The 62,846-nt window shown below is 39.9% G+C and overlaps 2 protein-coding genes and 1 long non-coding RNA gene across 3 annotated transcripts in view; 2 read left to right on the forward strand and 1 right to left on the reverse strand.

Moving 5' to 3' along the window:
• Positions 1–3,456, forward strand: part of yap1 (Yes1 associated transcriptional regulator) — a 34,816-nt gene extending 31,360 nt beyond the window's left edge. The window contains exon 8 of the mRNA XM_031297529.2: positions 590–3,456. Coding sequence (XP_031153389.1) covers positions 590–825 — 236 coding nt within the window. The 3' untranslated portion in view covers positions 826–3,456. The remainder of the gene's footprint in view (positions 1–589) is intronic.
• An 8,307-nt stretch (positions 3,457–11,763) lies between these two features.
• On the reverse strand, positions 11,764–54,942 carry zmp:0000001236 (mastermind-like protein 2). The gene is made up of 5 exons (XM_031297528.2): positions 54,481–54,942; positions 19,785–21,014; positions 13,545–13,709; positions 13,315–13,423; positions 11,764–13,226 (listed from the first exon to the last, which is right to left on the reverse strand). Exons 1-5 carry the CDS (start codon positions 54,940–54,942, stop codon positions 12,382–12,384), a joined length of 2,811 nt encoding a protein of 936 aa, XP_031153388.1. The 3' UTR covers positions 11,764–12,381.
• Positions 32,998–44,109, forward strand: LOC116048414. Its single transcript, XR_004104623.2, has 3 exons — positions 32,998–33,078; positions 35,616–35,617; positions 44,053–44,109. It is a non-coding gene; the product is annotated as an uncharacterized LOC116048414 (long non-coding RNA).
• Positions 54,943–62,846: the final 7,904 nt, after the last annotated feature.

Below are 62,846 nucleotides of genomic sequence, written 5' to 3' on the forward strand. Positions count from 1 at the left end.
TGTGGGAGACTCACCCCTTTTTTCTCACAAAATGCTTGTACTAATAGGAGAGAGAGGAGGAGATGAGGGCAGGAGTTACAAATTAATATATTTATATATTTAATACAATTCTTTTCTCGTGTATTGCTGAAGTGATATTTCACAGAAAAGGAGAAAAGTCTTTCTCATCTTTGAGGCTGGGGTATTTTGTTGCTTTCAGCTGTACAATCCAAAAAGTAGTCTTTTTTTTTTTTTATTTATTTTTTTAGGCAGTCACCCCCTCTAATGTCCATTTCAACCACTTCTAACACCATGACTTTCAGTGTGTTAGGGTTGCCATGTCCCATTTGCACATAATGTAATGCCGTAGTATAATAACCATTCCTTGTTCGGGTGGCATTTTTATGTTGTGCAACTCGGCCTACATAGAAACAACCACAGGGGCACTCCAGTGTATAAACAACATGTGCTATTGCAATCAGCAAAGTGTCTGTATGTGATCACAACAAAGACCCAGCAGTGCTCTACTCCATTGTCCTTATCTTTAAAACATGCTTGCTTAGTCAAATAATTTTAATGACTTATTTTTTTTCTTCTTCCTGTCTGTTAGGGGACTCTCTCCCACCCTCCATGGCATCACAGCCCAGTCGTTTCCCCGACTACCTGGATGCCATCCCGGGAACAGACGTGGACCTGGGCACCCTGGAGAGTGAGAGCATGGCGGTGGAGGGCGAAGAGCTGATGCCCAGTCTCCAGGAGGCCCTGAGCTCCGACATCCTCAACGACATGGAGACAGTGCTGGCAGCTACCAAGATTGACAAGGAGAGCTTCCTCACGTGGTTATAGAAGATCCGAGCAGGGCGCTCCGTACTCCTCTCATCACACTCTGAACTGCTGCCTGCTCTACTCTTTGAAGGAGTCACAGATGCTTTTAAACAAGACATTTCAGCGAGCCTCTCTGAACTTCTGTTTCTGGCTCGCCGTGTAAGGCCAAGCTCTTCTGAGGCAGTGTTGTTCTTTTCTTTTTCACTGGTGTGTTATCTCTTTATTTTGTCTGTGTCTTCAAGGCTGGCCCATGAACAGACAATTACACAAGGGTCCCCAAATCTTTCACAGATCTGTCCGTGAATCTAGGGCATCTTTCCCTAGAGCAGGGGTCGCTCCTTCCCCCCGGTCTCTCCTCATAGCTGAGCTGAGCTGGTGCATGCACTCTCCTGCAAGGACCGCCATCATCAGACATCACCCGGAGGCTCTGGTGCCTCTTTTTCTTGCAACATAGCATAAAGCAGCACTACTTAGCTGCATTTGGGACTATTGCATCTAGCTTAAGTAGCTTTATATTTGGCCTTGTATGTTTTTATTCTTCTTTTTTGTGTGCGTTTTCAACGAGCCGGAGCAACCAAAAATGATGTATTTGAAGCATAAAGAACAATACTGATTTGGAGCAAAGGTAACGTGAGGCCCAGTTTGGACACGTTAGCTTTGCTGGGGCCTGGGGACCGACTACATTGCTGCTTGGCTGTGCCAGCAAGTCTAAGTTAAACCTTTGATAGATCAAGTGCCTTCGGTTGTATTTTTTGAGACGCAACACGAACAATTACAAAGTTTCTGTAACGCGGCAATAAGAATTAGGCTGTGTTCATTTACATCAGCCACACTTTCCTCTATCTAATGTTCAATAATGAAAATTGTATTTTTGTTTTATAAAACACATAAGGGGATTTAGGGATTTCTGTTTTTTTTTTTTTTTTTTAAACCCTTCTAAGTAGCTAAGTCTTATCCAAGCCTAATTCATGATTCATGCTTTGTTTTATCTTTTAATAGTATTCTTTTATTTTTTAGGTTACTGCATATCTTATGATAGCTTAGATCAAATGGCATTTTGCCTCGTTTTTAATTTCTTTAATAGATGACTTAATGCATTTTTAACCGGGTCGACTGTTATCACAGCACAACGCTTCACAAATGATGAAGTCTGCCAAGACAGAATGATTCAGTTAGGCGTTTTTTTAACCATTTAGCTGATGTTCTTCTCATCTCTGTGATTTACTATATACATATTAGTGTTATTGTCTATGTTGATCACATGCAGCTTTTACTATATTCCCTAAACATTAACCAAAAAGGCAGATCTTTTGGCTGAACAGAAACTACAGCTCTTTGATCAATTCAATCTTGTGGCAGCATACAGTACACAAGAGTTACAATGTTTGAAACAACGTTTGAAATGGTCTTCCTAAGGAGGGAGCGGAACCCCTCTGTGCGATGCTGTGTGTTGAAATGAGGGGTTTAGAGACTAACAGCTGGGACAAGTTAAAGCAGGTTTTAAAGAGTCATGTTGAGGGGTAGTGTAGAAGGCCAGGGTTTGACTGACAGCGGTGAGTTACGCGGATTGTTGAATTTTTTTTTTTCGTGTGTGAAGTAATTAAGAAACAATCAGTTATTATCTCAAGTCAGGAATTGTTGTGGCAGATTCCAAAGATGTTTTTGTAATGACGCTAACACTTATTATTTTTCCGCTTCCATTTTCCCCAAGTCCATAAAACGGTTTGATTTGTAAATCAGCCTCTGTATGAACACACTGTATAAGCTAATGAGGAAATGATGTAGGTTTAAAGTGTTAATGGACATGTCTGAATAGGTCTAGCTGAGAGCTTCTTTTTTATTTTTTAGACGAGACGGTTGTTTATGAGTGACTAACCCTGAGATTTTAAGGATGAGGTTTCAGAACAGAGAAGCACGTGATTCACATGTTTACATTATCTCGGAGTCTAAAACTGCTTCAGCCGCAGTGGAGACAACACACTGACAATTCTCTCCATAATCCCATTATTTTCATGTTTACACCATGACTGCAGGAACTGCATGCCCTTGGTTGAGGCCTTACATGGTGTCACACTGATTCTGTTGCCAAACAATACTTCATTGGTAGCATTAATAACTTGATGGAACAATGATTTTCTTTTTTGTAGATCAGAGATCATGAACAATTTTTTTTTTTTTTTTTTTATTCTGTGTGAAAAAACCTGTTTTTAGTTTTGATTTTATTGATCATTTAAATCATGTGTTGATGGATTTATGGTGGATAAACAGTGTTGGTGAGAACAATGCAACTAAAATGAGTGGTACACTACAGTGCTTGTATTGCACGGCTACAGAGTTTTCATTTTGATGCAATGACGCATTTTGTCACACAAACCTGATTTTATGCTTACTTAGTGTGTAATTGTCAGAGCGTATTAGCTGTTGACTGTCATTGTAACAGTAGAACTAATCACACAAGTTAAAGGATTTTTGTATTTAGAGTTTTCTAAATGCACATGAAATGAATTTATATTCAGTAATGATCTGTTCTTTTTTTTTTTTTTTGATAGATATGTGCATGTGTTTTAGAACAATAAATTCTGTTACATTATATCTTGCTTCATATGATACTTTGAAATTGGCCTGAAATAAAGTATATACTTTGTGGTAATATTTGCCTTGTGTGGTATTGTATTTCACCATTTGTAATTCCAATAATGAATTCTAAATGTACATACATAGGATATTCTTGTCTGTACCTACCCTATAAGCTTTTGTTGTGCTCATGGTGATCTCGTAAAATAGCTGGTTCTCATTTTTACATTAAATGTATGACCTAGATTTAATAGAATAACCCTGAAACTTGCTAATATACGCCCTTACCTGGTGCATATAAATACATCACAGGGCAATGCACATGCAAACATATAGCATAAGCAAATTAACAATAGTATTAGTCGATGCAGTATGTTGTCTTTAGTTGTGACAACCATGACGAGAAAAGTAGAGAATATTTTTTTCTATTCCATTTATGACATTTTATTTTGAAACTATTCACCGGAAGTGCTTCTCATGTGTTGCAGTTCCTCACTGTGACCACTAGGTGGCAGTAAACATTATTCCAAATCAGTGATGGAAAGTAACCAATTATGTATATATTCGAGTACTGTTCTTGAGTACAGTTATGAGGTAATTTCACTTTACTTGATTATTTTACTTTTATTTTATTATTTTTTTCTTGTACTCCACTAATTAATCCACTCCACTAATCAGAGGGAAATACTGTATTCCACTACATTTTTTTTTACAAACAAAACATATGATGAATTTATAAAATATGAAACTGTGCTGTAGATTAAACTATTCAACATGAAGTAGTTCAAATGTGTTCCAGCTCCCCCAGCTGCAGCATTAATACTACACTAAGACATTGTGGGTCCGTGTATCATCCGATCACCATTGTGACATTTTTATGACGGATGCGATGACTTTTTTCATCTTACTATACTATAACTTTTGAATCCCTTTTTTCAACATACTATACTATACTATAACTTCTTTTTTCTTCATACTGTACCATGATTTTTTTTCGATATTCTATCCATTCTATGCTATGACTTCTTTCAACATACTATACTGTAACTTTTTTGTTACTTTTTTCTTCATACTATACTATGACTTTTTTATAAATTTTTTCTTCATACTATACCATGACTTTTTTCGATATCCTATACTAGAGTTTTATCACATTTTTCGATGTACGAGACTATGACTTATTTGTCATACTGAAATGTCTGTATGTCGAAAAAAGTGAAAAATAGTCATAGTATGTCGAAAAAAAGTCATAGTATAGTATGTTAAAAAAAGTCATATTATAGTATGTTGAAACAAGTCATAGTATAGTATGTCGAAAAAAGTGTTACAAAAAGTCATAGTATAGTATGAAGAAAAAAGTGATAAAAAAATCAAATAGTATGTCGAAAAAAGTCATAGTATATTATGTTGATAAAAAAAAGTCATAGTATGTCGAAAAAAGTAAAAAAAAAAAAGTCATAGTACAGTATGTAAAAAAAAGTCATAGTATAGTACGTTGAAAAAAGTCATAGTATAGTATGTCGAAAAAAGTGATAAAAAGTACGAATACAAGTAGCAGCAGTGTCAACACTTTTGTTCATGTAGCGGATAACTATTGCAGGACGTTTAGTACATAATTGTCCAAGAATATTGAGATGTGATGTGGGGATGTGTGCTGTGAGACCAGTTTTTACTCTAAGCATGTGACACACAATTATATAGTTTGATGGCCACAGGCATGAACGACCTCCTGTGGCGCTCTGTGGTGCATCATGGGTGTCTGACTCTGTCACTGAAGGTCCTCCTCAGACTGACCAGTGTATTGTGGAGTGGGTGGGAGGAGTTGTCCAGGATGGACTGTACTTTGGACAGCATCCTCCTCTCTGACCAGGGAGCTGGATTACTTAAAGACAGTTCTTTAAGTCTTTAAAGATGAGTCTCTTTAGGTCTTTGTCACATCAAGCTGCAAATAATTGTCCTCGCATCATGTGACAAAGTTCTCCACCACAGCCTTGTACTCAGCCTCCTCACCATCACTGATACATCCCACAACCGCAGAGTCATCAGAAAACTTCTGAAGATGGCAGGACTCTGACTGGTAGCTAAAGTCCGTGGTGTAGACAGTGAAGAGGAACGGAGAGAGCACGGTCCCCTGCTAGGCCCTGGTGTTGAAAAAGCAATTGTATAGTATGCCGAAAAAAGTGATAAAAAAAAGCCATAGTATAGTATTTTAAAAAAAGTCATAGTACAGTATGTCGAAAAAAAGTCATGGTATAGTATGTCAAAAAAGTCCTAGTATAAAATGTCGAAAAAAGTGATAAAAAGTCATTTTATAGTATGTTGAAAAAAAGTCATAAAAAAGTGATAGTGTAGTATGTCGAAAACGTCAAAGTATAGTATGCCGAAAAAAGAGATAAAAGGCATAGTTTATAATGTCGAAAAAAATGATGAAAAAGTCGTATGTCAGAAAAGTCATAGTATTGTAGTTGAAAAAAAGTGATAAAAAAGGCATAGCATAGTCTGTCGAAAAAGTGATGAAAAAGTCATAGTATAGCATGAATACAAAAGTCATTGTAGAGTATAAAAAACACAGTCATAGTATAGTATGTCAAAAAAGTCATAGTATAGTATATTGAAATAAGTGATATTATAGTATGTTGAAAGAAATCATTTTATAGTATGTCAAAAAAAGTGATAAAAAAGTCATAGTATAGTATGAATACACAAGTCATAGTAGAGTATAAAGAAAAAAGTGTAGTATGTCAAAAAAAGTCATAGTATAGTATGTCGAAAAAAGTGATAAAAAAGTTATAGTACAGTACATTGAAAAAAGTGATAAAAAAGTCAGTATAGTATGTCAAAAAGTCATAGTATAGTATGTCGAAAACAGTGATAAAAAAGTTATAGTGTAGTATGAAGACAAAAGTCATAGTATAGTATGTTGAAAAAAGTCATAGTATAGTATGTCGAAAAAAGTGGTATAGTATCTTTAAAAAAGTCATATGTTGAAAAAAGTGATAAAAAAGTTAAAGTATGGTATTTCGAAAAAGTTTTAGTATAGTATGTCGAAAAAAGTTTAAAAAAAAGTCATAGTAGAGTATAAAGAAAAAAGTCATAGTATAGTGTGTCAAAAAAAGTCATAGTATTATAGTTTGTCAAAAAAAAGTTAAAAACAAAAAGGTATAGTATACTATGACTTTTTTTTTTACTTTTTTGTCAAAAAAAGTGATATTATTGTATGTTGAAACAAGTCACAGTATAGTTTTTCTAAAAAAGTGATAAAAATGCATAGCATAAGATGTGGGACAAAAGTCATAGTATAGTACGTTGAAAAAGGTCTTAGTAAAGTATGTCACAAACTGATAAAAAAGGCATGGTATAGTATGACAAAAAAAAGTCATAGTACAGTATGTCGAAAAAAGTGATAAAAAAGTCATAGTATAGTACGTTGAAAAAGGTCATAGTATAGTATGTTGAAAAAAGTCATAGTCTAGTGTGTCGAAAAAAGTGATACTATTGTATGTTGAAACAAGTCATAGTATAGTTTTTTGAAAAAAGTGATAAAAAAAGTCATAGTATAGTACGTTGAAAAAAGTGATTAAAAAAGTAGTATGTGTGGCCGGGTTGGTTCAGTGGGTAGAGCATCTGCACACGTACTTCGAAGTTTATGCCTGGAAGCATAGGTCCAGGGTTCGAATCCTACCTGTGACAATTTCCTGCATGTCTTCCCCCTCTCTCTCCCCTTTCTCATCTAGCTGTCCTGTCAAAAAATAAAGGCGGAAAAGCCTTTAAAAAAGTCAGTATAGTATGTCAAAAAGTCATAGTATTTTGAAAAAGTCCTATTACCATGAGTGTCGAAAAAAGTGATGAAAAAGTCATTGTATAGTATGAATACAAAAGTCATGGTATAGTATTTCAAAAAAAGTCAGTTATAGAATATAGAAAAGAGTCATAGTATAACGTTCAAAAAGGTCATAGTATAGTATGTTGAAAAAAGTGATAAAAAAAGTCAAAGTATAGTATGTTGAAAAAAGTGATGAAAAAGTCCTATGACTTTTGTATCACAGTAAGTCAAAAAAGTGCTAAAAAAGTTACAGTATAGTATGAAGAAAAAAGTCATAGTATAGTATAACGAAAAAAGTCATAGTATAGTATGTCGAAAAAGTCATAGTATAGTAAGTCAAAAAAAGTGATAAAAAAAGTCATGGTAAAGTATGGTGAAGGAATTAACCCACAACCAGTGTGGTGTTCCGAACAGCATCCTATCGAAAAAAGTGATTAAAAAAAGTGATAGTATAGTATTTTGAAAAAGTGATAAAAAAAGTCATAGTATAGTATGTTGAAAACAGTCATAGTATAGTATGTCCAAAAAGTCATAGTATAGTATGTCGAAAAAAATCTTAGTATAGTACAGGGGTGGCGAACCTGTGGCTCTTGAGCCGTATGCGGCTCTTTGCCTGCTCCTGTGAGGCTCTTCCTGTGTGGCTGGGGGCTGTGTCATTGGTTGATTGTTGTTTTTAACTTTTCTGAAACATACAGTATTTCAGATAAGTAAAAAAAAACACATTTGAATGCATCTGCCAATACATTTGCCAATTATTTTAAAATGGAAAATAATGCAGCAGAGTTTTGAGGACAGATTCTGCAACCTGAGGAAAAACAGCGGCCACAGATCACCTTCCTCGTTAACCCTTTCACTGCTGAATCCGATTGTTTGAAAGCCCCTTTAGTGACAAATGAGTGAGAGAGTTCTTCGAGTGGCCACAACCGAGTTCAAGCAAGACCTGAAAAGGATTGTGGATAACAAAGACTGTCAGGTTTCCCACTGAGTCAATCTAAGTGAGAAAAAAAACTATGAAAACTGCTATGTATTATGACTGTCATTAGATCTGGAAGACACTGTTGCTGTTGTAGTGTGGACGTGCATGTGTTGTGTGGCTTTTTGCTATGGTGCGGGTTTTTTTTGTGGCTCTTTATACCTAACTGGTTGGCCACCCCTGGTATAGTATGACGAAGAAAGTGAAAAAAAATGCATAGGTTATCGTAAAAAGTGATGAAAAAGGAATAGAATAGCATGACGAAAAAAGTGATATGTTGAATATTTGACATACTATACTATGACTTTTTTCAACATACTATACAATGACTTTGTTTTTCATACTATACTCTAACTTTTTTATCACTATACTATGACTTTTTTCAACATACTATACTACACTTTTTTTCAACATTTTATACTATAACTTTTTATCACTTTTTTTGACATACTATACTATGACTTTTCATACATTTTTCGACATACTGTACAAAAACTTTTTACTATCCTATGACTTTTTTTACTATGATTTCTTTTTCACTTTTTCAACACCTATACTATGACTTTTTTTTACATACTGTACTATGACTTTTTTATCACTTCTTTTGACATACCATACTATGATCTTTTATAATTTATTTGGCATACTACAGTATACTAAGACTTTTTTTCAACATACTGTACTTTGACTTTTTTCATACTATTCTCTCACTTTTTTTATCACTTTTTCGACATACTATACTCTCACTTTCTTCAACATACTATACTATGCCTTTTTCGACTTACTATACTATGACTTTTTTATCACTTTTCAACATACTATACTATGACTTTTTCGACATACTTTACTATGACTTTTTTATCACTGTTTTCGACATACTATACTCTCACTTTCTTCAACATACTATACTATGCCTTTTTCGACTTACTATACTATGACTTTTTTATCACTTTTTCGACATACTATACTATGACTTTTTTACCACTTTTTTCGACATACTATACTATGACTTTTGTCAACATACTATACTATACTATTTTCGACATACTATACTATGACTTTTTTCTTCATACTATACTATAACTTTTCTCACTTTTTTGACATACTACACAATGACTTTTCTACTATACTATGCATTTTTTCTCACTTTTTTCCTCATACTATACTATGACTTTTTTCGACATACTATACTATGCCTTTTTTCAACATTCTATATTATGACTTTGTATCACTCTTATCACTAAGTCTATTACTATTAGTATATTAATGTAAAAAGTAAAATATTTCCTTCTGAAATGTAGTGGTGAAAAAGTAGACTATGAATAAAAAGTCATAGTATAGTGTTTCGAAATAAATCATAGTATAGTAAGTTGAAAATAGTACTGTACTACGACTTCTTTCTACATACTATACTATCACCAGCAAATAGGCACTGCTGTCTCTTACCCTTGGTTTGATCCCCAGTCCGGGCTGGGCCTTTTTCTGTGGAGTTTGCATGTTCCTACAGACTTTCTGTGACTTTTTTATGACTTTTTTGATATACTATTTTAGGACATTTTATCACTTTTGTCGACATACTATACTACAACTTCTTTATCACTTTTTCCGACATCCTATATTATGACTTTTTACCACTTTTTTCAACAACTACACTATGACTTTTTTATCACTTTTTTGACATACTCTATGACTTTTTTTCAACATACTATGCTAAATCTGTTTTCAAAATATTATATTTGTGTCATGGTGGTATTCAGTGGTTAGCACTGCTCCAACTAGCACCAGCAAATAGGCACTGCACCTTGGTTCGATCCCCAGTCAAGGGGATGGATTTTGCATGTTCTTCCTGACTTTCTTCAACATACTATACTGTGACTTTTTTAATCACTTATTCAACTTACTATACTGTGACCTTTTGACATAGTATGCTATGACTTTATATCACTTTTTCCGACATACTATGAGCTTTTTATATAACAGATAATATTCAGGGTATTGTAGTCTTTTATCAGACTGGCTTACAAAAATGGAGGGCAAGTTGTATATATTTATAATGTATGACAGTGCAAACACTCATTTACAAAATATACAAAAATACAAACAAGTGTAATATTCCCTTAACAATAATCTAAGTTTGTCTCTAGATCTCCATGTTTGTGTAATTCTTTGTTAAGGAACATTGGTCTTTGCCAGATCCAAACTGTGTCATAAGTGCTCTGCAACCAATAAATAACCCAATGATGCCCCTGATTCAAACCTTTTACCTGTTTTTGGATGTGAAAGATAATGAGTTTTTATTTCATGTTTGGTGAAAGGAGATTGGATCTGAAAAGAACATTCTGCAACAACACTTGGCAGTACAGTAGCCCACTTTGTATTTGACTGGAACATGGAAAGATAAATTCATATATTTTGAGATATTCAGTGCACTTCTCTACAAATCATTCTGACAGGGCATGGAATGGACCTTTTTTTTTTTTTTACAGTGTGCTGTTACTCAACCAGACAACAAATGTCCACATGGATTATGTTTCAACCTCATGAGCCATTGGATTACAGACATTAGCAATTTCTACTGTTGAAACTCATTAAAAGTCCTTCATGCTGAGAGGTAGGCAGTGCCAAACATTTTGTTTTAGAAGCTTATGATGTTTAGCTATCATTGAGAGTTAAAGTGCCCATATTATGAAAAAAACACTTTTTCTGGGATTTGGGGTGTTATGTTGTGTCTCTGGTGCTTCCACACACATACAAACTTTGAAAAAAATCCATCCATGCTGTTTAGAGTGAGATACGGTTTCTGAATGTGTCCTGCCTTCAGTCTCTGGGTGAGCTGTTCAAAATCGGCACGGCTTGTGATGTCACAAGCCGAAACGAGCAGGCTAACCGCAACCATTAGCTCGTAGCGTTAGCGTTAGCATGCTAACGCTAATGCTAACACTAGCATGCTAACGCTAGCATGCTACCTCGTTCTCAATAGCAAAGCACTGCTACAACACACACAAGTTCACCATAATCTTCAAAAGAACTACTTACATGTGGGCCCTCATTTAGAAGTCTCCCAGCTAATCCTGCCTTGTAACTGACCGAAGGTGTAGAAACAGCCTTTCTTTTACTGTCTATGTAGCTAGCTAGCTGACATGATCTACATCTGAGCTACTGGGCATGTGCGAGTGCAATCAAAGATAGTACAGAAGAAGAAGGAGAAAAGAGGTCTTACTCTGTAGCTAAAACAGAGACCAGCTGAAAAGAGGATCTGCAGTAGTGAGCGAGAGCGGTGCAGTACAACAAAAATATGGTGTTTTTTGAAAATTAAACCATGTAAACCTATTCTGGTACAACCTTAAAATACAATTATGAACCTCAAAATGAGCATAATATGGCTGCTTTAAAGCAAATTGTCACTGATATGTATAGATGTCCATATTGGCATCATGACATACTTTTTTGTTTATTAACTAAGAAACAAATTACAGCTATTTCAATTAAAGTTAATTATGATACAATAACTATATTTCAATAATATAGTAAGCCACAGAGATCAAGCAAAACAAAGCATCTCTTCAAGAAGAAAACAAAAACTTCAAACTTTTCAAATCATTTTATTAATTACATGTATTATAATGTCTCATTACTATCCCAATAGTTATTAAATACCACATGAAAAAAGAATGGTTACATTACTTAAATTGCATCAAAAACTACCACAGATGAAAACGCTTAAACAATAAGTGAGAAAACATTTGTCGTGGCAAGATTCTGTGTATGGTAGCAAAACGTCTGATTGTAAATACCGTATCATGCTAAATAGTGGATGCAGATTTAGAAACTTAACTTGGAATACCAAGATGAACTTGAAAGCAACACAGCGATGTTTTCTTTTCACAGTGTGAATTTGGTATTGTATCCTATACGACAGCACTACAGCATGAGTATGACAAACAGACCACACAAAATGTAACTGCAAAGAAAAGTTATTTCTTGGCCAATATACCAGGAATAAAATATGCAGAGTACTAAGGACAGAACACAAATTCAGTTCACAGTAAATGCAATACAAAACAATACAGTATACTTGGATAACAAATAATATGAGTTTATAAAATTCCATTTTAACATTATTTACAAATGTTACCCCTTGCACCTTACATCCATAACCTCTATACTTTAAGTAGCGGGTTGATTTTTAGCAATCTGTGACCCAAATTCAAGAGTGACTGCCCAGAATCTCATCCAAATTTATATCTTTCATCCAATCATCATTCCCAGAGCCCGACTTGAGGAGAGAGTCTATGAAGTCTGAGTCTGTGTTGATCCCTGGAACTGTGTTGTCTCCCTCGGGGAGGAAGTCAAAGGTCAGTCGGTTGGCCCGGTTATTCTGGTAGCTGCTCGAGCTGGGACTGGGCTCTGCAAAGTTGCCTGCTGGTACCCTCTGTTCAGGAGAGGCCTGGTTCAGGTTTCCCACTGCTGATGGAGACCCCATCATTGGCTGTCCTGGGCGTGGGCCTGTGTCTCTCATCGAAGGGTTAAGAGGGAGCATCCCAATGTCTGGTGCTAACTGGTTGGGAGGGCCGATATGCCTCTGTTGGTACGGATGGTTTGGCATGTCCAGCTGCGCCCCCTGAGACTGTAGAGGATTGAGTATCCCCCTAACACCAAGTCCAGTTGTCACTTGCTTGTTGGCTGAGCCCCAGCCCATGTTGACATTTTTCATCAAGCCTCCGAGAGCCTGTCCTGGTACCCCTGAGGAATGCAGGTCAGCTGTCGTTCTTGTGTGTTGTACACCTGCTACATTGTTCATCCCAAAAGAATTTCCATGCGTGCTCGGCCCCAGGAACCTAGCTTTATTTTGATTTAGTCCAATTCGATTCTGATTGTTATGCTGCTGGAATGGGCCGATACAAGAACTCGGACGGCAATCGGTCCTGATACCAAATCTGCGGTCCGATGGTGAAGGAATCATCTTTGGACCAGACCCACTGGGGAGTTGACAAGGCATGGACTGGAGGTCATTCTCAGGGCCATTGCTGGAAGACTGGGATGAGTTTGAACCTAAAGAGATAGCAAGAAAAACTGATTATAAGTATGGTCACTCATCAAGCATGTAAAGCATTTCTGACTTCTCAGAACTGTACAATACCTGTGAAGATGTTTCCTTGCTGAACTCCCACCATACTTCTCGACTGCTTGTAATCAGGCGGCGGTCTTGTGAGATGACGATTGAACTGATCATGTGCATTGTCTTTGTCCTTGAAAAAGGAAAGACAAAATTGGGAATACTGGTTATATGATTGATCAATTCTACCAAATTCTCACAGTCTGAACTGCTTATTAATTAGCAAAAGCTGTACGATGTAAGATGCAGCTTACTGAATTGCCAATGGTGTGCTGTTGTTGATTAAGCTGTCTCTGCATGGCCTGACTTTTGGCCGGGCCTTTCTGCTGGTTGTTGGGTGCTGGGGGCCGTGGCTGGGACTGGGCTGACAGGACTCCTAAGCTTCCATTGGTGGGGAGCCTCGGACCAGGAGGAACACCCTTAGAAAAAGAGACATATGATGGTAAAACATTAATGTAGACCTACTTTTTTCATTTTCAAATACGTCTTTTTATCTATTCTCTGATTAATGCCTAGAGATGGGAGCCAAAGGGAAAGCTGTTGAGGTAAAAAAAACAAACAAAAAAAAACTAAAATAATGCAATAATATAAATTGACCGCTAGAGGGCGAAACTATACAAGACATCATAGATCTGTTTCAAAGATGCTATTCAACCAATGTGGTCAAGGCTACTCCCTCTGCAGATGAAAAAGGGAGACTTGGAGAGAGGCTTTTTTTGGAGGGGGGAGTGCGAGCCCTCCTCAAGGCCTGCTTCTCCCTTGATAATTGTGTCTAAAGAGAGTGGAAAGAATCCCTGAGACAGCAGGAAATGTGTGCCAATGGGGAGTTAAGCGCCAGCACCATGACTACCTCCATTTAATAAGCTCTCCTTTACTGATCACTGTGTTGTGTTTGGCAGGGAGGCATTCTATCCACTAGAAACCCATTTGGCTCCTGACACTATCACACTGATTAAAATGTTGTAGTCGGCAGCACTCAAACCAAATTGAGATAGCCAAACTAGCTTTTGGTTTGAAGTCTTGTCCTGAACGTATGCATTTGCGGATAAGCTTTCACCACCACGGGTGTATGAGATGTTATATGTCCTTGTAATGCATATTTCTTAGCTTATTTAGGCAGCTGTGAAGACCATCCAAGCGCTCCAAGTAAAACCTATCTTTCTCGCGGACACAAGGACACTCTCACTATGGTCAAGATTCAACCAAGTGCAAGCATTTGTCATAAGGGAGGTTAATGTGCACCAAATCCAAGTCAACACACGCTGTGTATACAATGTCAGTCGTTGTGTTGACTTAAAATGTTCCCAGGGTGAAATGGATTAGAAATCAGTGCATTTAGCAGAAACTTAGAGGACAGATTCTTTGCAGAGGATGAATCTCTACAGGGTGGTGACTTTGTGAACCCAGAGAGAAAAAAAAACAGAAAATAGAGAGGGAAGTGTGTGCGTGTGTGTGTGTGTGTGTGTGTGTGTGTGTGTGTGTGTGTGTGATAATGAATGGGGCTGAAATTTGGAGAACTAACGAGACAGGGTTGGAGAATGAGGGAAGTTGAAACTCATCAGGAGTCACAAGTCATTTCACATGAGCTAATATTCGCCTTCTCGCCGACTTCAACCCACACAGCAAACCAAGCATGGCAACAGTGTTTTCTCCTGTTACTCCAGAAAGCAGTCACTGGCTTTGATTCACTGTATCCAGTTATCGAGACTGTGAGAAATTGTGACCATCATAGACATTTTCCCTACAGAGGTACACTGGAGAGGGCTTATTCCATCTTTGTTGTAAGAAAAACCCAATGAGGGGTGTTTTAGCATGTACAACTGAGTAATCCTTCCTGTCATCCCGATGTGTCATGAAGCTGTTTTCCATGCCCTCCCCTCTTTCATTCTTCACAAGCTTGTTGTTAATGAATACCACATGTGGCCCAGGCCTCAGAGAAGGAGCGGAGTGATTTAGTCTCCCATCCTGCGGCATTGCAGGCAGCTGACAGTGATCCAGGCCCAGCCTTCCCGGCTCTCACACTGCACTTCCTCCAGTCTGGACTCAGGACACTGTCCCTGGGGAGTGCCTCGGCATCTGGACTTGGCCGCGGCTCCCTTTCCCAGGAAACAAGTACTCCCTTCACAGCACTGGCGGAGTGACCTGGTAGGCTCAACCCCCGTAGCCCCACTCTTATCCTAACTGAGGGATGTGGTGCCACAAGATCATCAACAAAAGTTGAGGAGTCATTATTTACTGCAAGCAAACCTTTATTTTAAGTTGCAGTTGTAAGTTTGGGTACTGCATTTTCAGTAAGGAGAGCACTCTGTTCTGCAGGGAGCAAAGTACAAGCTCTTGTGTAGCATTTAAATGGAAATCTGTATGAGCTGAAGCGAATCACTGGGATGATGAAATTGCTGCCAAATGTCTTCACTTGATCTAACAGCACTGTCTTATGTTGAGCAGAAGTGTAAGTTAGTTTGGATAAGATTGTCTGTGAATCTGAATGTAAATGTTTAAGTATAATTAAAAATACAAGCATATTAGTACATTGTGTACCGCTAGAGGGATTGAAAGTCAAATATACAAAAAACTGTAAATTCTTTGTTATGACTCAACTTGTCATGAATCATTTAGATGCTTCAAATTATAAATAGATACAATTAAATGTATAAATCTAAAAAAGGATGCCTTTGAATAATCCCCATTGTGAAAATGAATGTTAAAAATGTAATTAAGAGATGAGTTAATAACTCAAACACAGTGTTCTCAGTTTGTGCTCAAAACATGTCGCTTAAATATTCTTTTAAAATAGTCCTTTCTGTATGATGGCTGTATTGCATTCAGTTACCAGAATTAGGAATCACTTTCATTTCAGACATAATACATAACAAAGACCTGTACTTGTTACTACACCAGGATTGTGTTTTATTTTGCTATTTACACGGTCATGGAACCCTAAAAGTCAGTTTTTTTTCCTTTCATCTTAAATACAACATACAGCTCCACTACTGATGGGACTAGCTACATTTTGTCCTTGAAATAGCATTGCTAACCAACCACAGTAACTCAGGTTTCATAATGCCTTAGTGTCCTCTACTGTGAGATCCATACTTTGAGTGTGTGTGTGTGTGTGTGTGTGTGTGTGTGTGTGTGTGGGGGGGGTGTCCATATATAATCGTGAGGTCCAAAAACCGTGAGTCCAGTATACTTGTGGGGTCCCGACAGCTTTGTGGGGCCAAAATGCTGGACCCAACAAGTTTAAAGGGCTGTTTGAGGGTTAAGACTTGGTTGTAGGAGGTTGTTAGGTTATGGTTAGGGTGAGGGTAAGGGTTAAGATTAGTAGTTGTGATGGTTAAGGTTAGGGTAAGGGGCTAGGGAATGCATTATGTCAATGACAGGTCCCCACAAAGATAGTGAAAGGCACGTGTGTGTGTGTGTGTGTGTGTGTGTGTGTGTGCGTGTGTGTGTGTGTGTGTGCGTGCGTGCGTGCGTGCGTGCGTGCATGTCCTCATAGCTAGAGAGTTGCAGAGTGGTGAATTGGAAATGTTTGACTCAGCAACCGATTATTAAAACTGTAAGAAGCTTCAAACAAGCACCAAAGCTCACGTCTCTGGCTGTTTTAAAAAGGCTCCATGGCTTCACTCAGTGGGAGGAAGCCCACTGCTACTTGCTAGTGTTACACAGGGGATCAGGGCCCTCTTGCAGGACCTTTATTTCTCTGCCATTACTAATTCAATTCATTGTGGGAAAAGGCTCCACTCTTTTCTCCTCTCTGTGAGCTACCCCTTCCTCATTTGCTAGACTTTTAACCCTGTCAATGCTGACTGCAAAAGACAAACACCAATATCAGCCTTTTTTTAAACACTTGTTCTAAAACCATGGTGGCTCTTATTTCTTCTTCTCAATTCCTACGCTTTCATACACCCAGCTTCATGTTTACATATATTATTTGTTCAAACAAAGTGCACATTAAAACACAATGTCCTTGGGAAAGCTGTCTCACCAAGCCTGTACCCCTTCTACACCTGAGCACAGCTGCATGTCACATCAGCATTTTAAAGACCAAAGGTGACTGAGCTTTTACTTTCAGCAGCTTTTTTTTTTAAAAAAGATTATTTTTTGGGCATTTTCAGCCTTTATTTTTGACAGGACAGCTGAAGACATGAAAGGGGAGAGAGAAGGGGAATGACATGCAGCAAAGGGCCACAGGTCGGAGTCGAACCCGGGCCCGCTGCTTCGAGGAGTAAACCTCTATATATGGGCGCACGTTCTACCAAATGAGCTATCTGGGAGCCCTTTCAGCAGCTTTTTTAAATAATTTATCAATATCCATTCAAGCTTTTTTCATTATTTGATATCCAGCTCTTCTAAGTCTCTTCCCCTTATTTTTCCAAACTGTCAAACTGTCAAAAAACATTTTTTTAACTGCTTATGTTTTAAAGTTTAGAACCACAAAATATTATTACTGATTATGACCACTGCTGACACTAATACTAATTCTGACATAACGAGTACATAATGGGTTAACATTTCACTGGGACTGTACCTTAACAAAAATGTATTGACTTTTTTTTTTTTGGTTGATAGACTTGATAAAAAAATGAAATGATTGTGTGTATAGAAAATAGTCCTGAAATTCACACATTTTAAAAGGTTTTGTATATTTCTGCCTCACACATTCATAGAAAACTTCTAATAACACAAACACTTTTTAAGTGCTCATATTATGCTCATTTTCAGGTTCATAATTGTATTTAGAGGTTGTACCAGAAAAGGTTTATGTGGTTTAATTTTCAGAAAACACCATATTTTTGTTGTACTGCACATTGCTGCAGCTCCTCTTTTCACCCTGTGTGTTGAGCTCTCTGTTTTAGCTACAGAGTGAGACATCTCACTTCTGTTCCATCTTTTTTGGGAATAGCACATGTGCAATAAATATTGCTAGCTAGTCAGTTACAGAGCATGAGGGAGTGCCATGCTAGCAGCTAGGTGAGCATTATAACGTGTGTTACAAAGTGAAGCACGTTTGTCTTTGAAGTAAAGGCTGGACTACAATAGAGCTGTTTGGAGCAGTTTGTGAACAGTGTTTTCTGTTGGAGATGGTAAGTCCCTTTGGGGTGGACTTTGGGCTTTTTCATTTTGTAAACCTATAATGTGCACAAAAAAGATATATAACACAATAAAGGAAAGGGAAAAATCCAAAAAGCATAATATGAGCACTTTAAGGGAAGTTTTAAGACAACCCATGAACACACACGGCCATACGTCCTGTTTAGAGTGTAAATGTCTCTCTGGTACAGTACAGGTTCTGTTTTAGCCATGTGTGACGACGTATTTGTCATCCTACCTTGTTTACCTCCACGCCTGTATGACTCCCTCCCTCTCTCCCACCCTCTACCAGTCACTTAAGCACTTCCCTTGATCTGTAGAGCTCTCTTGTGTGGCTCACATTATCATTTCACACAAAGACAGCTACAGATACTGTTAGAGCAAAAATGAAAGAAGGGGACGGTCTAAATCTCCCCAATCATAACAAATCAGTGATTCAACCCCCGGCACCAGGCTAAGCAGATTACTGTCATTTTCCACCACTTGTCCCTTTTAGCTAACAACCTCCAATTAGCAAATCCCGCTGTGCATATCTGTGCCCTGACGGGGAGCCACCATGACAAGCAGAGAAATTAGAAGTCCTGCATGTTAATCTACCATGCTCTGGCAATCTGTGTCATCGTCAACACTTTCAGGGGAAATACATATTCAAGGGAGTCACAACGACAAAGGCACAGTCAGGCAGCTAGAACAATGCAAATAAAGTCCTAAAACACACAGCATTGCATTGTTGCTGTTTCAGACAGATTGATGAGGAAGACTAAAAGCTGAATTATAATGGCCGTTCCCAACCTAGCGCGCCATCGTGACGTCAAAATGACGTAGATCTTGCCGGTACGCCCGGATTTATAGTGCGCCAGCCGAGGTCGCGCACCACTCTTTTTTTTTTCAGCGGCACATGAACGAGCTCCTGGGCAACCGGATGCCAGGACTCTCAGAGTGACTGCAAGTCTCTCTTGTAAACTTACTGGGTTAAGATGAGTTCTTTTATGGTGAATGAAAGGCTTGATCCCACCAAGTAAGTCATCAAATCAAATCGAAGCATTGACATCAATGCTGCTGCCAGTTCTGCTGTTGTTGTTCTAGTCCGTAGAAAGAGCAAAGTCGGTAACCTTTCCTCATTAGCGCTTTAGCTGACTCATACATATAATCACATAGCTACATGAAGGTAAATATATGTCACTTAAAGACCTTGCAACTACAAATCTGGTGATTTTAGATGTTTACAGTACAGTTGGATTCCATGCTCTTCTATAGTTGTAAAAAGTATTGAGGTTTTGGATATGGTGAAAACTGCTCAGTCATCAACAAATGCACATGGCCATTTTGTTCAAAACATAGGAGATACAACGTTTTCACCTAAGAGCAATCCTGTGCAAAGTAATTTTGGACAGAGTCCTTACCTGTCGTTGTTGTGACAGTTTGAATGGTAGCCCTGCGGGAACCGGCTTGGGTTGCAGACAAAGAGCACCTGATGTGGAGATCTGTTGGTTCTGGAAGTGGAGAGCTGAATGTGGCTGATTCTGGCCAGTCGATGGTGGCTGCTGCTGCTGCTGCTGCTGCTGCTGCTGGCCTGAAGTCTTGTTCACTGAGCCTGCCATGATTGGCATCGGTTGGTTGGCAGAATGGGGGGCTTTGGGGCTGAAGTGCAACGTGGGCTTGGTGCTGAGAACCTTCATGTCCAAATGATGGGAGCCATTGTGGCCATTTGACTTGAAGAGGCAGTTGTTGATCCCTTTACTCTGTGAGCCCATCCTCTGCTGGCTAAGCGGGGCCGGGCTGGAGACCTTGTCCTGGGGGAAGGCGCTGGTGGAGGAGTGGGTGCTCATGGCAGGAGCCCAGTTGGTCAGTCCTGCAGGTGGTGTTTGATGGTGGTGATGGAGCAGAGAGCTTGGCTGTTGCTGGTTGGCTGCCATCTGCTTCAGCTGCTCTGCGTGGGATATTTCTGGCCAGCAGGGCAATGCTCTGGGGTGTCCTGCCTGAGTGTTAGTTTTCTGCGACGTGGCAGTAGAAGACGTGCTGGTCAACGTGAAAGAGGGTCCGGCCGAGGCTGGTCGAAGCTGCGGCGAGCCAACATGAACCTGGCCAAAGTCTGGGGAGTGCTCCATCTTTATGGGCTTATCCATTGGGGAACACAGACTGGCAGCTGCTCCTGCTGAGCTTGGCCGGCCTAGATCCAAACCGAATGTATCATCCTGCTTCAGCATCTTCTCAAACTCCAGGTCGTTCAGCGTTGGCACTGTCTTTGTCAGCTCATCAAAAAGATCCTGGAGCTCTGGGTCAATCTGACCACCACCTTCGTCTTTGAAATCAAAAATCATCTCTGCGTTCGACTGGCCACAAGATTGGACCTCAATGGGCTCTTTTTTCATTTCTTTCAGGGTCATGTTGAATATGTCTGAGCCCACTCCATGGGGCATCATGTAATTCTTCCTCTGCATGCCCATGGTTGAGGACCCTTGCAGAGAATGAGACTGTGTTAAGTTATGGTTGCAGGGCCCGTGTCCCAGACCACTAGTATCCACACGGACCCGCTTAAAGTCGGATCCAGAGAAACCACAGGAGAGCCCATTCTGCTTTGGTGCGTGTCCTGGTGCGTGTCCCTCAATCTTTCTTCGCAAAGATCCTTGAAGCTGCAAAACACAACACAATGGGGATAAGAAACACTGGGTACCTTCACCTCACCTTCATTTCATTCATTTATTATTTATAGGGTAAGTGTTTAAAAAAAAAAAAAAACTCCATGGTAATGCAGTTTGAATTTCAAGAGAAGACTTACCCACAAGAAAACATTTTTATAACAAGAATTTAATTATTGCACTTGGTTCAAAAGCTGTCTTGTGATCCAATTTAAATGGAGTATGGGTGCATTACATTTACATGCAGCTCAAAGTATCACTATGTAAATTAATTCGATTTTACAGTTCGCTCCAGGGCCTTTAGATGCTGCACACTCGACCAGCTTGTGGAATTTAGGATGATTACTTTTATTAATAGACAGCGTTTTCATTCAGTAGAATAGCTTGATTTCAGAACAGTGTTAACATCTCAAATGCTTTATTCTGACAATAATCAGCCAGTCACATCACTTTGTGAAATCAAGCAGATACATTCAGGTAACATACATTTCATTTATTGTTTTATTTAAATACTTGGTGAGGCAAAATGTTTAGATATATTATAATGTAGTTGGAGCACAGAGGATGGGCTGAAAAGATAGCTAGGCATCTGATAGAGTCAGCACACCGCAGAGAGAACAATAGGGTCTTTGTTTCCCTCATTTGCATACATTATATTTTCTTCCATTGTGCTTCCTTAGATAGAGTTTCTCCTTTGTGGCTGAGATTCTGCTTAACATTCTAGTGATATCTGACTTTTTTTTTTGTTCCTATATCCCCCTGTCTTCATTTAAGGTAATAAGACTCACAACTCTAACCACTCAGTAACATCTCCATAAAACTGAAGCATTAAAAACCCCGAACAAAATGCGCATGTTATCACAGCATAAAACTAGATTATTTGTATTTCCAGGAGCAGATATTGTTGTCGTGTCAACAAAACAATGGAGTTTGAGCGTATGAGTCATTAAAAATAATTCACTGAGAAAGAAATTGTCTATCCAGTGGAATACAAAAGGCACACTGTTATATACGCATAAAAATGACTGATTATCTGACCATCTTGTGGTGCCTGCATGGAAACAAAATGGCTTGGATCGTACACCAACCTGAGCACAGCACAGCGCAGGAGAGGAGTATCAGTGTGGAGCATATTTCACTGTGGGAACAAATGTGAGTCATTTCCACCTGCTGGCACACATTACATTAATATGATTCATAGCCTGAGGGTTTGGAGTGAATCCTGCAGTTCACTACACTGTTTGTGACTGTATTATCTCATGCTAATCTGATTAACAACTGTTCAGAGATACATCTTCACATTTTAATCAAGGCATAAATATATGTTGTATATATATATATATATATATATATATATATATATATGGAAAGTACCCCATGCCAATCTCTAGGTATGGTGAAGGGTATGTTCATTCCAAAGGCCAAGGAAACTTTATCAGGATGCATAGTATCCTGGATCCATGAAATAACTGGCCTTTAAAAATAAAAATCTGCCTGCCTCTATGGGAATTTAACATAGGGGTGTACTTACTTATGCCCCCTGTATTTTAAGGAAGAACATTTATTTATTTACGATACATTATTCATTCACAAAGAAAATTGGTGTCCTTAAAGGTTGGATTTTTCCTCATTTTTTTTTAATTTAATTAAGGCATTAAGATCAATTTCCAAAAGATTATTTTTTTATTCCTCTTTTTACTCAACTTTAGCATGGGTTCATAAACTTATGAGTGCCACTGTATATATATATATATATATATATATATATATATATGTGTGTGTGTGTGTGTGTGTGTGTGTGTGTGTGTGTGTGTGTGTGTGTGACTTATTAAAGCTAATAAGTGTGTAAGAGTTTCAACATATACAATGCATGTGGATGATGATGATTATTTTTATGGTGGTGGTGTTGTACTTAAAGGGGGAGGGATAACTATTAATAGTTTTACATTAAAGGCAGGTAACGTTAAAAAAGGTAGCAAGATTTGAAAGTAGCATCTCCTTGGGGGGTTATCAACCGTGCCTTTAATACTTAGTTAACTATTAATGTAACATGCACAATATTTGTTCTTAATGGGCCAGAAATGTTGTTGTTTTTGAGGTAGTATGGTCCTGTAAGTGTAGTGTAATTCAGTCTTAGTATTTTTGTATGTATTTTTAAATGTAGCACAGTTAGCCTTTTGTATATTTAAATTTAAGTAGAAACTGCAATGCTTGTGAAAGAAAAGCAACTGGTATTTTGAAGTTAGATACACTTTGCCACAAAGTAAACCTCAGTAGAAAAGTTCTTGACAGAAACTAGAGAGAAATAAATCTTGTCAGATGATGTAATGACAGGCTGAATGGTGCCAAGTTAATACAGAGAATTAATTTTGTTCCATAAGTGCATCCACAGTAGGGCTCATTCACTAGCTCCCTTTTACCATCTTCACTGAGACCCAGACTATTAAACATTGTGACTACTAAACTCCAGACTACTGGACATCTGTTTTTCTCCAAACGCAGATGAAAACAGGCCTTCTAGTGTGTGCAGCTCATGCACTCTTTCTCTCTCGTTCCAGAGGGCTCTTTCTGGAGAAGACAGACAGGAGTACTCATCATGGTTCAAGGCACTGTCTGAGAAAACAATCATGAATAATGGAAAGGACAGTGGATGTGTTGCAAAAAGCCATAGTGAGAGTGGGTTGCCTCACCACTGCCTCTGTGCCATTTAAAAATGGACTCTAGTCAAGAGTAGTTCTTAGTTCAAATTCAAAACTGAACCTTCTTGAGAAGTGCAGTGGAGATTTTGTTAGATCACTGTCATGTGTGCATCCTTCATTTGGCAAAAAAAAAAAAAAAAATTTTTTTTTTTTTTTTTTTTTGGAAATGTAAAGTGTGTTTGAGCTTAGATAAAGGTTCACTCATCGCTCACTACACAGAAGCAGTGGCCTCCTAGCTGGCCTGAAATCCTCATGACAGATCTCCGTGTGATCTGAAAATAGATTTCTTGATTAACATTTAATGAGCTTAGAAGCTCAGAATCACTTGAAAGTGACTCCTGCTGCACGAGAGGCTCACATGTACTGTATGTATTATATACTGATCATCTTAGAGATGAAAGAATAACTGCTGATATGTATTTTCTGTGTTGATTAAAAGTGATTCAGCCACTGTCAACGCCTAGATTAGTAGTAAGCAGAATGTTTATTCAAGAATGTTATTGTTCCAAAAGAATTTGTTTGTACGGAAGCCCTGAAAGGCAAGGTGAAAATGGCCAAACATCGGCAGAAAAGGCAGTTGGGCTGATCAGTCACCCCAAATTGGTCAAAAAAGTGCCTCAGAACACACCAAAGCGACGAGACGTAATACATCTCCATAACAGCAGGCGGCGCTAATCTATATTGTCACCCAAAAATGAAAACCGGCAGCTGATTGGACGAACACGTCAGATGGGTCTTATTTCTCCGGAAATTCAAAGACAGACTGTCATGGCGGCTCGTTCAGAATACGATCTCATATTGTACTAAAATAATTCACCGAAACGTGTTTCTGAAAACATTTTAAGCGAGAAATAGGCCATGCAGTAGCTGTCTTCATGTCAGATCGACAAAGGTCAGTTTAAAAGATTTTCGTCAGATTTTGAGAGACTCTAGTCACGCTCATTCCGCTCCCCGTTTCCGGGTTAGCACTCTACCAATCAGATGGGTCATTTGAGTCCGACTGCCGGCAGTGCCCGCCCCGCCGATTATACATGTCAAATCGGCCAAAATGAAGGACGACGGCCCCTCGGACGGACGACGGCACGGAACACACCGAACAGACTTGAGTCACTGACCTCGCCAGACTGTCCAACGGCCGATTATCGGCTCTGTGTGTCTGGGCTTTAAGCTGACCTGTGTGCCGCAAGGCATGTAGTCTGCCAGAAAGCCAGAAGAAGAGGAGAAACAAGCCAATAGGCTACACCTGTTTAACAGGCATAAACATGTAGCTAACCGATATTTCAGTCTGCTCTCATCTGCTGCCATTACACAGCACAAATAGGGAATTCTTACAAACATGCTGAAACAAAAGTTCCCATCGGACACTGTTTAACCCAAGTCACAGACACATACACATACACAGTTCCATTATGTTTTACAGTAGACATTTGTTGTTAACTAAGAAGGTAAAACCTTTTGTTTATGCTGCATTTGCTTTCAATTCCCTTTGCATCATGCACTAAGTGCTTCAGAATGGCTTTCTTGCCCTTAAAACAGCCTAAGCAAAAGTTTAACTGAGATAGAAAAACGAGCTCATATTTTTTACGAAAATAGTTTACCGAAACGTGTTTAAGCGAGAAATAGGCCATGCAGTTGCTGACTCTGTCTTCATTTCAGATCGACAAAGGTCAGTTTAAAAGAGATTTTGAGAGGCGTGCGTGCGTCACGCTCATCCCGCTCGTCATTTCTGGTAATTGGTCATTGAGTCCGACTGCCCACTGGCCGATTCAACAAGTCAAAACGGCTCAAATGAACGCCGACGGCTCCTCCTCTGACTGACGACGACACGGAACACACCAAACAGACTCGGTTCACCGACCTCGCCAGACTGTCCGACGGCCGATAATCGGGTTGGTGTGTCAGAGCCTTTAGAGCACCAAGTTCCTCATGAGGAAGCAGGTTGGGGTAGTGCAAGGGTTAAAACAACCTTTACGGAACAGACAGAACAAACGGAGCTACTTCAGCGTTCAGTGCCACGTGCGTATCCCAGAAGTGAAGTAATGTCTGATTTTCCCCCAAACCACAATCTTTTTCAAAAATAGTCTTGGTGCCTAAAACCTAACCAAACTGCAACCCTTTCACAACATTGACTTGTTTGAATCCGCGACCGTTAGGTTTTCCGGTTTAGATATGAGGATGGAAAACTCTCCTATAGAAGGTAGGAATAAACTACCCATATCATCTTATGCTTTGGAGGACTTGTTGGTTTGGAGGACGTTTTTAAGATTCTGGTGTAACTTATTTGTGGAATCCATCCATTCTATGTGCTTTAACTGAACTACTTATGGACAAACAATTTCCAAGAAAAATAATTTTAAGAGAGTCAAGAATGGATGTCATTTTTTGACTACAACCTTTCCGATGCTGCTCATTGATGCCCTTTGACTGTGGCAGTGAGGAACCTGACCTTGGCCACGTCAATAGAAGCTATCTATTCCTGGGAGCTGAAGGGCTGGTAGCCCATGTGTCACGCTGAGCAGTGTGGTGATGCTGAGCACTGTGGATGGGGCTCCGGGTGAGCCGTCACAGGGACGCAACACCAGCCTCCTGGTACCATCTGTCAGTCCAGTGGCACAGCGCTCAGAGCCATGCATGCTTAAAGAGTATAGTTTTGAGAGTGTTCGGAGGCTTTGGGTCTGTGTTTGGGTATGAGAGCGTGGTTCAACAAAAGATGGAGCTCGCCAGCCTTTAATCTATTCACCAGAGGCCTGAAACATGTTGCAATCCGCTCCTGCGAGAGATCGAAACCTTCCTCTCTGCATTTGACATGGAAAAAACAGTCCCAAAATAAAGAAATAAATATGACTATTGTGTTCCTAGGGAGACATAATATTTATGCGGTTCTGCAGGTTGCATACTGTTGCAAGAGGGGATTTCAGCTCGTTTATTGCCAGATAAGAAACAAGAGCCCTCAGACCAGTGCCAATGATCAGCTGTCATACAAAATTCAGCTATCTGCTTGCAAAATGCTGAGCTAGTGTGGAGGACTTAGAGTAATTATGGGGTTTCTACTAGCTGTAAGCTCAACTATATCCAGAGAAATTGAATAAAACATCCTGGATAACTTGAAAAGTTTAATTATTTAAAGGAAGGTAAGAAAGCTGAGGCTGAGACTGCTGTGGTACAGTATGTGTCACAAGGCAATTTATAGTTTCAGTCAAAGCAGGTCGGGGGGGCTGTCAGATTCTGCTTTGTCTTTCCTGTAACCTGTTTTTAATCCTCCTTTGTTACCAAGTCATGGCTTGTTTTTAATCAGCACATTTCAGGTAACCGCAAGGTGTGCACAATGTATCTGATCCTATGAAACAACTGAATATGTCCCTGGATAACCATGATTAAATGCTACTAACACAATACTGACAATTTAGCATTTTTAGTTTGAGTTTAAGCTAAGCTTTAAGATTTTTTTGGGCTTTAAGGCGTACATAGATTTAATTTGAAGGCAAGATTTGCATAGCAGTAACAAAAGAGGAAATGGTATAACTTTAAACGGCGCACTGAGACAGCAACAAGCAATTATAACTGAGTTAATATCTAAAAAGGAAACATGCCACACCAGCAAAGGTATGTTTTATGACAATCTAGCAGGAAATACTAAACTAGATGCTTTTGAAGCAAGGTTTGGCAGACAAATGATATAGCTGCCTCTTGGAAATCTTGGCAGCTGCTTTTAGCATTAAAATAAAACAAAAAAACAAGAATAAATAGGCCTTTTTTGTCCAAAAAAAAACAGTTTTGTTTTTCTCAAAACAGAATACTTGGAATAGAAATCATATTCCTGAAACATATTTAATCTGTTTCTACAGGGCATGTGGCTTACGGTTGCACAGGGATGTGAGTATAGATTCACGGTGTGCTTCCGTAATCAGGCTGGAGTGAGTTGGGACGAAGCAGCACACTGCAGAGGTGGGCTACTTTTGGCTCATCAGCACTTTGCATCCCCACACTTCCTGACACAGTTGTATTAGATTGAGGCTGCCCTCCAGAGAGCAGGCAGGAGAGAAGGATGAGCAGCAGCAGCAGCAGTAGTAGCAGAAAGAAGAAAAAAAAAAGAGAGGCAGCTTTGTGGCAGCCTCTGGGAAATGGGAAGAGATGATAAGAGCTCCTTTGAAGAGAATTCATCCATTATGTTTACTGAAGGAGGATTTTTTTTTAACAGTTAATGTAGCTCTGCTTCAACATTGCATGGAGAAACTTGCTATTTTAATAAAAGGCAGCTTGCACATGAAAAAATCTTGTTGGAGACACTTCCCATTCAAATATGGGCTCTCCATTAACCAAATGCAAAGAATAGCCAGCATTCCAATCAGTTCTTGATTTGGCGTGTCTTTTGTTCCAAATCAAGCAGATGAGTTTAATGTGATATCCCCGGGGCTGAAAGAGGGAAAGGAAGCAGCTCCGAAAATATGCATGGACCCCAGAAAAGAAATATGTAGGGGCCCCTTAAAAAAAAGTAACAAGCAATGCTACTATCTATGCAGTCACCGGCCACTGCACACCCATTACAATGATGAGAGCCGAGCTGCAAAGAATAATAGACTAGATGTCAACTATTAAAGGGGCGCTATGCAGTTTTGGACATTTCTTCGCTGTTTTCTCGCTTTTTGCTGGCAGGTTTCTCTATAGAGCTCCCCCTACAGCTTCGGAATAGATATTCGGCAGCTCCTATGTTTACTCATGTCTGACTCCTCAATCGGTCAGTCTGCCGTTTCCTCTTTCTCTGTTCCTCCGACAATGCTTTCCTAGCTTTCTGCTTCTTTTTAGCCAGCTAACAAGGTAGCGATGGAGTTTTTCAAAAACTCCATCGCTACCTTGTGAGCCGGTTCCTGAATGGGCGTATGTGTGCAGTGCCGTGAAGCAATTCGTTACATCGCGAGACCTGATATCACGCCATACTTCCTGACGCTGAGGCCGGCAGCCCGCCGGCTGAAAATTGCAAGGGTGGGTTTTCTGCTCACAGGCGCTAGGGGGAAGCGAGACGACCACCATTCAACTCAAAAAAAGCCATATAACCATTCCAATGACTCTGATGCTGTTCAGTTAAGGTAAATTAAGCTAAGAGAGCATAAGCATTAAGCATAGTTCTCCTTTAAATCAAACGCCAACAATTTTTTTAGTTGTGGACAAAGCAAGACATTTGTGGACGTCATCTTGGGCTTTGGAATGCACCGATCGACATTTTTTAAACCATTCTTTGACATTTTATGGACCAAACCATTATTCGATTGAACGAGAAAATAATCGACAGATTAATCAACAATGAAAATAATGGTTAGTTGCAGCCCTAGATGAGATGAGTCCTGAACTGAGAGTGAGTGAACAAGGTGTGTGAAGCTACTCTTGGATAGTTTGAGTCATTAGTAAAGCTGATTTTGAATACAAATGTATTCCATCGAGTATATTCTCCTGTCAGATTCCCAGGATGGCAGAATAGCAGTGAAGTGATCCTGGGAACAAATATGGCCTGTGTGTGTGTGTGTGTGTGTGTGTGTGTGTGTGTGTGTGTAGGAGGGGGTAGCCAGGCTCTGTCAAGGCATCAGCGCAGCACCAGCTAGGCCACGCCACTGCAGACGTACCACAGGTCACCAACATCGCAGTGACAAGCCGTCACATCACATCACCCATGGCCATGTGGCTCACAGAGCCTCTGACACTGCTGTCGCCTCTCATCCACATGTCATTCTTAACCACCGAGACATTTACTGAGGAGGACTGAGGGCTCCCCGGACTCAGGAGCAATCCCATGCAGCAAGCTTCACTGTAGCTTCCAGAGTAAAAGGGATGCCTTCGATAAATGATTCAAAGTGGGAAACTACAGGATGTGTTCATAATGCACGACTTTAAACCACATTAAGCAAAACTGAAAAATAATGTCCATGTTGAACTGCCACATCCTGATCTTTGGCCACAGGATCATTTTTTTCCTATAAAAGCAACCACCACCTTCGTCTTCACTTAGTCATTGTAAGTGAGAGAAAGGCGATGGGCAGGAAGACATCCCACCATTTAACAAGCCCAGATAACCATACAGCTCATGCAATCCAACTGCATATAGGCTAAGCTGCTATGGTAGCGCAAAGGGTTTAATTTCGTTTGAATTGGTCCAGCACCCTCTGAGCTGGAAACACCCTATATCAGTTTTTACTATTTACTATCCACATTTAAAAGTGCTGCATGCTGTGCACCAAAAATAAAAGGATATGATGCATACCATGACACGTTTCTTTAAATTGGTATACTGTATGTGAACTATGTCCGCTTAAATGTAAGAGGCAGGAGGTAAACTATTTTCAGGATGGAAAAAAACTGCTTGAGGGTGTGGGTGGGTTAACATAAATCAGAACATTAAAGGATTCCTAACAGCCAAGGCTTCAAAACAAGAATTGATCAATCCCTGCAGACACCAGAGGTCACTGTGAGCATGACAAAAAGGAAAGAAAAATCCTCAAGTTAACAATCCTGGGATGTTGGAATTAGTTATTTAGAGAATGTAAACCAGGATAATACTAGCACTGAAACATATGTCTTGGGGCTATATGACATTGGTTAACACATTAGGTTCTGTAGATTTTTTTTTTTAGTCTACCTATGACATTACACAAAGATGTTACCACTGCAGAGGTAAAACAATCATGTGAAAAGATAGAGATAAACGACAACGTGATGATTTCAGCTTCTCTGAAAAACAATCCCTTGTTAAACAGGTCTATAGCTCTCCGAGAATGTTTGTGCCCTTAAAAGGCCATCGCCATACAACCACAAGTACCTTTTTCCCAGCAACCGTCAAACACAAGGCCTACCTCAGGTCATGCCACAGGAAAAGGCCCATAAGCACGGAACAAGTTCCCTTCCTGTTTTCAAAGACGATTCCTATGGCATGCAGAGCCGTTTCCTGCTCGCTAGGCTCATTTCACCATCTCAAACATCTGGCTGCTCTTCAGCATGCAGCTGCAGCAGGGTGAGAGCCAACAGTGCCACTGCTGAGTAGAGCAACACAGTCCAGAGCCATTCCAGTCATATCTCTGGCCACAAGAAAGAAAACCAACATCTAGCTTCACTAGCAGCCCACTAGTCTGCAGCAACTATTGATCAGCTAATCTTTAATTGTACCATATTTAGTACTTAAGCGCTGTTTATGTCCTATCACAGCTATTTGAATTATGACTTTTTTGATGCTCCCTTTTAAGCCCAGTGACTGCTATTCCAAATCAGGAAACAATATTGGTCAATATCTAATTGCAGCAAAGTGCTCTTTAGCAGCATTGCTGTGGCGATTTCCCAGTGAAACAAGGATCCATTTTACATCCCGTGGGAAACCTGGGCTGAGTGGTAAATGCTGTGCTAATGCTGCTTCACTCAGCCAGGTCTTGATAAGCCTCATGCTTTTAGAGAAGGGAAACACATTTAGTGTTTTTAAACCGCTTCAACGGAGAAAGCTTGGAAAAATCCACCGGTTGAAAAGGGTATACTTGTTGGGTTTTGTCATCTCTCTCAGCTTTCACTTCAATTACACACACACACGCATTAGACTGGCAAGCAGTCGCGCTAATCTGCACTCGTGCTCTGAAACAATCCTCTGCTAGTTCGGTTTAAAAAAAGGGACTGCTGCAGCTAGAACGTAAGAAGAAAAAATAAATGAGTGGGAAGCTTTGTTTGACTCCCACTCCTATCAGTTCTGACATTCCAAATAAGGTCTGTGCAGACCGGTGCTGGCAGAGACGGACACAGAAAACACTGCCGAGCTCTCACAGATTCAAACCAAGGAAAAAGTGTGTGTGTGTGTGTGTGTGTGTGTGTGTGTGTGTGTGTGTGTGTGTGTGTGTTTGGGGGTGGGGAGCACTGGGGATCATGGTACAGAAAATATGACCTCTAAAAATGTATCATTACCATGACATTTCCCAGAAGGACAAAAACAAAAACATCACATAATGTATCTTAGATATTAGTTAGATAATGTACCATCATCCATGAAAAACAAACAATTCAGTTACATTCAAAACTGTTGGCCTTAATTCTGGATAGATGTGGCCTAAAACACAACTGGTTTTCACACTGTTCAGACTGGTGAAAAGTCTTTGGCTCAAGTTTGACTGCCACAAAAAGCAAAAAGAAACCCAGGGGAATCATCAGGTAGAGCAGTAAATTAATAGCTGCACTAGATAACTTTGAACACTGCTGGTGTGAGGTAACTGGGGTGTCTGATTTGAACTCTTAAAGCTCTATTAATAAATCATTTATATTATTATTGAATCAAATTATAATAATGTGAAAGGGCTTTTGCCCTTGGTGCCAACCTAACTCCACAGAGCTTTTTATCCTCTTTTAACTCAGTGTTTTGGTTACAGCACATTTACGGTTTGGTTCTGTCTCATTCATTCAACCTTTATTGATACTAATAAACTAATTAGATCATTGAGGGGCGAGCCTAATTTACAATGACATTGAGTCAATTACAAAGACAAAGAGAGAGAAAAAGGACAACACGAAGAAGAAGCAATAGCATCATAAAAATAATAATAGCTACAAAAACTTTCTGATTTGGAAAAATAATTTGATAGGTGAATTAGGATAACTAGGATGTAAATTAAAATACGGTTATGTAAAACAAATACAAGTAGAGGTTTAGAAGTTTAAAATCAGATTCTTAACGCTCTCATCTATCCCGTTTCCAACTGCAGGTCGCAGTTTTCAACAAAAACAAGCTCTGATAAATCCACTGCACGCTACATTCCCAGCACCAAACATCAGACCGACAGAGTTGACTAGCTGGTGAAGAAAGTGTAACATCTAGCAGCTAAAGAGCCAAATATTGTTTTTCTAGAAGGTGGAGACCAAAACAGAGCTAAAAGGAGATTGAATATTGGACAAACCTTTGTGAGGTTCCCAGAGACATGACTCTAATAGTGTTTGAACCGGATGTGTAAGTCGGCAATTGGTTGTTAACATTAGTCACTTTACCTTTGTAATGTGATAATATGTCAAGACTATGTCAGTTATGCCCCCTAGCGGTCAAAAAGTGAATAATACAGCTTTAAGTTTAGATTTATCACTTCCTGTGCACTAGTCTATATCAACGACGTTATGTTTCTGGGATAGTTCAGGTGCCGCTGGATATTCCTCCGATGTCCCTTATTTCGGACGGATGTCCGTCACCTTTCGCTTTCTTTGTGTTGGAATTCTAACCTCTGGTGGATTTCTGAGGACTATGGTTAACTGCTCCTCAGATCTCTGCAGGGTAAATCCAGACAGCTAGCTAGACTATCTGTCCAATCTGAGTTTTCTGTTGCACGACTAAAACAACTAAAACTTTGAATGTACACGTTCCACCAAAACAAGATCCTTCCTGAGGCTATTTTGCAGAGGCACCGTGGCTCCGTTCGGCGCTTAGCGCCGCACAAGACGATTGTGATTGGTGTAAAGAAATGCCAATAAACCAGAGCACGTTTTTCTCCCATCCCGGAATGCTGTATGTGACTAGCCAGACCCTCATCTGCAGCGCTGTAGAGGAAGGTCTGGCAATGCGAGACTTCCTGTGCACAGACAGAAACCGTCTGAGCAGCATCTTAGCATTTCATTTAAGGCCAACAGGACACTCTTCTTTATTGCTGCCACAATTTAAAATTTAGGTTAGCAAGCGCAGCTTTCATGTAAAAGGTAAAATGTGTATACTCCTGCACATGTAGAATAAAACAAATAACTTCATTCCAATTAAATTGCCTTCCCATAGAGCCCTGCAGGTTCTGGCGCTCACCGTGGCAGGGAGAGTTCAAGGTTGCAGCAGAGCCTACTGTACGTCTCGAAGCAAGTTTCTGCATGCAGCCAGCTCCAGTGTGTGTGTGTGCGTGTGTGTCTAAGTAGGCCTTGTGAGTCAACGCTTTAGGTCTTTTTACATGTCGCAGCTGGTGAGAGAGAGACAGTGTGCTCTCAGGTAATCTGTCCAAGTGGGGAAAAAAAACTTTCCCATGATGTGATCACTCAATTCATTCAAAGTTAAGGGAAACACGAAGCAACCGCTGTGATCAACCTGATTAAGAGGATTTGTGCTGATAAAGACACGTGCTGAAAGAAATGGTGTCCTAAGCATTCTATCTCATCCAAAAAAAATAGTCCATAGCAATTACAGGCAGGCCCTCTGTACCTGTAGTGGCATCTGGTCAAGTAAACATCAAGTCTGTTGCTTGGAAATACACAAACTGTTCTTGATGGTGAACATTGTCAGTGGTTTAAAGGCCAAGTCCCAATCCTACTAATGAAAAAAACTTATACTACAGCCACTTACATATCATCGTCTTTATACCTGACTAAACATACTAAATTAAATTTAAAAAGACACTTACTATGAAAAGTACAATCCTGCTGCTACTACTTCAACAACTAGCAATACACGTTAAAGTAGTTTGTGTTAGTGTATGCTGCAACTAAACAGAGTGAATCCTGAAAACGTAGCAAAGAAAACTGCTCAGACGAGGGACTCACGGCCATGTGGTTATCGTCACAGCATCTGCTAAAGGAAGGAGGAAGCACAGAATCTGGCCCTGCTCCCTCTGCCCAGTCTGTATGGGCTGTAGAACAACAATCTCACCTAACCGGACAGAGGCTGTCATATGGCAGATAAAGTGGCAGATTGCAGCGATGGTACAAGTTGGAGAAATTGGATTGGGAAGCGGAAATGGGAGTTAATCAATCTCTCACTTCCAGTGTACTCTACACAAGTTCCCCAGCTAGCGTAATGTCGCTACTGGAGGCTGAGCAAATCTGATCATTTTGTACATTAACACGTAATCATGTGTATTATTGAAGTTTAAAATGCAGCATTGTCTGAGGTAACCTTGGTATGCTGTTAGAAATACGATCGCAACAAAAAGCAACATTAACGTTTAGTGCCGATGTGAGTGTTTTGGGATATTACTTTATACGTTATCCTGCTGTTACATTAAATTACACCCTGTTAGGTCAAGGCTGTGCACATTGAACTCTCTGCATTTCCATCCCCGGATGTGATATTTGGTCTAGGTGGTAGAGATTATCCTGCTTGCTTGTGTGGATTTCACAGCTCAAGTAGCAAGGCGTCCCTTCACTGACTAGACAGCTGTTTTTTTCCCCTGCTTTGACTACTTCAGGCAAAACAGATGAGCTTGGTGATTCAAACTCAGCCGAGGCAGCATAATAGAGGGGAAAATTCCCTCTTACCAAGGGATTTAATTCACTGGGAATGGCAAAGAGGACAGCGCTGATAAACACAAGTGTCAGTATTTTATATTATTATTGTCAGTGCTTTGAAAAGTTATTCTGGTATAATGAACTAACTACTGAAAAGGCTAAATTGTATATAAATACTGGATATTCTGTAGGTCTTTGGTCCATTTAAACGACAATTTAAAGACCAACTTAAGAAAATGTAAAGATAAATAAATAAATAAAATCTATGGTGAACACACAGAATTGCAGGTAATTTTAAATGACCTACATTTAACAGTGCCATTGATGTAAATAAAGCACATGATACCAATAGCAGGGCCACACGATCAGTTGCAGACAGATCTGGCACTGCAGTTTGTGTCCAACCACTGGCACCAATCTGCAGGACAGAAACAGATGCAGCTCTAACACTCACCTCTAGGTGGGACATGTGTTAAAATTGCAACAACTTGTTGCCTGTAGGAGGCAACTTTATAAATGAGAGCTTGATAAGGTGCTTCTAGGGATGTCAATAATTAACCGTTTAACCGTTTGAACTGTGTAATAGAAAAGGTCCTCCAGTTGGTACATTGGTATGTTTGCTTATTGTGATGTCATTTCTTGGAGTAATTGCTTCAGTGCAACCTAAGCTAAAAGGTTATTGTTGGATGTTGGTAAGATGTGGATGAGAAGTCGTGAGCAGGTGTAAGCACTCAGGAGAAGTCGATGATGAGGTTGAAAAGATGGGATTTTATTATTTACCCCAATTACGGCCACTGAGGCAAGAATAATCATATAAAAATTAACAACATTAAGGAAAGCAAAAAAAATACTTTCAAGAAAATAAAGTAAAACAGTCAAAAACAGTGAAAAACAGTCACATTTATACAATCTTACAGCTGTTTATAGGTTGTCCTTTGAACAAGTCACTATTCGGAAAGTCAGGAGAACCTCACCACACAATCCAACATTGCTGGTCCCAGCATCAACAGTAGTGGAAGCTGTATGAATATCCTGTTTTTAGCACTTCTGCCATATCTGTGTCTCATTGAATCAGCCGTACACACAGTGCTGTCCATCTTCTATCTGTGGACATGTTGCTACGGTGCACTTGCAAAATACCACAAAATGCAAACAACATCATGGCTGCGCAACCGGTACAATCCGCAACTGTCCACGGAAAATGATGTCTGAGCCTTCTGGATGTTTGAACTGGGACTAATTTGCCTGCTTGGGTAATGGCTAATGATCGGTTAATGAGGGTCGGCTATCGGTCAGAAGAAAAATCTAAATTAGCATCCCTAGGTTCCACTCAGCCTTGCTGCCAATATGTTGTCCCAGTGGCTAACTGCAGATCTGCAACACAAAAATCTACTGTGGCGCAAATTCATTTTCCCATAGACCGCCATAATAAAACAGTTTGTAAAACTGTTGACAGGACACATTCAACTACAAACAAGGTCAATTATTATTATGATTTTTGCATGAAGGTTTTATATTTAAACAACTTTTAATCCCTTTCCTTCCTACTTTCCCAAGCACTCCACTTTGAGGACAATCTGCAGCCTGCTAAATGCATGTTTGTGAGTTACAAACCAGTTCCATGAGGTGCGGTTTACCTCTAAAATTGGGAAAAAGAACAAAAAATATGGTCCACTTAGCATATTATGTCCAGACCTCAAGCAATAAAACGGTTCCCTCACACATTCTATCAGCACTTGTAAATATTTGGATTGTTTTCAAGATTTCAAGCCACCCTCTGATCTTGTTAAATTTATGTGAAAACTAATCTCAAAAGAAAGGGGTCTGCAGTCTTAAATTCCTATGTAGTGCTAAGGCTGAAGTTCAAGATATGACAACCAATTCATACATCTCAGAATTAGCATCTTTCATTGTTACAGGACACCGTTTACAGAAAATATTTTACAGTATGATAGAAAAGTCTGCTCTTTAAGGATACACCCCACCCAACTACACTACCTAAGCAATCTGTCAAGTGAAGTGAACAAGGATGTGAGGTTAGGAATGAGTGGGCTTCAATTCATTGATCACATTTGACCATGTCCTTGTGTAGCTGAACCACAGAACACTATGCTGGTAGTTTATGGCATAAAAAGGCTGGCTTTGTTGCCGGATGTGGGGAAAACATCCAATAGACTCTAAAAAAAGCACAGGAAGGAAACTGGGGGTGGGGTGGCAGTGAGTAGCGATGGGGGTGTGGTGGTGGAGAGTGGGAGTGAGAAAGGAATGTTCTCTTCACTCTCGTTCTCCCTCTTCTTATCATCCATACACACACATAACAACCCCACTTTCTTACTAACAGCTATGAAAAGAATGCAGCATCACAGTTTTTTCTCCATAAGCAGAAAGGCAGGAGAAAGAGCCTTTACTTGCTTAATGATCGTTTGCCATCAGTTCAAAAGAACCAGTCGGCCCAAATAAATTTACAGGGGGCCCTATGACAGGAACCACTCCCTCTGGCTATGTACTTACAGTGCATGATTAAACATTTTTTTTAGGTATCTCCGACATAAAGAGACAGAAAAATATTTTTCAAACAATAACATTGATCATATTCTTTCATTTTACTCAGAATTCAGTCTGATCTCCTGTGCTGCATGCAGAAATACTTCTCATTCTTTGGACAGGCTGAGACAGTGGGAAATTGATGGAGAAGAGTTGAATAATTAATTGATTAATGATCATTAGGAGGCAGCACTTCCCATACCTTCCCTTCTTGTGCCAGACATAGTCTGATATGATGCAAGTTTGTTTAAGGGTCTACTTAGCTAGCATACATTTAATCAAAGTTGATTCTGGTGTAGACCACTCATGCCCTGGGTTTGTGTGCCATGTTTTTGTGTCTACGTGACTGGAACAACAATTTTTGAAACTGGTCCAGTATTAGGAATGCAGCAGTGAAAGAAGCAGCGATGTGACATTAATGGGCAGTTGCGCACCGTTAATTTACGTCCATTAAAAGTACCGTTTTGTCACTGACATGCTCAGTATATTATCATAAGTGTCTAACAACATTATGGAAAGGATCTCTACAGAGGTCAACCTTTTTGTTAAAAAGTAAGATCCTTTTAGTTTAACATGAAACAGCCCCGAAATCGCCATCGCCAAACCCACCAGACTCCATTTATATAAACAGTAATTCAAGGTTGACAGAAACAAAATTCTGTCAAAAGCTGTCTTGGTTCGTCTTTTCACTGTTCCAACAATCACCACTCTGGTTTGGTTGAAATAAACCCTTAACTCACCCATTTACATGTGAAAATATGCTGGCTCTATACACGCTTAAAGTATTGTTTATTTAAATGGAGTCTGGTGGGTTTGGAGATAGCTTCAGGGCTGTTTCTGGTTAAACAAAAAGGATCTTAATGTGCTCATATTATGCTTTTTGGCATTTCCCTTTTCCTTTATTGTGTTATATATCTTTTTTGTGCACGTTATAGGCTTACAAAGTGAAAAAGCCCAAAGTCCACCCCAAAGGGACTTACCATCTCCAACAGAAAACACTGTTCACAAACTGCTCCAAACAGCTCTATTGTAGTCCAGCCTTTACTTCCGTGACAAACGTGCGTCACTTTGTAACACACGTTATAATGCTCGCCTAGCTGCTAGCATGGCACTCCCTCATGCTCTGCAACTGACTAGCTAGTAGTCCTTACCTAAGTACTGCGCATGTGCGACTCCCAACAAAGATGGAACAGAAGTGAGATGTCTCACTCTGTAGCTAAAACAGAGAGCTCAACACACAGGGTGAAAAGAGGAGCTGCTGGACCAATTTCAAAGACTTTTGTTCATTTTCGTCACTTAGACACCAACGCATGGGAAAATAGGGTCCAGGTTGAAAAATACCGAAATTACCCTTTAAAGGCCAACCAGCAGATTACACATGTGATCTGGTTTTGCCCCAACTTTGCAACATTATGGTGCAATATTCTAAATGCTTACTTAAGATATTGTGCCCCCTCTGGACTTATTCCACAACCCCGCTATATACATATAGGATTCACCTCCTTAATTGCTTTAAGACTCATTCTCATCTTCTGGAGGCAACATTCACCACCTGGCTTTACCAGATGGATTAAACATACTTTGTACTTTTTGAGAGTGGAAAAAAATGAGATAAGAAAACGTAAAGAAGCGAAAACAACAATTTAAGAGAATTAGGAATAATTTCTGTACTACCGTGAGAGCGTGCAGAGGTCTTTCAAAGAGAGGAAGAGGTTGAAAATGAAAGTCCTCACAGAGATAGGAATCACCTTCCTGAACTTCCCTTTATTAATATGTTTCTTTCTTTTCTCTGTAAGATTAAAGTACACTTAATAACCATAGAAACCACTCTACATGTAATCCAGCACAACACCACTGTGTATATGTATCTGATACTTAAACTAATCAAAGCTGCCATAAATGTTAGGCAAATCACAACAGGAAGTCAAGATGAATATTGCAGTTATGTTTACACTACTTAAACAAATTGGCTGACATTAAGGACAAACTTCAACTAAGACTTAGAAGCTGAAGGCACATTTGTCCTCCCATCCATCATCCAGGCAAGACTCTGTTCCTGTCTGCTACACGATTTCAGTGCGAGACTCCATGTTCCTGCTCATTACCCCTTCATGCAATCCTTTCACGGTGGGAAAACAGATTTCTCTCAGTTGTCATGCAAAGGGAACATAGCGTTTACATTGTGAAACATTATGCACGTTTCATTCCACTTTAGAATCAGCTGTTGGCCTCATATGAATTAGCGTAACTGCTGTTGTTGGCCAGTCAAAAAGGACTTTGTCTAAAAACACATTTTAATCCAAATCATTAGAATCAAAACGGAATCATCAAATTAGTAAGCATTAGCGTTCAAATACATGCCATAATCAGTACAGGCTGAAATTAGTCTTCAATAACCCCCACACCATGCAGCAGCCCTGCCACTGTAGGCCTGCTTCCTGCTAAAACCAGACTGTAGATGATTGGACAGGGCAGGTAAAACCCAGAGACCGTCCCCTGGTTTCACCTCCTGTTTGCTGGAGATTCAACAGCAGTGTCTGTGTGCCTGTAGGTAAGGTGGAGAGAGAGCAGGCGCCGGAGCATTGCTCAGCACCGTGACACCTCACCACAGCACAGCACTAACACAAACATTCCAGCTGCCACTTCTCAGCCTTATTGGCAGAGCCGAGGCGAGAAACAAGAGCATCTATGTTCCTCCTCTAGACCCAGATCTGATGCTCCAGACAGGCTGGTCTAGCACTCTGTAATGTTTGAATTTGGATTTGACAGCCGTGGGATTTTGAAGGCGGATATAGCAGAAATGCCTATATTTTATAAGCAGTTGATCGTCAGAATATTGTGATTGATATTTAGTTGCTTTATATCTGACCATGGTCACGCTCAGAAATGACAAGGATTTAGTTGTTCCCTGAGCTTTCTACACTCAGAAGGGTGGGGAAGCCTCTAGCATTGCTACTACTATGAGAAAATTCCAGTTTATTACAAATTTCTTGCAAATAAAATTGGTTATAATATTATTGTACTCATCTGGGATCACAGTAGCATCGCAACAACCAAGTCTGAAGGGGAAACATGAACGGTCAAATGATCAGACAGCTTAAAGTTAAGCCAGATTAAATGACAATTTATTTGGAGGTAAAGCCAAAGGTTACAGCACACCCCTAGAGTTCTTAATCCCTAGTTGCATTGGAAACACTCATTTCTTGTCTAGACTGAATCCTTTTCAGCAATGTCATCACCTTCCCAAATATCAGCAATTATCTTGGTGGGTACAATATTATCAAAACCAACGATAGAGTGGCTGGGTTAACTCAGTTGGTAGAGCCGGCGCACATATATAGAGGTTTACTCTTTGACGCAGTGGCCGTGTGTTCGACTCCGACCTGCGGCCCTTTGCTGCACGTCTCTCCTCTTTCATGTTGTCATCTGTCCTGTGAAAATAAAGGCCTAAAAATGCCCAAAAAATAATCTTAATTTTTTTTAAAAACAACAATGATAGAAGCAATGGCCAAAACTATGAAAATAAAAAAATTGAAAAAATCCTTTATATCCTCCACTGAAGCACAAATAATGATACTGCTTAAATGGGCTGGCATCTCCATAAGGCAGGGTAAGGCAGTAGTGCCATCCATGATGCTCTCCCATACAATCCCACCACACTGCACAGCGGTCTAAAAAGAAAAGCAACAATTAAACCATATTTATTTTCTGTGGTCAGGTCTGATATTTGATAAATCTCCAACATAAGCTCAGGCTGTTGTTTTGAATCCGATTTAAATGCTTAGAAGATAGGACAGTGTTCACTTTGTGCATTTTGCCACATATTGTTATTGTCACTGCTGAGACAGAGACAGGGGTATGCATATTAAACACTTTTTCTTCAGAGGAAAAGAAGATGAAGAAAAGGAGATGTCAAGGACTAGAGACTGTAAAAACAAAAACTGTAACAATGTATACTTGAGCGGAATTTGCTATTAGTTCCATTTAAAAAACAATGTCAGCAACCTCATTTGAGACACCGTGTCAACTGCGTTTGTGACTTTCACCTTCCATATATTTCACCTCTATAATATACCCCAAAGGACAACTGTGGCAAAGAACAGAACATTACTACTATGCAAATGGGGTTGAACTGTGACTTAGACCACAGAGCACAGGAGCGGGAGGGAGAGAAGAGAAGAAAAAGTGAATGCTTGTGCCTCTTTTCAGCACTCCGCAACTCTGGAGCCTGGGAACTTCAGCAGCTTGGCCGGGCTCTGAGAAATATCTTGAGCTGTAATGTAAACATGTCTGAACTCTGATCTAGCATGGCCCCCCCCCTCCCACTTTAACCCGGAATTCTGTGCAAGGGTCTTGCCAGTGACATCAGGAGCCCACTTTCTCATTTCCTGAGCAGGGTAATGACCCTGGGGAGAATAGGCTGTTTGAAGTCCTGCAAAGAAAGCTGCTTAGCTCTGAACCCAATTGTTCCTCAGCAGATGAGCTTTCGAATGGTTTTGTCCGATAAATAAATCTTGTTGTGAACCTATAAAGCCAGGCTGGAGTAAAGAATAACAGCAAGGTGAGGAAATTATGTCAACATGGTAACGCATAAGTGGACATCCACACCCAGTTTCCCAGTGACAACTGTGATAATCAGATCTGTTTACAACTGCAGCTACAAGTCCAGGAAACTGTGACATATCAGGTGGCTGATTATCAGATGAGTGGGAGAACCGTTAGATAGATAAGCGCCTGTTTATCCAAGCATCACACAACTGTCAGCTCTAAAACAACACCTCCATTCATTGTCAAAATGGTGCACAATATGAATGCAAAAATTGAACAGAAAACATTAATACTGGGTGTCTATTTTCTAGGCTTTGTCATGAACAAGGCAGCAACATACTGCTTGTGTTTCCTTTTGCGTGCAATTTGTCCCCTCAATTCACCCTCCACGCACTGCACATAAGATACACCTGAACATGCTGGTTCCCACAGGGTTCCAGTTTCAGCACTGGGTAGCAAAGCACTTGTGGAAAGACACTCCAAGGCACTACCCTCCACCCCCCCGACCCCCCCTTCCTCCTCTGCACACAATCCTGCCCCTCTCTTCAATTAAGTCAAGCAGGAAAAACCTGACAAACCTCAAAGAGGCTCTCTTCAAATCACATCAGGCATGAATGGTTACCTCTACAAGGCCCCTCTGAAGATATAGATGTACATAACATGGCCCTTTCTTGCTAAGTGATTGCCCCAAGCTTCTCATATATTTTTATGTCTAAATTCCAGATGATGAAAAGCCATGAAAAAATAAAACATGTTTCCTGAGTCAAATGGATTTAATAGCAACGATGGATCACTAATATATTAGTAGTCCTAAAATTCCCCATTGACTTCAGTGGCACAGATGAGATTTTGTTTGTGTCTTGAGGTCCACATAATGCTCGATATTCTAACAAAGTGCTGGCAATAACGGGAAGCATGCTGAAAGCACAAATCAGCAACAAAGGGATACAGTGGGGACTCTCTAATCCAAACCCCTTGGGAATGGAGGTATTTCAATCCAGTGAAATGTTCACTTGGATGAAACACTGAATAGTGGGGTAATTCATATTCAAAACATGAAACAAGTATCCACGCATATTCTCAAGAGTCTATTGTACAGAGTCTAATTTGCAGTCGGAGGATCAGCGAGGAAATTCAAACAATTGTGCAGCTTTTTTGGAACTCATTTTCACATATGGGGAACTTATCAGTTTGCAGGTTTGAGCATTAGATACATATATTGACACGTGTAAGGCTCCAACTAACGTATTAGTATTTTCTTATTGACTACTCTGTAGATTTATATTCAATTATGGATTTTTTAGTACAAAATATCAGTACTTAAAGGTCCTATGACATGCTGCTTTTTGGATGCTTTTATCTAGGCCTTCGTGGTCCCCTAATACTGTATTTGAAGTCTCTTTCCCGAAATTCAGCCTTGGTGCAGAATTACAGCCACTAGAGCCAGTCCCACAATGAGCTTTCCTTAGTATGTGCCATTTCTGTGTCTGTAGCTTTAAATGCTATTGAGGAGGAGAGAGGGGGGGCAAGGTGGAGGGTGGGGGTGTGTCCTTGACCAACTGCCACTTTGCTTGTTTGCAAGCCATGATGTCTCTCTCTTTCTCATGGGCGGGCCAAATTCTCTGGGCGGGCAAAGCAGAGAAAGGGGAGGTAACCTTGCTCTTTATGAGGTCATAAGGAGCAGAGTCCAGATCGGCCCATCTGAGCTTTCATTTTCTCAAAGGCAGAGCAGGATACCCAGTGCTTGGTTTACACCTATTGCCATTTCTAGCCACTGGGGGACCATAGGCAGGCGGAGGGAACTTATATTAATGTTAAAAAACCTCATAAAGTGAAATTGTCATGCCATTGGACCTTTAAAAATGCCCATTACAGTTTCTAAGAGAAACAAATTGTTGTTCCAACCAACAATCCAAGACCACAAAATATTCTGGTTACAATAACATTAGTCTATATCTACAACGTTACATTTTAGGGATTGTTTAGGTGCCGGATCTGAGTTTCCTGTTGCACGACTTAAAAGAACTTTTGAACGAGCACAGTTTCCACCAAAACAAGTTCCTTACCGAGGCTATTTTGCAGAGGCACCCATGCTCCGTCCGGCGCTTAGCCCCGCCCAAGGCAATTATGATTGGTTTAAAGAAGTGCCAATATACCAGAGCACGTTTTTCTCCCATCCCAGAATGCTGTGTGGACTAGCCAGACCGTCCTCCGCAGCGCTGTGAAGGAAGGTCTGGCAATGCGAGACTACAATAACATTAAACTGACAATAGCAGCAAATTCTCACATTTAAGAACATGAAACCAACAAATCCTTGGTGCTTCTGCTTGATAAATGACTTACAATTATCAAACAATTATCAAAATTGCCGTAGATGAATTTTCTATCGATGATTAATCGATTGATTGTTTCAGCACCAGACACATCACATTATATACTTGTTTTTTATCATGTGAGAATAAACAATGGCAAACACATATACGTGACCTGTAATTTATTACCGCACGGGGTTCAAATCAGCAGAGTGGACACAAAAAGAAACAGAAGCTGCACCACCAGGGAGGAGATGTTGCAAGGTTGATGCTGATCACGTATTTTCTACAATGTTAACGCTGTGTCTGAAGTTAAAGCTGTTACCTTGCAAGCTCTGCTAGAGGCCGCGGACCACAGCCAAGGACTGCAACCACATGTCTACGGAGGAAAGGCTTTTAACCTGGGACGGGCAGCAGTTTCAGTACAACTAGAGGCTAAATTTACCCTGAAGACCAGGCTTTTATATACAGTAGCTCATCCAGCAGCAGACCTGGCCCACCTGGACTGTCAGGGGCCTATGTTCCTCAGAGCATGTACTCACTTAGATTGTATCTTCCCTTGAAGACTGAGGATGATATGGGTCTACTACATGATTTCGGCAGCCCTCTTCAAAGACAGATACAGCCTTCCCATAGGCTGCTGAATTAAACATGAGGCATGTGTGGCAGGTTGGATTGTGTGTGTGTGTGTGTGTGTGTGTGTGTGTGATGGGTGGGAGGGTGGTTGAGTGGGGGAGTGGGAGGAGGGAAGGAGGAAGAGGGGGTTCTTAAGACACCACTATTAGACATACTGTATAACAGATGATCCGTGAATGCCTTTGATTTGACACACATCCTCAACTGCCCTGCTGGGTTTCCGGAAGCTTTTGTCTTTCCTGATTCATACTTTCTTCTTTGTTTTCAGATTTATGTGTGTTTTTTTGGTAGCATGGAACTTGTTAACAAAATCTAAATTAGTCCAGAAAAAGAATGAAAGTGTGCTCATTTCAGCAGGAGAAGGCAATGCAAATCTTGCCAGGTACAGAGATGTCCCAGATTCAAACAGCACTGTTTCTAACATGTTGCTGCTGCTTGGAATATTATATTGAATGTACCACTTCTTTCTAACATTAAATGTATTATCCAATAAGAATATGACAATAGTGTTACATGAATAATATCAAGTTACATTGATTTCTTTTATCAGAAGAAAACAAAAGGGAGTAGGATAAGCACATTTTTATTAATTACTAAAATTGCATCATCAATACATGTTCATAATCCCACCTTTACTCTGCGTCGCTGAGCAACACACCTGTGCATTTTTGTTTGCACTAAACAAGGCCTTTAAGTTATCTGACATTTCATTGTTCCCTATCATTCGCTGATATAACTTACACTCAGCTAATGAAAGCTTTTAGTGTACATAATGTCTCATAGGTCTTTTCTGGGAACACCCATCAGTGCACAGGAAGTGATACATGTTTTCTGACATTAACAACATTGTCTGGAACTGGGTAGTCAACAACAGCTTCCATGGAGGTAGACAAGAAAGGAAAAAGGAAAAATTACTGCTTAGCACTAAAGATGTCCTCAAAATAAATAAAAAACAACAATCTTTTGGACAACCACTTAAAATTTCATTTGACGTATTAGGACATCATCATGCTAGAACTAATGATCTGCTGAAGATCCTGACTTATGCCATCATGACTTATGGATAATACTCAAAGCTGCAGTTTATAAGATTGGAAATGCAGTCTCTGTAATATATTTAGTATATGCTTTCATTAACTCAAAAAGGGATTGGAAAATAAAGCTCCTCTGAGAAATGTCAGTCATCAGTGAACTTTTGTCTCGTGCTACTTAAAAACCGGGTGTCTGGGTTGGCTACCAAAAGAGAAGCTTGTTGAAGCTTGTACCCCGCCCTCCCTCGAGGACATAGCAATCATGATCCCAAAATGTAGGCGTAGCTACAGTTGTTTCAAACACATGTGTGCTGATGTTATCATAAATCTATGTTTACCGGGGAATAGAGACATTCATTTCATGCACGATATAACCAGAAGATGATACGGTAGCTATTAACTAGGTCAGAATCAACATACTGTCCAAACAAATGTCATCCCGAGGCTGCCCTTTCTTGGAAACTGACAAGCCACAGCGTTAGCTTTGTGTGTGATATTAACCTACTACTTCCCCCTTCCTTAAAGACAAGCTGTGCTTGCATAGAAGAGTGTAAAAACCATTTATGAACTCCCCTTGGCTATGACTGTGGAATGTCCAGAACTAAATGTTACATGGCCCGTATTTTTATTACACAAGTCAGTAAATCTGGCTGATGTCTATATCAGCTAAAAAGCCACTGCCGTGTTTCTCTGAGCAAATCGCTAATCCTTACTGTCTCTGCCGTGTCAATCAGAACATACAACACAGAAATGAATGTCGTCATATCCCCCTCGGAAACATGTTGAAATTAATCTGGAAATAGTTGAGCAAATGAGTATAAAAATAATGTTTAATGTTTAATGAGCAAATGTCATCCACTGACTCCTAGCTTCAATCACATCCCATGCCAGTGGGTTGATACCCATATTACAAATAGATTTGTTAAAAGAAATCTATGATGGGTCGTGAATGGGGGATAAAGCATTTATATAATTACTATAATCTTTCAATCTGACAAGTTTGCAGCATTTATACAAAGAAGTATTATATTCTCAACCAGTTAGGGTCCGGTTAGGTGTTGGTCTTTTTTATTATCGATTAATCTGTGGATTATTTTCTGGAATTATGGATTAGTTGTTGGGTCTATAAAATGTCAGAAAATGGCGAAAAAGTCCCAAGATGATGTCCTCAAATGTCTTGTTTTGTCCACAACTCAAATATATTCACTTTACTGTCACTGAGGAGAGAAGAAACTAGAAAATATTCACATTTAACAAGCTGGAATCAGAGAATGTTTATTTTTTTCATAAGAAAATGACTCAGGCCGGTTAATCGATTATTGAATAGCGATTCATTTAATAGTTGACAACTATTTGATTAATCGATTAATCGTTGCAGCTCTAGTTAGGTAAACTGTCAATTAACACCCTTTTGACTAAACTAATTATATATTTTTTCCAACTGTCATAATATACAGTCTACACAGTAGCATATCAGAAGACATCATCAAAACAGCGTACTGTGACATTTATTACAGTCTAAATTTAAGTGTTTGTTGTTACAAAAACTTTCATTTAAATAATTGAGGACATTTAAAATACATATTACACAGCCAGAACTGCACTATGCATAAGTAGAATAGGATTGTGGCTGTGTTTAAACCATACCTTGGAATGAGCACTAATCCCAAATAGAAGGAGGAGATTAGCAGATGGCTTTACTACAGTATACGGAGGCCTATCTTAATGTCTTTTAATCAGAGCACTGCTCGACTCATCTCACAGCTACAGTGTATACAATGAGACAAGCTTAATCACATCAGGCTTACAGTGCAGTTGTGCTGTCAATAAACAGCAGCCGCAGCCATTTCAGTCCTCCCTAAAGGGGACTTCATTCAGCAGACCAACGGAGAACCAGCTACTCCGAAAAAGAACTTTACTTCCCATGACAACATGGATGGGATCTGTGCATATGTGAACATGGATCTGTGCTGCACCCATAGGGTTGGGTAAAGCTGTGGGCTTCACTGTGGGTGGCCCCCATGGACCTGGGCTAATTGTTTCACATCACAGGCGAGCCAGGCTGAGATCAGACCACCGGCAGCTCGGATTCAGGCAGTTCAACAGCCAAACAGGGTATGCCAGGAAGCACTTACAGTGCACACCCCAGCCCCAGCCCACTCACACACACACACACACACACACACACACACACACACACACACACACACACACACACACACACACACACACACACACCATCCATCATACATGACCACCAGAGAGTACAAGGAATTTCTTTTTCTCCATGCTATTTGAGTAAGCTGTCAATCCACTGGTCACTTGGTAGTTACCTCAGTCATGATGAATTAACTAAGAGGTGTGATTGTTATGTTTCATTGTCACAATCAATTGTAACAAAATGTACTTGAAATGTAAATACAAAAAGGTGTCACACCTTTTCATAATGAAAAGTGAAGTGCTGTACAAGAAGTGATGCATTTGTTGTGCTTAAAAAGAATAATTAGTTAATGTTATAGCAGAAATTGACATTCTGCACGTTTGTCTTGATCGACCATAATCTGCAGCCAACGGCACTGTGAAGTGGTTTGGTTGGCGACCCTCTTTCTTTTATTTTAATAATTTCTAAAGTCTGGAAGAGGGAAATATCAAAGAAATGGTAAAAAAAAGTCTTAATTTAAGCAAAGTCTGAAAAAGAAAACATCTTTTTGTGTGTGTGTGTGCTTTCCTCCCCTGTTAAAGGAGAAATCTGGCACAAAATGAACCTAGGGGTACCGAGTCAACCGTTCTCTGGGATATGTTTTCATGCTTATCGTATGTGACCAGTTTTAGTGCAAACCGCTAATTAGCTTATAACGCTAGTCGTCGGGGCAAAGGGTAAAGTAAAAAAAAATTGCTATTTCTATACCACTAACAAGGTTCAAAATAGCACCACACTTCCACGGTAGCATAATGAGGGTCCCTACATGTAAACCGAAGCATTGAGAACTTTGTAAGCGTACAGACAGTTTATTAAAAAGATAGTTTATAAAAACAGTACCGTTCATGTATATGGGTGGGCGCCAGCTTGGGAAAGCAGTCACGATCAGTCGAACGACGAACGCCATGCAACCAGTAACCAGTAACATAGCTCAAGCACGGCGTTCGTTGTTCGACTGATCGTGACCGTTTTCCCAAGAAAACTGGTCACATTCGATTAGCATGAAAACATATCCCAAAGAACAGTACAAATGTGTTATTAACAAATGTGTTATTAACTCCTAGGTTCATTTTGCGCCGGATTTCTCCTTTAATAATATTGCAACCTATCCAATTTATCTTGCAACCCTTGTGTGGGGGTCCTGAACCCCAAGTCGAAAACATCCGATTCATCATCCATTTTTGTTGTACTGCACATTGCTGCAGCTCCTCTTTTCACCCTGTGTGTTGAGCTCTCTGTTTTAGCTACAGAGTGAGGCATCTCACTTCTGTTCCATCTTTGTTGGGAGTCGCACATGCGCAGTACCTAGGTAAGCGCTGCTAGCTAGTCAGTTGCAGAGTATGAGGGCGTGCCATGCTAGCAGCTAGGTGAGCATTATAATGTGTGTTATAAAGTGACGCATGTTCGTCACGGAAGTAAAGGCTGGACTACAATAGAGCTGTTTGGAGCAGTTTGTTAACAGTGTTTTCTGTTGAGATGGTAAGTCCCTTTGGGTTGGACTTTGGGCTTTTTCACTTTGTAAACCTATAACGTGCACAAAAAATATATATAACACAATAAAGGAAAGGGGAAAAGCCAAAAAGCATAATATGAACACCTTAAATAATCAGGATTTCAATATTGACCAGAATAATCGTGACTATGATTTCTTTACATAATTGAGCAGCCCTACCTCACACACCGGCTTTTTAAGAAGAGTTGCTGCCGTGTGGTAGTTGCAAGTGGGCAAACAGATCAGCACACAGAGCACTTTCTCTGCGAGCGCCTGCTGCTCTAGGCCTATAGTTCTCAGATCTGTCACTAGAACAAGACTGGGAAATAACAAAATCCTCCCAGTGCACACAGGACTGTTAATAACCAGGCATCCCTCGCCTACTGCTTTTTCAAGGCCTGTTTGACGTAAAGTAAACACGTGCAGGAAATGTATTCAGTGGCTCTAAACATTTATATGGGGGCCTTGTGCTTCAAACAGTTTCATGGCCAGCACATCTTTCAAGAAGGTGCTTAGTGAGCCATTTGTTAAAGGCATGATAATAGGGCATGACAATGCATGGCATGCTACATGCAGCGAGGCTGTGTCACTGTTTGTTAAGCCTTTAGTTTCTGTACTCGATCTGTGCCGCAGATAGACAATGTAAGATGGTTGCTGAATACTGATCTGATGAAACTTAATGTCCGTACATTATAATACAGGGCTAATGTTTTCTAAGCCCATTTCTGTGCTGAGTGAATCTACTGATACAGGTATGAAGGGAAAGTTTGGAAAACCGGTTGTGGAACAACATAATCGAATGCATCTATGAGTACCCAAAAGCTTTCGATGAGTTCACGCACACATTATGGAAAATCATTTTCTGAGTGGTTGGATAAGTCGGCTCTCATCCCTTCTTCTTTCCCATTTCTCCAATTTCATATAAAAGAATATCCTTTGTTAATCTGGTCTCAATGAGCACCGTTGTTAGGTGCTGCTCACTCTGCACTCCCAGCCAGTCATAATCCATTGTGTTGTTTGCCCCTCACTTGGTGTACATTTCCATCGCAAATTCCAATGTGAACAGTCAATAACATGCACAGATGTGGCCATTGTAAAAGCCTTACTTTGTAATTCAGAAGAATGTAGTACGGTCAACTACTACAGCACCCCATGACATACTTGAAACACAAATTGTACTCTCAGATTATAAAAAAAAAAAAATCTTGATTAAAGGTGCCGTAGGTAGGGTTGGGTACCGAAACCCGGTTCCACTATGGAACCGGTTCCTACCCAACCGGTAGGAATCGGACCGGATTAGAACGCACATTTCGGTTCCTCATTTCGGTTCCACTTAATGTGTCGACTGAAATATTTTCCCTCTGTCGCTCCGAAACGGACGTAAAAATATCACAATTTCTCTGTAGTCTACCGTTAGCTAGCTATCGTAAATGTAGGCTACTTTTAAAATGCCATATTTTCACTCTGGGCTCACCAAAACGGACGTAAAAGCATATTAACCATTCACTGCACGTGATCGCTAGTAAACATATCACATCTTTGATGTCATTTTTCAGTTTTTCAAGAATCGGTTTAGGAATTGGAATCGTTTTAAAAGTACCGCTTCGGCATCGGAATCGTAAAAATCTAAACGATACCCAACCCTAGCCGTAGGTAGGATAGTGAAGATCCAGGAGATAGCCAAAAAATTTGAACATCAACAACTTCTCAGTCCCTCCCCCCTTTCTGCTAAAGCCCAAAATGGTCTCCTAAGCCCCTCCCCCCATAAGGGAGAATGGGGGGAATGAATGCATGTGCATGAGCAGTGACTGACATGCAGTTAGACACCCCCCCTGGCCCTGATTGGTACATCTGAACAGGGAGCGGTGGATTTTTGCTAATCGCACTACAGGCTGTAGGTGGTGCCAGAGGAGCCGGATTTTTTTTTTTTAAATTACCTGCTTCATGTAGTTCTACTCGACCATAGGGTCAGTTTCAGCAAATATGGCAGAAAGTTAGTTTTATAAGTCTTACCTTTAATCGATTAGTTGTTTGTTCTATAAAATGTCTTAAATGTCTTGTTTTGTCCACTTGTCTACTCAAAGATATTCCATTTACTGACACAGAGGAGTGAAACAAACTAGAAAAATATTCACATTAAAGAAGCTGGAATCACAGAATCTTTTCATAAAAAAAACCCCTCCAACCGAACAATCGATTATCAAAATAGTTGACGATTAATTGAATGGTCTACAAATAATCGGTTCTTTTTTTAATCTTTGCACCTCAAATTTTTCAGTATTTGGTTGTAAGAGTTATTTGACACCTTACTTACTACTTACTACAACAAATTCCAGAAAGAACTCTGCAGTGTTAATGCTGGAAAGATGCCGTATAAATGCATTAGGGGGGGATTTGTGTAACGGCTGCTGTTCTGCTTCACCCAATCATCATGAGTTGTGAAAAACATATTAACCCCAGGGTTGATATAAACATGTGTGCCAGGACTTCATTTCCTCCTCGCACTCTTGCTGCACTCATCAGTTTTATGTAGAACACGCTACTCCAGAGTCAACATCAGGAAAAATGAAACAGTACATGATAATGATGTTCCCTGACCTCTTTTAGACAGTCAGTATAATACATGATGTTGTTGTGTCTTGCGACTCATCATGTTCCGTGGCTGTACCGTCCTTAACAGCATGAAAACTACATATGTGGAAAGCTAAACGGCTCTTTATATTAGCACTATAAATCATGGGGAAAAAATCGAATTTTTCTTGGATGTGAAAGTCTCAATCCAGGCTTAAGCTAATACAGTTGCATGACATGTAGAGGCTATCCCGTGCTCACTTCTAGGGATGACAATAAATGAACTGACAGAACAATCATCGCTGCCCTTTTATGGCTTTACTGGAAAATAAAATAAAAATATTACATTGTTTATTTTTCCATCCAGCATCTCAGGCAAATCAAGAGCAGGAACATCTGCAAGCTTTCACCCTTTTGACATTATATTTGAAACGCTGCTTGGGAAATAATTCATAGTCTAAATGCTGAACTCCCCCATGCCCAATGAAAAAAAACAACAAAATAAATCTTGCATCTTACTGGCTGTGCCCTTAACAGATGCCATACAGGAAGTCAGTCCTATCAGCACTAGCAGGCATACAGAAAGCCCTGCTGTGTTTTACAGTCGAATTTCCCAACCCTGCGTTCTTTGCAAGGCTCTGATGTTGAGGGAGAACATGCAAACTATACTGTCCTTTATTCTCAATATCCTTATCTCAGAATATTCTCAAAACTACTCAAAATAAGGCCACACCGCTCTTTGCTTGACTTCAGAAAAAAAAGAAAGAAAAAAAAAAAAAAACTTTTGTTAAGAAACACTTTGAGAAACCCTGTTCAATGACAGGTAGCATCCTCTTGAGGGTTTGGTAATCCGTGTGACACAAAGGAAACTGACGTATCTGTACTGCAAAATGAGATAATTGTGCATATGAAATGGGTTAAACAAGCCACGGAATGCATCTGCATCCATCTGTTTGGATCAGCTGCACGGTACAGATGCTGACAAGGTTTGCGGTAAATGCAAAACAGCCCCATGGCCCAATGACCCCAAAACAATTTCCTCTGAATGGATTGCTTTGCAAACAAGCTTTGTGATCCTGTATCATCCCATCTACTTCCAGGGCCTCTTTAATCAGCAGAACCAGGAACCCAGAGTTTATTACTCTGGTTTTAAAACATTGCCCGACTGTTGTGCCATTTGGTCTGGATTTGGTTGTTCTGTAAGGTTGGACAGAGCCTTAAAGTGATGGTTCGGAGTAATTTCACCCTAGGCTGCTTTGCACCTTGACCTCGAGCCAAACAACCCCCCATAAGCTTTTTTCCCTTGTTATAACGTTGGTCGAGTTAGCGTTATCAGCTGGTTAGCTTAGTGCAGGCGCTAATGGATCCACGTTTGTATCTCGTAAATTACCCCACTAATAATGCCCGGAATGATACCAAACTTCTACAGTAGTACAAATAGTTTCTGTACTTATAAAACGAGGCATTAGAAAGTTTGTAACTACACCAGAAGTATATTTAAATAACACTTGCCTGATGGATACTCCTCTCGGCTGCCTAGGGTGAAATTACTCCGAACCATCACTTTAACTGCTTGTCCATTAAGAGTCAGACCGGCGTATTTGTGAGTAATTTGTGTACAAACATTACTTACTGTAATACAGAAACTATACAGCTCTCAGCTGAACGGCAGATTGACATGCAAAAATAATGCTTGTAATTTCTCATGGTCTGAGTTTTGTTGTCCTGTAAGTTTGGGCAGAACTGTAACTGTTGAATGCTCTGAAATGAATTGCAAGGAAGTGTTGTTGGTTTTTGATGGTTATTGTCCTTTGTGAGGTTAGGAATAACATAAAAGCACAACTCTACCTGAAAGAGGAGTATGCCATTAAAAAAAAGGAGGAGACATCTCAACTGTGACATTTCGGGTCACTTAGGTCATACAGGTTTAAAGTCCTGCACCCGACCCATTACTGGCTTTTTACTGGTATGGGTTGCATGCATGTGATTGGCGATTAATTCATTGATAAACTGATACAAAAAACAGCTTATAATGCCTATCATCACAAGTAACAACGACCTTATCATCCTCATCATCACTATGATAATCATATTCACCATGGTGTCATTCTTAACACAAGCTTTAACGTCATTATCATACTCATCATCACATCATCTTTATTATTATTGTCACTGCTGATCATTCATTACACCCACCACCCCACCATCACCAATTGGGCCAAACTCACCGCTATGCGCGTGTTGATCTTCTGCTCGCCCTCGGAGCCCTTCTGCTCCCCGTTGGCCCTGCTGTACTCTGGAGGTTGCTGGTTCGATCCCCGGCTGCCCTTTGCCTTCCGGGTCCCGGGCCCTTGGTGGACTATGTTGAGCAGGTGAAGCGTGCTCTCGTGCTCCCGGTCCGAGCTCTCGGCCTGGCCCCTCTGGTAGCGGTTCTCGCATGTGGTGTGGTGCCGCCTGCACAGCTCTATGCGGGCGCGCAGACGCTCCACTATGGCGTTGTGCAGCTGTGGCACCGCGGTGCCCCTGGATGGGGCCACCCCAGACCCGCTGCCGACCCCGCCGGGCACAGTTCCTAAACCGACACCCAACATGGGCACGAACGCTCCCGCGGCAGACTGAGCAGGGGTCGCCTCTCCCATGCCGTTTACACTGAGGTCCGCTGAGCTTAGATTGGACCACAGTACGGGCATGGAAGACAACAAGACGTATGGACTCAGCTAGGATCCCATGTGGAAAGAAAAAATACTCCACTGCACGCACAAAGTCACTCTAGAGACGGACGGTGTAGCCTATGATAGCCTGTTTGTTGAAAGATTGCACAATTATCCCGACAAACTGATAGAAATGTTATAGAGATGGGAAAGATTCAAAGACACTTGCCTAGAAAGTAAGATCAGGTCAGTATAAACTCATTCTAGGTTCCAAAGAGGCATTAAAAAAAAGTCCCAATGTTGCAGATTTGTATTAGTGATTTCTTCCTCCCTGGTGTTATACTGTGTCAGCTTAGAATTAAAACTGAGATGATTTACACACATGAAAGGCTCGTGGACTTACAGCTGGAATGAATCCACTCTTCCTTAACGACTGGACCTCTGCTCACGGATACATTACATTCAATAAGAAGCCCTCGGATGATTCAGAACCTTAGCACGCACAACTTCAGTTCCATCGATGGCTGGTATTTAAACTACAATGTCATCTATGTGCCACACTTATTAAATAGTCAGAAAAGAGTAAGAATAACTGTACATTTAAAGTGAGCGACTGGTTCGCCAAAAATAGGAGAATCTACCAACACACAAAAGCCCCTAAACTTCAACACTCACGGCATTTTGGTTTGGATTTTTTTTTTTTTTTTTGTCCTTTCTCTCCGTCTTTCGCTTTCCATCCGGATAAAAAAGGATCTGGTTGCAAATTACGAGTCAAAAAGCACGCAGCCGAAACGCAGGGAGCCGTTGCATTAAACCGATTGAGATCCGTCTCAAATAGTCCATTGACAAGCGTTTGTCCGTGTGGTGCACCGAGGCAATAGCGGAACTACAATACACAGACCCTCATTGTACGAACATTCCTCTTCTGACATGATCCACTCCGGTAGACGCGGCAGGGTCCTAACGCGCGCTCTAGTGGAGAGAAGTGGGGACGCCAGGCATGCACCGTGACAGCACAGGGACAGGATCTCCTTCATGTTTGATCAACAGCAATGGTGGAAGAAGTATTCAGATCCTTTTCTTATGCCAGGGGTCTTTAACGTTTGTTAAAGGGCCCCTCAGTTGAAAAAGAGATGGAGCAGGGAGCCCTTACAGCATAGTATTGCATACAATATGAGAATGAAATGTAAAATATAAATTGCATGTTAAACTGGGCCTACAATAATGTATAGGGCGGCCTAAGGCCTTTACACATACATTTTTATGGGGCATACAATACTAAGCTATTAAAATTATAATTGTTGACATTCATATTTACACATCATGTTGTAATGTTAGAATGTGGCACAGGGAATCCTTAAGCTTAACTGGATCTGTGGATGGCTACCTTATGGCTATAGGCCAGTAAGCCTATCATCAATTGATGCAATTTTTTAACTATCTAGTAATTTGGAGGCCCCTCCTGCAGCAACTCAAAGGACCCCCTGTTGAAGATCTCTGACTTATATACCACACTGTAAAAAGTAAAAGTCCTGCATTAAAAATGTTACTTAAGTAAAAGTATGTAAGTATCATCAGGAAAATGTACTTAAAGTATTACAAGTAAAAGTACTCAATGCAGAAGAATCCTCACATTTTAGAAAGTGTAAAGGATCCAAACAGTTGTGTGTTTAATGGTCTAATCATTGCAGCTGGACTTGTAGGCCATTATATTGTTGGCCAGTTTAATTTATAAACTACATGTGTTTTGTGTGCAAAAAACTTAATGTGTAAAGTAACTAGTAACTAAAGCTGTCAGATGGAGTAAAAAGTACAATATTTCTTTCTGAAATGTAGCGGAAGTAGAAGTGGAAAGTGGCATGAAAAGAAAAGACTCAAGTATTATTTACTATTATTATATATTTGAGTAAATGCACTTAGTTACATTCCACAACTGTTCAACATGACACAAATGGTGCATGTGCAGATAGAAGTAGCTGATGAAGCAGATTTGGTATAAGATATTTATGGTTTAAAAGATCTCTTGGTGTTTGAAATCCTTTTAATGTATTTATTACTTGTTGTGGTTTGACTGTTAATACAATAGAAGGCCTACAAAAGTTTCTTGCAGGCTACTTTACCAAAAGGCCGTACAGGAGAATATTATAAATATCACAATAATTAACTAGAATAAAACCCACAAGACAAACTTAACTAGTTACACAGAGAGTCCTATAAAGATGTTGGCGACATGGTGTCAATATAGCATCAGATATACAGATATAATTAATCTCAAAGGACAATAACGTGGACAGCCAAACTGCTTCTATTTGTAGGAAAGTATTCACTTGTCAAATTCTGACACTGAGATTTAAACATTAAGACAAGTTACAAGTTACAAGAGAACTATCCCTTTGTCCCAATACCCATACTACCACACTATTTAGTATCCCAATACATAGTATATCAAATGCAGTATGCCACAAATACCAGGATGTCCCGCTGCATCCGGTCAGATTCTGCATTATGCAAGCCAGGATGTTTTTCTGGCTCGTTTTGACCCACAATCCCTTGCGCAGCATATATGAGCAAGAGGGTCAAAGTTCAAGGCACAATGTTGTGAAGAAGTAGTATGTGTGCATACTGCATGTAACAGTACGTACTTTGTAAGGGCAGCTGCAGTTCGTACTAAAAGTGAAAAAGAAAAGAGTCTGAGATTTGGAACTCAGCCCATGTTTCAAGTTGGCGGTCGGTTAACCTCTTACTGGCACTGTCTGCTAACTAGTCTGTCAGCATGCAAGTCCAGTTACACAACAAGAGGGCACACATGAAGCATACTAATTCTCTAGTAGCACTTTAAAGGTCCAGTGTGTAATGTTTTTAGTAGTCCATTATCAAAATCTGTGTTGCTTGTTCACAAACTTGTCCTTTTTCATGAATATTTACCATCTTTTCAATTCCAAGTATTCCTTTTGGCTTGAAATTTTACGGTTGCATTCGCATGAACTGGGGTAAGACGCTCCATATTCATGCGCCATCTTGAAATACGTTAGCCGGTAAGGGACATACAGGACATACTGCTCCGCCTTTCGCGTTTTCGCTGTCACATGATAAACTCACAGGTGCTGCTAATGCTGCTAACGGGTATCGTAGCTTCCCGGCCCCGACAAGTTTGAAGAAGGAAACATGGAGGACCACACGTATTCAAAATCCAAATTTCAGGAACAGGAGTCTTCTTCTTCACCCAGAAAAAGAAAAAGGATATTGAAAAGAGCAAAGAGACCGGTATCATCAGAAAAAAGCGTGAAGGCTACCGTAGCTGTAATACGCACTTTGAACTGCGTGGTGCGAGAGAGTTGATTGCGATACATGATCGCAACGCTAGATGGGAGAAATTCCTACACATTAGACCTTTGAAGGAGCTGACTGGCTCCTGACATGCTCAAATGGGGTCCTTCATTTTCTGGAAACTGAGGGCGGCTGCTGAAATCTATGTGAACTGCAAGCCTTCTTAACACTTCTCTTTTAATGTGTACGTGTGTGTCATACAGCGGTGAACTGCAGACTTATTGTGTTCCTCAACACCTAAAAGGTTAAGGTGGAAAAAAATGTAGGCTACTTAGCACTTTTCAAATTAAAATGTGGGTAAAGTGAATTTAGTTGTGTTTGCCTCAATACAATTACATTTTATTTATGGTGTCAAATCATAACAGAAGTTATCTCAGGACACTTTACAGGTAGAGTCGATCTAGACCACACTCTATAATCTACAGAGACCCAACAATTCCCCCAAGAGCAAGCATTCATTATACCGCCTCTATAACTCATTCATCCACTGCTAATTTAACCCTTGTGTTGTCTTTGGGTCAAATTTGACCCATTGTTTAAATGTCTACATCAGAAATATGGGTTTCTTTTTAACGACCTAATTTGGATTACCCAAAAAAATAACACAGATGATTCCATACAACGCGTTTTGCAAGTACAACAAAAGATCGGATCTCTACTTTCATTGAATTTTGGGTGTTTTATTCAATTTCTTTAGCATTTGAAAACAAAAAACTGAAATGTTTTGAAACAGTATCCCGACTGAACGTTGAGCCTTCTGTGATTATCCTTCCTTTAATATTAGTCTAAATAATTCATAATTTCTGCTTTTTTAACTCAAGAATTAGGTATAATTTCCTATAAATGAGGTTTTTTATTGACCATGAATTCCAAAAATAAGTAATAGAATGCCTTATAATGCCTAATAAGTGTACAACTAGTTTAAGAAGCGTTAAATGTCAAAAAAGTGCCAAAAAAACAGTGAATGAAGCACCAAAAGTGTCAAAAAAAGAGATAAAAACGTCAGAAAAAGTGTTGATTTTCTGGTTTTGACCGGGAGGACGATGCATGGTCGAATGGAAGACAACACAAGGGTTAACAGTCATAGGTGGCTGCAGAATTAGCTACTAGCTACACTGTAGATGCAGCAGACGTATAGTGGATGCCAGCACACTAAAGGGTTGCAACCACAGACAGGCCATCACACTGACATTCACAGAGACAGGATGCATGTTTTTGTGAAGCAGAAGGAAACTGAATCCCCCAGAGGAAAACCACACAAACATGGGACGAACATCCATGTCCACACAGAACGAACCAAAGAGGAAAGCAATCCTGCGAAACACTGACTTGACTTGCTTTTCTGCCCTTTAAAAAAAGTAATTAATAAGTATCGTAACAATAATGGTAGCTAATGGAGTAGTTGAGGGTTTAGCATCGTGCTCCAGGCTGCTTTGAAAGGGGAAGAAAGATCGGCTATTGTGGTCACCAACCTGTTGAGTCTGCAGTCATGGGACTATCTCTTACCACACTCAGACCACCCACTGACCTGGAAGTGGGCCCCAGAATCATTAGACTGGCCCTCACCGTCCCCAGGGTCAGAACCAAACATGCAGAAGCAGATTTTAGTTTCTATGTACCGCATATCTGGAATAAACTTCCAGAACACTTGATCTGTGTTTTTTTGTTGTTGTTGCCATTGCTTTCATTTACAGATGGTCATTCTTCTAAAGTCTTTTAGATCTACTGTCTTTGTTGTTTTTTTTTTTGTTTTTGTTTTATGATTGTTGAAATTTCTTTTCTTTTCATTTGCTTTGCATGTTTATGCTCATGAAAAGCACTTTAAATTGTCTTTGGGCCTGAATTGTGCTATATAAATAAATTGCCTTGCCTTGCCTTACTGAAGCAACCTGGCACTAACTACAACTCAGGTTTCTAGTCGTAGCATAAGACTACTATTGTTATAAACACATGGGGATGACAATAGAAGTTGCTTTAAAGACATCCCACAATACTTAAGAACACCTTAAATTCATTATATGATATTATTAGGGTTGGGTATCGTTTGGATTTTTACAATTCTGATGCTGAACCGGTACTTTTAAAACGATTCCAATTCCTAAACCAATTCTTGAAAAAAATTATATCAAAGATGTGATATGTTTACTAGTGATCACGTGCAGTGAATGGTTAATATGCTTTTACGTCCGTTTTGGTGAGCCCAGAGGGAAAATATGGCATTTTAAAAGTAGCCTAGATTTACAGTAGACTACAGCGAAAGTGTGATATTTTTACGTCGTTTTCGGAGCGACAGAGAGAAAATATTTCAGTTGACACATTAAGTGGTACCAAAATGAGGAACCGAAATTTGCGTTCTAATCCTGTCCGATTCCTACTGGTTGCGTAGGAACCCAACCAACCCAATCCTAGATATTATAGCAGGACTCCTGCAGAACAGTTAAGGCCTGACTCTGTTAAAAAAATTTATTCTCTGGAAGGTATTAATGCTGTTGTACATAAATGTAGAATTCAGTCTAACAGAAATCTAACTAGAAAACAGGGTTAAAATCCAGAGAAACTCCTATCATAACACTTGCAAAACCTGCTATACTTCACAAAGCCACAGATTCCTAGGGACCCATACAAATGAATTTTGGAAGGGTGTCCTTATGGATCATATAAGAATTGATAATGAGAGAGAAAATTATATTGTGTAGAAAATGTTTTGTTTTTTGTTGTTGTTGCTGCCCATAGCAGGAGCACACAGGTACATAGAGGGCCAATGCTGGCCTGTAAGCAGACTCTGGCCAGTATCAGTATCACTGATATTCATATGAAAGGAAGGAGTAGAAATAATCTTATCATTGCACATTTTTTTTTTTTTTTAAGCTGCCCTTCTTAGTCAGTTTGTCAATCTGTCATCGGGGTCTTGGTTAACTAGGAAATCTTTAGCCCGACTGGTCATTTTTATTTAGTTTTTGGGGAAATGAGATATTAAGTCATATCATTAAGCGCAATAACATTAATTTCAGAAGTGCATGAGTGTAACAGGATCCTGGAGAAACACATTGTTATGTCTTGCGATATTTATTTATAAGTAATAATACATTAAATGTATCATTTTCCAATTGAAGTCAAAATGCAAATTTTGGTCACTTTTCCTGCGTGCCAAGAATGAAATAATGGGTGTAGTACTGCATATTTGTAATTTTTTTGGTATGAAAAGACAGGCATACAAATTGACTAAAACCAGAAGTATGTGTATCAGCTTCCAAAAACCCATATCAATCTATCTCACACTTTATCAATGCCAATGGATGCAGCTGCTGTCCTATACAACAGGGGGCAGCAGGCGTTCAACTTCTGAGCATTACAGCACCAATTAACCCTTGTGTTATCTTCCCATCGACCATGAACTTGTTTTCCTTCCAGGGACAAAATGGAAAATTAACTTTTTTTGGCGCTTTTTCAGACGTTTTTGGCGCTTTTTTCAAATGATTATGTCCCTCTTTTCAACTTTCTTTTTTTATTAATAGTCAATAAACCTAATTTAAATGACATTATACCACATTTTTGAGTTTATAAAAAAGCAGATATTAGGAATTATTTTGACTAATAGTTAAGATCAGAGGATGTTAAAGGACAATTCTGGCGCAAAATGAACCTAGGGGCGCCCGAATGTAAACACAAACGCTACTGTCTTTATAATCTATCTTTTTAATAAACTGTCTGTACACTTACAAAGTTCTCAATGCTTCGGTTTGCATGTAGGGACCCTCATTATGCTACCGTTTAAGTGTGGTGCTATTTTGAGCCTTGTTAGTGGTATAAAATAGTGATTTACCAAGTGCCCCTAAAGCTAGCGTTAGCAGATTACCACCAGTTTTGTGGTAGCTTGTTAAAAGCTAGAAACACATTCGATTAGAATGAAAACAGATTCCAGAGAACGTTCGACTAGATATCGTTTTAGATTTTGGATATCGTAATATGGCATAAGTGTTGTCTTTTTCCAGGTTTTAAAAGCTGCATTACAGTAAAGTGATGTAATTTTCTGAACTTACCAGACTGTTGGAACTGTTCTATTATTTGCCTTTACCCACTTAGTCATTATATCCACATTACTGATGATTATTTATCAAAAATCTTATTGTGTAAATATTTTGTGAAAGCACCAATAGTCAACCTTACAATATCGTTGCGGTATCGATATCAAGGTATTTGGTCAAAAATATTGTGACATTTGATTTTCTCCATATCACCCAGCCCAGAAACCCATATTTCCGATATAATTTTTTTTTGAAAACGGGTCAAATTTGACCCGAGGACAACACAAGGGTTAAGAATGGGTGGATGGGTAATGAGTAATGGTAACACATAATCGTGACATGACACTGTCATAACTATGACATGACACTGTCATGAACGTGTCATAAATGTTATAAACGAGTCATAAACGTTTATGACTTCTGTCCATTGTTTGGGTTTGCTTGATTATGACAACTTGACATTAATCAAAGTGACATTACCAGAAGTTGTCTTGGTCATGACAAGTTGACATTAAATTTGTTTGGAGTGTCCTTATTAAGACAACTTGACATTAACCAGGATGACATTATGTCATGACAAAGACATCCTCT

The sequence above is a fragment of the Sander lucioperca genome, chromosome 5, assembly GCF_008315115.2.
Source record: "Sander lucioperca isolate FBNREF2018 chromosome 5, SLUC_FBN_1.2, whole genome shotgun sequence".
Classification (NCBI taxonomy): domain Eukaryota; kingdom Metazoa; phylum Chordata; class Actinopteri; order Perciformes; family Percidae; genus Sander; species Sander lucioperca.

Excerpts from the sequence above, each read along its gene's own strand:
- zmp:0000001236 (XM_031297528.2), bottom strand. The coding sequence starts at position 54,942 with ATGCCCGTACTGTGGTCCAATCTAAGCTCAGCGGACCTCAGTGTAAAC. Across the intron at positions 13,710-19,784 it reads AACTGTCACAACAACGACAG|GGTGTTCCTCCTGGTCCGAG; the intron begins GTAAGGACTCTG and ends TCTTTTTCTAAG. Across the intron at positions 13,424-13,544 it reads AGCACACCATTGGCAATTCA|GACAAAGACAATGCACATGA; the intron begins GTAAGCTGCATC and ends TCCTTTTTCAAG.